We start from the raw sequence: 72089 nt of genomic DNA on the forward strand, positions 1-72089 counted from the left end.
ATCAAATTCTGCCATCTCAACTGCCTACCTCCAATAACAACACACGATGCACACAACAAGATGGCAATGAGGTAGTGCAGCTTTAGTGAACATATTTAATTTGGAAGAGCACTGTGGAGTGATATGACTGTGGGCATTTTGTGGGCCCAAGATGCATGGGAAGGAAAGCTTTGGAGTAATTTGCCAAATTTGTTACAGTTCTACTTCCTCCACTGTTTTACTTCCTTCAGTATTTCACACATTGAATAATACAAACACCAAAAGACATATGTGTAATTTCAGAGTTTGTCTGTTAAGTCAGCAATAAAAAAGAGCTTATTGGGAAAAAAATACAGAATTTTGGAAGTACTGTAAATCTAGTGAAGTACTGTCACCTCATTTGTGAGACAAATGAAACCCATCAATTTTTGAGAGTGGCTCTTGGTCTATTTTTATTGAATGGTGTTCTGTAAAATGTAACACTGAGTCCTGTATTATAGAATGCAGAAGACGAGCAATCTTATATATATATATATATATAATATATAAGTACAATGTAGGTTGTTTCGGTTGAGACGACAGGTCTTGAGAGTTTATATACTGAAGCTGGGAATGATCCAGGTTCCTCCTTTGGTTGGTGCCATTAAGTTCTGGTGAACAATCTGACAGATAAATTAGTCATTTACTTAATGGTGGTTTGTGATAAATAGCTATGTGCAATTTGGCTCTCACATTTACCTATAGTCATACTTGACAGTAATTACCTGTGAAGCTCTTAGAGACCTTTCAACATTATGGGCGCTACATCAAATGCAAGGATTATTATTTTAATATATACTATAATTATATCATATAATTAGTATAATTATAAGCCAGTCTCAAACCACAATGGAGCCTCACTCAATTTATTCACTGAGAAAACAATTCAATGTGGGAATGTCTATCATGATAAAGAATAATGATAATACTTACGTTTGATATAGCACCTTTTATGTCTAGCAGACGTCTCAAAATGCTTCACAAGATTTACTGCAAAACTTAGTGGCTGTGTATTTTGTAAGTCAATACGCCAGTCAGTTTGCACACAGCAAGAAGTGAAATGACCAATTTTGCCCAGGGCGATTGTTGGCCAGGGCATCGGGAGAAACTCTCCCCCCCCACCCTTTTCAGGCAGTTCCAACAGATCTTTAACATCCACCTGAACAGGCAGTCAGGACCTTGGCCCAACATCTCATCTGAAGGCCAGCACCTCCAACAATGCAGCGTATACCCCAGCACTGTATCAAAGTGGCACCTTAGACTAAGGTGATGACTCACCTTAGTTTAAAGTCCCGATCAATGTAATCTTAAGTGAAAATAATTCAATGAAGAACAGCAAAAAAGGGTTTCTGTTCTTGTCAGCTGTTCTTCATGGAGTTTACAAAATTCTGTCCTTACTTCAGCAAGAACTATTGGATTCAGATACCCCTGAACCTAGACAAGGTTTCCATTGTCCCGCTCGCCAAGCCTCGAACCACAGTGGAATCTTTATCTCAGTATACGCACTGAGAACTGTTGGTCACCTAGGCATCTCAAAGTTGATGTTGGCAACTCTACCCAAACCTACTGGTCAGCAGTCTGCCAAGTTTTGTATTGACCCAGTTTCGCCCACACTCATCCATCAACATCAAGGCATTACAGTAAGAAATGCAGTGGCAGTTACTGAAATTTATTTGAGGTGAAATGAGAAAAACACGGGAATCTAACCTGACCTTGCTTCCTGTTCCTACATGCAGAAGTGAGAAGAAGCTGCATTTCAAAACCCTGTATAATTTTGGAATGGTTTATGAAAATAGCATCTTGCCATGCGAACATGAACAAGAGACTTGAGAGAACGCAGCTTCCACAAAAAAGCATAAGCTGCCAGTGCTTTTCATAAAAAAAGCGCAAATCTGCCATAAATAATATTTTACCCTTAATGGTACTTCCAACCACTTAACATTTAGCTTCAAACACTTCACCTCCAAATTAATTACAGTTTATGATTTTTTTTGCATTTCCATTGAAACTTAAATACCAAATAGCTTGTGATTCAGGGTTTCCATGGAAATCACAATATCCTCCAGTTGAGAGGGAACATACCATAATAATCTAATAATCCTTGCATTTGATGCCTTATCACATCGTTGAGATGTCTGAAAGTGCTTCACAGAAATATATTGTAAAGTGGATTGACTGTGTATATTGTTGGCAGAACGCGACTGTTTGTGGGACATTGCTGTGCACAATTGGCTGCCGCGTTTCACCCACACGTACCAGATGTATCTCTGCTCATTGAGAGCAATTCATGAGATTGGGCTTCACTCTCTGAATGTTACGACAATTCATGATGCAAGACATATACACCAAAACCTGGAAAGCTCCAATAAATAGAAACAAATTGGGGGGAGAAAACAAAGTGTTGCCTTCGTGTATTTTCTTGTAGATGCAGGTTTCATGCAGATAGGAGCCAAAGTGGTGCCCCAAAAGGTCTTCTGTATCTAACTATGAATCCCTAGGATGCTGTTCAACCACGATGCTTGGTTCACCTTGTCCTTTTAGTCATCAGAAATGTTAACCCTGCCAACAGGTCAGGTTGGATTCAGAACAATTGAAATGTGTCGACGGTGGTATTGTATAAGAGGAATAAAAAGAGAATAAATCAGACCATTTTCATGTTGGCCAGCACATGTCTTAGGAACATGTGCTGGCCAACATTTCCCCTTCCCCAGTAAAATTGATCATTCACTTCATTGTTGTTTGTCAGACATTGCTTTGTGCAAATTGGGTGCCGCGATGTCCCACAAAACACAGCCGTTACACAGTACCTTTGTCTTGCTCCCTCCCTTGCCTCCTTCAAAGCATGTTTCAAGACCCTCCTCTTCGACCGTACATTCGGCCACCCTCGTACACCTAGCCATCCGGCTCTCCACCACCCCTGATCCCCCGCTCAGGTCTAAATCCCTGACTGTCCAGCGCCTTGGGACATCCTCCTGACGAGAAAAACGCTTTACAAATGTAATTTATTGTTGAAGGGCACTAAATCAAAAGTAAGGATTATTTCTTACTATAATATAGGAAAACAGGAACATAATTGTCAAAAATCATTGTTGACTCTGCACAGAACATAAGTTATGCGGTTCGGTTCAGATTATAGTTTGCCTTTTTTTTATTTTCACATAATCTTTGGATTTTTTTTAAAATTCACGGCTTGTTCTTTCTCCTCTCATCTCGATTTTGGTTTGAAATGTTGCTGCGCCTTCATACCAAACACACTGATTTACTTTGTTCCCGTTTGAGTTTTTCTTGGTTTTCCCAGAGTACCATCTGCACAACATCCATGTACTTGGGGGAATGAAGAAACTGGCAACATTGTATTTGCCTCCAACACGCGTCAACTCGTAGCTAGAATTTGGTCTAGAAATTACTATGCCAGATTTGTACACCCTATTAAACGATGGCTGAGGGGATGGTGGTTAAGAAATGCAATGCATGTGATGACTATCACCAGTCATAATTCTGGAATTATTGCCAGTCTCATGATTCAGAGTAAGGGGATACTTGGGCAGTTCATAAAGGAAATGAGGAGAGATGAAGTTTAGAAAAATGTAAAACTCTACTCCTGCAATGGACATCCCTGTTCATCCCAGTCCTTTCATGACAAATTTAACTGCCAGATAAAATTGGTGATTTGCTTCACAGTTGTTTTTTTCACTCCATTTTACAGTAAAATCCTGCGAAGCGCTTTAAGACATTTCGACGAAACGATAATGCAATATATCTAATTCAAAACATACTATTATTGTAATAAATTGGCATGAACATGTATTGCCAGGACCCCAGTGCGAAATTCCTTATCACATAGTGGCCACTAGATGGGAGCCTGGGGTGCTTATTTTAAAATTAAAACAAAACCAAAGTGTGCAAGAAACCCAGGGTGTTTAATAACCAGATGTGAAAGGGGAAGTCTATAACTCATGTGGCTACACACCTTGAGACGTTGGGCTTGAAATTGCTCTGCAATTTGTTTCCATAAACAGTAGATCCTCATCCGGTTCCACTGGATCCCCATCTAGAGGATCGAGAGCAAGGTTCTCATGCACGCTTTTAAAGCTCTCCACAGTCTTGCCCCACCTTACTTCAGCGGACCTGCTAAAATCTTACCTGCCCGCTCCCTCCACTCGGCAGACATTGGCCTGCTTCACATACCCCTCCCTGCCTACCCCACCATCTTCGGTTGGGTTTTCAACCTTTCTGCTCCCAATCTCTGGAACTAACAACTTCCACCTTTCAGTAATTTAGAAGATTGCTTTCCTCTATTTACTTTTGTTTCCAAAAGGAAAACTGCAAAGAATATTTGTCAAGAACGCTGAGTTTTTCTGAGATGACCAGAAGTTACCATCATATTTGAAGTTGTGATTGAAATGGATGAAGTGTGATTGTGGTTATTTTGTTACATGTATCCCTATTCTTTTATCATTGAATGAAAATAAAATAACACTTAATTACCAAACCACCAGTGTGGGAGAGATCCAAACGTCTGCCTCTCCCTTTTTTTGTGGGTGTTTTAGTGACGTCGGGAGGACGTCCCAAAGCGCTTCACAGAGCACACTGTAAAGTGAATTGACTGTATATTTGTGGGCGAACGCGGCAGCCAATTGCGCACAGCAATGTCCCACAAACAGTCGCGGATTGAAAATGACCAATTTATTATTGTTTGGTTTTTTCGGGGGGGGATTAGACAGGGAGCTGGCGAAACAAGTCCAGAGCTCAACAAGTAGCAGGTAAGAGGGTGGACTGTTTGCTCATTATTATCTGACTGTTTGATTAATTTGCTTATTTGTTTTGTTCATTTGTGCTTCATCTTTTTTGTTAGTTGCTCCCCTTCTCCCATTGCTACTTGTTGGATGACCTTTTGGGACACGTCAGCCAAAGGTTGTTGCAGTAAATCGCCTACCCTTTGTGGTTAGGTTTTGGAAGCTGGGATTTCTGTGCAAACACAAGAGAGCCTCTGACACCAACCAGCCTGAGCCTTTCAATCGCCTGCAAAATCTTTCCCCATTCTCTCATCTCTCTCTCTCTCTCTCCCTCTCTCTCACATAAATCACATACAAACAAAACATCTGTTTTCCTCTGTCCCCAACAAAAACACAATATCATACCCACCTGTCCTTCAGCTGCTGATTCTCTCTGCACGTCCCACACAACGCCTTTTGGGTTAATTCATTAAAAAAAAATGCTAAAAGTTTGAAATAGTGACACATATTCACATGCAAGATGGAAATTGCTTTTTTTCCAAAAAAAAATCTGAATAAGGAAAATCAGGTTTATTGTTCCACCTGTTTGAAATGCCTGGGTTGATATTTGGAAGGTTATTTGACTTTCTAATTCTCAACTGCTCTTTTGCTAAAACTGCTCCCACACACACACACACTTTTTTTAAAGAAAAAAGCAGTCCTTTTGGTTGGAGACTGACAGCCCCATCTGCCTGTGTAAGGATTGGATTGAGAGTCCCGCCTGCCTGCTTTTTTTTTAACTGTATTGGAGTAAGTGACAGTTCTGCTCTGGCTGTGCCTGGAGATTGCTGTGATTCTGGACTGTGGAGAGTGTGAACCTGTAGAGGGAGTAACACAAGACCTTCCTCACAAACCCACTGCAGCTCACACTCTGAAACACAGCTCTCCCAGCCAGTGATAAGGAACAGCCAACAACAGTCGATCAGGAGAATTCCCAAACATCTTTGAAGCTTGGGTTGCACTTTAAGGTAATGCTAATGTCTTCATGTTCCTTTTGTGCCTCTGTTAAGAGATCATTTAGAATTTGGATTCTCTCAGTGTCAACTCTGGACCTCACAGTGTGCACAAGAGACCTGGTGACTTCCAAGCATTTGTCATTTCAGATTATCTGGCAAATTTTTCATGTGATGTTCTTTGATATGTAGTGCTTTTTTTAAAAAAAAACTATGTGCACAGGCAAATATTATGTGTGCACAAGATTTTTTTTTAAAAAAACAAACTGCAGAAAATTAAATGCCAAAAGAGAGATGGGGGGGATTGTTCACATGTTTCAAAACTAGATTCAGGTCATTAAATTCATAACATTAATTCCTGAAAATCAGTCAATTGATATAATTTAATAGATGCATTTCTGTGTACAGGTAAAGAATACTCTGAACACGGGGTGGTGGTGGGGGGGGTGATATCTCCTCACAAGAGTTTCTTACATGTTAAGACAAGTAAAGGTATTGTTAGGTTAAATTTGAACTCATTCCAATAGATCTGTGTAAAAGAGCTCTTTATTCTCTCTTTACGCATTTGTCAAACGATAAGAGTAAACTATCTAAACGGTGCTGTTGAGTGGGTTTTCGTTAAAGGGTTACGTGTTCTTACTGTCATTCAGGTACAAGATGCTGCAATGGTTTCTGCTGGTCGCATTTATTTTGCGTAGAGCAGCCGCACAGGAAACTGAAGAAACCATCACATACACGGTAAGGTAGCTCCAGAAATCGGACACCCTTATAGCTCAGAACCATGCAAGATCATATTAAAATGCAGTCTGGAGCAATCCTACAGCAATAAGTCTCAAACTGTAGAGTCCAGCTGTGCTGTGATCAACTCTGAATTACTTTTTTTCTTCCGGTTGGTTTGCAACAGTAGAGAGATATTGGTTTTAGAATGTACATCATTGCATAATGGAAGAAATTCCCCCCCCCACCCACCGCCTTATCATGCCTGATGAGTTCTTTAAAACATTATTGCAGTAGCTATTGCATGTTGTAAGTTTAAACGCTCCAGGACGTTAACCTGTGTGAAGGGTGCTATGTAAATGCAAGTTGTTATGTTGTTGTTTCTCTCATCCACCTGAATTGTTTAACAGTGAAATGTACTGATTAATGGGCACAGTGCTGTTCTTTGAGAGTTTTTTTTAATTTCTATTACAGCAGTGTACTGATGGTTATGAATGGAGTCCCGAAAGGCAACAGTGCAGAGGTGAGGCAGTAAAGGACATAGAAACTGGGTTACGACTTAATCAATTCTGCATTTCTATCCCCCATATCGCCTTTCTTCTCTGTCTTTCATACTTATTTCCTCATTACCTTTCTCCTCTTGCTTCTCCTTCGGCCTTCTGTTTTTTCATGCTTTACATTTTATAGACACAACTGGAAAATAAATCGGTTTGACTTTACCTTTGGCCATATTGAACTTCAGTTATTTGTGAGAGTGCGTCTTATTCTTCAGAATGGATTTGATGAATTGGCGAATTCAGCAATATTCAGTGTCAATGAATTGGCGCTTTCCTATGATGCAACCTGAAATGCCTTTTAAGAATCATTGCATTGTACAAATGTGGAACCTGTGGCCTGTACAAAAGAGGTTAAATAAATCTTTTGCTGGTTTTTCAGATATTGATGAATGTGTGACTATCCCAGATGCTTGCAAAGGAGAAATGAAATGCATAAACCATTATGGGGGATACTTATGCTTGCCCAAAACAGCTTACATTATCTTGAATAACAACGTTGCAAGAGATGGTGTGCTCCCTTCTCCTTCTTCTGCTCCAACTGTTCCTGTTCCCGTTCCTGTACCCACTCAACCTCCCCCTGCACCAGCTCGTCAAGTCTTACGAATACAATGCCCACCTGGATTTGCACAGAGTGATGAATTCCAATGTAGAGGTAAGTCTTTACCTTCTCCAGACATAGAGATTCACACATTTAACAAGTTGAAGGCAATTGTGGGAATTGAGAACTCTTCTCGGTATTAGCTCTGTGTTTTTCGCCACATAACTTTCAATAAAAGCTAGTGTATGCAGTCAAAGTATTTCTACTCTGCACTTTACTATATTTTTTACCACTGGTGTTACTTTTGCGAACCACTGATGTTACTTCTACTCTTTTGAGTCTTTTATAGCATAATCCTGACTGAAATCCAAGCTACATTGATTTTATATTTATGCTACGACTCAGAACAAAGTTCATATAGCCCTTTGCTCAGCAAACACTGGCTTATTTCATGTCCTCCTCTCTATCCATCCCACTCTCTGGAATTCCAACCCCCTTTAATTAGTTCCCTCCCTCCCCATGTTCAAAGCTGCACCTCTTTTACCTGCTGTCAATCATCTTTCCCCTACTTACCCTCAGCTCCCGTCCTCTAGCTCAGGTGTCCAACCAGCAATTTAAAACACCTTGAGACATCCTCCCAACGTGAAAGGCACTATATGAATGTAACTTGTGTTGTATCAAGCCAGGTGTTCGGTAATCCCAAAAAATGTTTCAGTAGCTACATTTTGTAAAGAGGTGGGAGAAGAAAATAAAACAGTGAACGTTATAAATACTGTATATTCTTGAATTTTGTTTCAGTTCATTCAATACCGCAAATGTGACATTTCATTGCAAATTCGGTGTGATCATATTGGATCTGTTAAGAAACATTGTATTTTTTGGTATAGTTGCTTATGAATCTGAAAATCATAATCGTCTTTGTTATTTGTTGGTTTGCAACTAAGTGAAATTGTTTTAAATACAGGGGCACAAAATCTCTTGTTCATTTCTACATTAACCTTTTCATTCAATGAATGGTTCCCAATAGATGGATAATAAGAAAAAAAAGCAATAAGAAAATTGGTCACTTCAATCCTACGACTGTTTGTGGACAATGCTGTGTGCAATTGGTTGCCGTGTTTTGCCCAAGTATACAGTCAATTCACTTTGCAGTATATTCTGTGAAGCGCTTTGAGATGTCTAGAAGACGTGCAAAACGCTATATCAAATGCAAGGAGTATTCCTCTGTTTCAAAGAGTACGATTGTTGCCAGGGCAAGAGTTTATACAAAGCTAGAATTTTAAAAAATGGTGATTTGGAGCTTTGTAACATAAGCCCAATGTGGAGATCACAAAGGAATTGAACAAACTAAACTGAAAACTACCACTGTATGCGAAATATGAGATGAAAATTGTATCGTTTCATAAGGGGTTTTGAAACATTAAATTTCGCCTCCAAATGTCTTTATTTTATATTCTATGTACTTTAAAGCCACTTCATTCTATCTTGTGACCTTTAGCCCCTTTTCTTACTGCCAAGTTCCTTTTTGACAACCCCTTTGAGAATGTCCCCAATCGGGAATCTAGGCCAAACCATTTAACTTTATTAGGATGTAATAAATTATAGGAATATTGGCAGATCAGGGGTTATATTGTGGTTTTTTTCTTTGCACCTCTTCCCCTGCTAAAGGAGGTGAATTTAGGCTGGCATAGAGTTCCACAGTCACTGGTAGATTTCTAGCATCACATCTAGATTATGTGCAAAACTAAACAGAGAGGACTGGACTCTTCATCCCTTTCTATATTAATGGGATAAGCTAACTAATGGTGTCTTTTGGATATTGATAATGGAGAACGTCACAGATGAGCTTGATTCTGTCCTCACCATCCATCTGCCACATATATGAACTCTCGGCAGCAGGAGTGATCTGAGAGTCATCAGGGATGGGAACTGTGACTGATTAATTCCCATCCCTCAGCTCTAGGGCAGTAATTGCAGTATCTCCACTATCATCCCAGCTAGCATCATTTAGCTCAATACAGGGATTGAAACTAGGATCCTCTTTGTCACAAAACATAAAATACTGCAGTTGCTGGAAATCTGAAAATAAAAACAGAAGTCGCTGGGAACACTCAGCAGGTCAGGCAGCATCTATGGAGAAAGGAAAGTGAGCCAACATTTCGGGTTGGGAGGGAGAGGCTTTTAAGCTGCTCCCTCCCCCTCTTCTGTGACCTCCCCCCTCTTTCTCTTCGGTGACCATTACACATCATCTTGGTCCCAGACACACCTTTTCTCTCCCTAATCTGCCTGTTTTGTTGCAAGTTCTTCCCCCCCACCCTTTTTGTTCTGCAATATTAACACCTCTCTATTCACCTGCTTTGTTGCAATCCCCCACTTTGTTCTGCGTCATTAACACCTCTTTAACCCATCATCCCATGTCCTCTACTCCATTTTCTCCATTGTCTTCCTTGCTCTGCCTCCCTCCGCACTGTTAGCCTTTAAAAAGTCTCTCCCCCCCCCACATGCCCCTGTTCTGACGAAGGGTCATGGACCCGAAACGTTGACTTACTTTCCTTTCTCCATAGATGCTGCCTGATCTGCTGAGTGTTCCCAGCGACTTCAGTTTTTGTTTCCTTTTTTGTTACTACTGATCATTAACACAGCACAATTTTCTCACCTTGCTCTTCTTCTGAATGGTATGACACATGCTGTTATAGTTTTACAGGTGTCATAAAATAGTAATGGCAGCCACAGCACAGTTCTTATCTATCTAGGATCATCCTATCCATTTGGGCTTTAGTTGCGAGGTTGAGGGCACGCCTACTCATAAGTCTTGGTGATGAACCAGGCAGGATGCTAAACTACCTTTGGATAACTGTGGACATGCCTGGATTCACTCGGCAAGTCTGCTTGGAGTCACTTGAGTCTCTGCTTTCTTTCCCCCTGCCCTCAGAGGACATCCACGGAGTATCTTTTCAGCCCCAAACTTGTTCTCAATACACTAACCTGCAAACACTGGAAATGAGAGACTTGAATAAAACGCATTCATTACATTGTCTGGTTCCCAACTGGAGGGTATTAGTAGAGGACACTGTGCAGATAATTGCAGAATACATTCCATGCCCGAGTCAGGAGTGTACTGAGTGTACAATTTCCTTCATGATTGGCTCACTGCAGTCAAATGTGTGCCCTGAGCAGTATTTTTTAGGACAGAGTAAACCCTCCAGTTTTGTAGAATTTTGTTAATAACTTCAAATTAATTTAGACTTTGAGATGTGGAGTTTGACCTGGTCAGTCGGGTGTCTGTCACACGCGAAAACCAATCACCGCGCCTAAGAGTTTCCAAATCAAAGTGAGAATTCCACGCGTCCCACCAACATATGGAAATTCCCGTGTATTGGAATGGAATGCTCACTCCCTCCCTGGAGGGACACATACTTCTTACCTAATTCCAGAAGGCATTAGGTGCAGGCTTGGCATTGCTGTAGTGTTGCTGTAGTAACTGACACTCACTTGCTGCAGAGCCATTTGTGTTTTTGCTCTTTGCTGCATTGGAATCAATTCTATATTCCACGTATGGGAAAGCAAGACGCCTCATATATGGTGTTATTGGCCACATAGGTTGCATGAGTTAAGGACACTCTGCAGAACGCTGTCCAGAGCAATCAATCATTTTGATGAATGAGATAACTACATATCTCACAAGTCACGAACGACTTGAATCTTGATCAGTCTTGGGTACGATTACGGTTCACGTGATCCAAATGTATATGATGTGTTCAGACTGCTTTATGCATTCTTAAAAAAAAACATGTTCCTGATCTGTTAGCTGCTGCAGACAGCTTCCCAACATAGAGTGAGTACCGCCAGTGCTTGGAAGAACATCTATTGTACATTGAGTGAGAAACAACCATGGTTCTAGCAACAATTTCCATTCCCCCTCCCTTCCTCCCTGCCCACCAGACCCATCATGGTAACTTGCAGCCCTAACTTTATGTTAACCCTTCATATGTCACAAAACTGAGGCCAGCAGGATGAGAGTGTTGAATTATCATCAATAGAAAATATACTGTTCTAATTTGCGGTATTTCTTAACAGGATTGCTTGATAAGGAACTTGAGTCATGCAAATGGGGACTCCTTCTATTAACCAGAATTAATTAATTCCATTAATTAGTCAGCCATGCCAATTCACGGGAACTCCATTCCGATGGTGATCTGCTTTCAGTTTCAAGTTCCCCTGCGCTGTTCAGAATTCTAATGGGATTCCTTACTAAAGAAATGCCACAATTGACTCAGTGGTTTCTAGAGTACTGAAGTATTAACTGTGTAGGTCAATTTAGCTCCTTCACAGCTCCCGATTCAATAGCATTCCCACCGTGATATTAGCAGCACACAACAGAACTAGGGATGCAAGACTTCAGTTTTATTGTCTGCATTTTCTTGACTTTTAGAAGTATTTTTTTAAAAATGAACATTATGATAAAAAGATTATTGTAGATTGACTATCCGGTGATGAGCATAATACTACAACAACAACAAATTGGATTTATATAGCGCCCTCCACGCCGGACGGCGTCTCAGAGTGCTTCACAATAACGGATCCCGGGGCCAAGCCAGGGAGAGGAGGGAAGAAAGTGACCAAAGGCGTGGTCAAAAAGAAGGGTCTTTAGCCAAGACCTGAAAGTAGGAAGAAAGGGGGTGAGGCGAAGGGAGTGAAGAAGGGAGTTCCAGAGCCTCGGGGAGTAGTGGCTGAAGGCACGGCCGCCGATGGTGCTGCAGAGGATTCGGGGGACAAGCAGGAGACCAGACCTGGTGGAGCGAAGGCAAAGGGAACTGTTTTGAGGAGAGAGGAGGTCAGAGAGGTAGGGGAATGCAGAGGAGTGGAGGGATTTGAAGACAATTGAGGATATTGAAATTGATCGTCTCTGGGCCAGGCAGCCAGTGCAGTCTGGCAAGGATTGGGGTAATCGGGGAGCGGAGTTTGGTGCGGGTAAGAAAGCAGGCGGCAGAATTCTGGATGACCTGGATTTTATGAATGGTAGTGGAGGAAAGACCGATGAGGAGGGCATTTGAATAGTCCAACCGAGAGGTGACAAAGGCATGGACCAGAGCTTCGGCGGCTTTCGGAGAGAGGTATTGTCGGAGACGGACAATGCGTCGGAGGTGGAAGAAAGCGGTGCTGGTGAGGGACCGAATGTGGGGGAGGAAGGATAATTGGGGGTCGAACCTGACGGATGTCATCCGCAGACTGAGGTGGATGACGGAGTCAATCGTGATTAATAATAGTCGATCGTGATCTAATACAGTGATCGCAAGTCACATGCAGGACTTTTATATCGGTGCAACAATGGTTAAAAGCAACTATTCTATCATGATGGTGTTTCAGTCAGGTTGATCAAGCAGTTCATAGGCTTGATTTTGTATTATAATTTGGTTTCAAATGGCACATCCATGTGGATGATAATTCATTTGATGCAGATGCATATTTTCCCTTTGTTTGCAATCCAGCAAGCTTTGAGTTCCTTAGAGCATTGCTGAGTGTTTTTGACATTGTATTTTATGCAAGAACTGTGGTTTGATACCCTCTACATGTCTAAAATTGGACTCTAAGGACCCTTTAATACTGACATCATTGAGAAGTCTGGAGATCTTTTTATGATGAGATTAATGGAACATCCCGTGAGTATTACACAGTTGTAATTTATTTGTGCAACCACGTATATCAGAGCCAAATTAGCCAGATAAACAAGGTCACTGGTGTATGAGTCACACATCTACAGCAATTATTACATTGTTTAATGTGACATGTGCTGAAAAGGATCCTTACTGTGTTGGACTATTGCAACAATTCCCGATCACTGACCAATTTCAATTTGTAAGCTTGACTTCCATTACTGGTGGAATGATTTTCATGTTCATCCAGCCCCTGCATTCACCATCTTAATAATAATAATAATAATCCTGGCATTTGATATAGCTCCTTATCATGCCTTCAAGACATCTCAAAGAGTTTCACGGAATATACTATAAAGTGAATTGACGGTATATTTTGTGGGTAAAACACGGCAGCCAATTGTACACAGCAATGTGCCACAAACAGTCATGGATTGCGTCACCATATTTTTTCATTTTTCATTTTATTTTTTTTTGAAAGGATTATTACTCCTGGAAAAGCGATCCGACAATCTACCAACAACCAGGTTCCTACTTACTGTTAGGTAAACAGAGGCGTGTGGAGGAAGCAAACTTGCCTAAGGTTCCTCCCTGCCCGGGAATCGCACCTAGGCGAGTTTGTGAGGCGAGTGCTGTAACCACTAAGCTACAGGATTCAGTTTTAATGTATGCTTACTCCATTTGTGAGGCATAACAACACCCAGGCTGCCTATGTAAACTGATTATCCTGCGGCTATTTCATTCCATTGCTCCCTCCCTCCGGTAGGTATAGTGCATGTTTCAGAAATCACAGTTACTACATTGAAACAGGCTGTAAAATCAGCTCTGTAATAAAATAGTTCAAAAGAGCATATACAGCGATTGAGGTCAAATTCCCTCGACAGTTCATATGCTATCGACTCACTTGCGAGGCATTGGCTTCAAACAAAGTTATCTTCTCAAAATATATGATTGCGCAGAAATAAAATTGGGTGGATCGTTCCAACAAGCCAGAGTAGCCATCACGCCAAATCTGCAGAATTGGCGAGGAAATGAAGAGCAGCTGATGTTGCAGCCAGATGTTTAGTGGGAATGCAAGGTCCCGTCACACCGACAGAAAATAATGCTGATTACAGGCTTGGATTGAATGCTGCAATCACACTTACTCCCTTAATTCACCACCCCGCCCCCCCCTCCCCCGCCCCTCTTTCGCTGCTGAAATCCTTATTCATGCCCTCATCAACATTTTTCAATGTTCTCCTCACCAGTCTCGTGAGCTCCACCCTCCGTAAACTCCAATTCATCCAAAACTTTGCAGCTCATATTCTCTCCAGTACCAATCTCAGCACACATATTACTCCCATCTCGTCAAACTCCACTGGCTCTCTGCACCCCAGTGGCTTCACTTTTGACGATTCTTGTTTTGACCTCCAGATGTCTTCACAATCTCACCAGTCTCATCATCCATGCAATCTTCTCAAACTCTATTGTCCCACCATTATGCCCCTGCTTTCTACAACTTTCTTCCCAAATAACTTTGCCTCACATCCTCTTTGCCTTCACAATTCCTAAAACCATACTTTTTCAATGATGCATTTGATCAACTTCCTAAAATTCTCCAGTCTGTCTCGCTGCTCGATGCTCCTTGTTATACTTAAGTGTTTTGAGGCATTACAATATAAGTAGAGGGTACAATATAAGTGCAAGATATTTTTGTTGTGTTGTTCATTGCTACCCTGAATTTCAATGCTTAGTTAACACCCATCAGAGGTAAACAAAGGTGGGTGGAGTAAGGAAACTTGCCTAAGGTTTTGCCCTTCCTGGGAGTCGAACCTGGGTCCTCTCATTTGTGAGGTGAGGCTTTAACCACTACCCTACAGGACTCCATTATGGATCTTAGAGAACTGGACCCATTGACGTGCCATAGAATTATGCAATGTTGGTCAGATTAGCACTCTGTAAATTCACGAGCATTACAGTGAAAAGTATTGCTTGATTCAACAAATCTCTGAGAGCCAAGCCATTTTTAAACATAAGCTACACAGATCAGTCATGTTCAGAAATAAAATGGGAGAAGAAATAACTGAGGGTATTCTGGCCCATAGCAACATCAAATGAGGAACAACACAGATATGAATGAGAGAATTTTAGACAGTTAAGATCAAAGTCTTTTCTTTGTGTAGGTAAACATCAGTCTAGCATTTCCACACTGATATCTACATGTCTATCAGCTTGTCTGTGTGAACTAGAATTTAATCCAGTTGGAATTGTAATAGCTAGGTAAAGACTTGTAAAATGCACAGTTAACTAAGAACTATTATGTGATTTTATTAAGATCTTGTGATTGACTATATTTGGTTTGGAGAAGGGAGGGAGAGAAATCTGATTTAATATTTATCATCCTGCTTGCTGGAGATGATATCTACATATCTTGTTTATCTTGTCAAGGTTATTCCTTTCATTGAAACCTTACAACTCCTCAGTGCCAATGATCTCTGATTTACTGGAAGCCAGCAGGCAACCCACAGTGATTCAGCTTTTCATTCATGTTCTTACCAGCTCATCAAAGTAACCTCAAATGGCTCACAAGTTCACACAGGATGTTTGTTAGTCAGTGGGACAGATGATTGAATTGGAATCATTTGCAAGATTTTACATGTCAGAGCAGTTTATAATGAAACCAATAGTAGAGTTCACTTATATTATAACCTTTGCATTTGATATAGTGCCTTATATTGTCAAAATGTCTTAAAGTGCATTGCAATATTTTACTATGAAGTGTAGTGACTGAGTATCTTGTAGGTGAATATGGCAACCAATTGGAGCTTAGCAACATCCTACAAACATCCATGAAGTGAATGACCAATTTTATTTAGGGAATTGTTGACTAGGACTCCTGTTGGGAGAAACTCCTTTCTCTTTTCGAATAATGCCATGGGATGTTTAATGCTCAGACAGACGAGCCTTGGATTAACATCTCAATTGAAGGACAATAACTCCGACAATCCAGTGCTTCCTCAGCATTGCAGTTTCAACCCAGACTATACGAGTTCAAAGTCCCGACATGGGGCTTGACCCCACAACCCCTGTCTCAGAGACGAGAGGCCACCAACTGAGACAAGCTAACACCTAATATATTAATTAAAAATGCACAAATAGGTTCTTGTTTTTTGTCCTCCAAACTTTATTCCACAGTACAGCTACGCAATTTGCCTTACACTGTTTGCCTCTAACTGTGAATTGCAAATTACCATTGCATTACTGTGTCACCCTCCGTATCATAATTAGAACATCGGTGTTGTGAACTTCAGGCTATTGATACATAACCGACTTGAAAACAGACTTTTTTTACTGTCTCATTTCTTCTGTTTGTTATGAAATTAAGATGGTACTTAGTTGAATGTATATTTCGATGGTTGGGAATAATGGCAGCTCCCACTCTTCGTTAGCTAAGAAAAATACTGTTTATATTGAATCAGCAGCTCGGGATGAAACTGTTCTCTGTGAGTCGGGTTGTGATTCATAAACCTGTCGTTAAAGACAAGTGTTCAGGACAGGATTGAACCGTAGTTTTCGCCTGTGTGATAATTATCAAATTATCACTGGTAATTATTATCACATCACAAGCAAACGGGGAGGGAAAGTTGTGGGGGGGGGGGGAATTTTATCGAAAAGGGATCAGTATATTTGCATCCAACTGTTTATAGTTTTCCAAGTGATGTCTGACCAGAACACTGTACAGCTTAAGCACGATTTAGGGATATCTAAACTCAACTGCTTGATGGAAATGCAGCTCAGTTCTCGTCTGAGATACCAGGCTGAAGAGCCCTGGCTTTTGTAGCTGTTGCTCTAGAGAATGGATGCCATGGGGCACACTCTGGGGCCCTTGGGTGCAAGTTTGTACACCCAGAGTCTCCAGTGTATTACTGTTGAATACATGAGTGATGCCCAGTGTTCATTTCACAGAGAGAAGCCAAACCTCTTGGAGATGAGAAGAGATTATCAAACCCATTTACTCCCTCACCGAGGCAAGGAGATGGTGCTGGATGTTGCGTTGCAGTAAACAATGGCTTAGGACCAAATTAATTAGATTATTTCAAGAAGTAAAATAAATTTGGATTCGCAACATAGCTCATGTGTCTTACTCAAGCTGTTCACTGTACTAGAAATAGCACATTTCTCCGGGGTGCAGCAAGCTGTAAATAATTTATTGGGTGTTCATCTGGAGTTAAGTTTCAGCTGGGTTCCAGCTTGGCACTGATGCAGCATTGAAAAAGAGGGGGGGAAGGAAAATCTCTGGAGAGGAAATGTAAAGGAAGGAAAACTTTAGCAAACCAACTTGGAGCTGCCAAGTTCCATTAACCGATGTGTACTTATTTATCAAAGTTTAGGAGTTTGAGTTTTCGCTTCCTTCCTGCATTAATTTGCCCGAGAGCGTCAGTATCAATGGAAAATAGACACTCGAGGCAATAAAGGAAGAAAGAGGAAAGCCAGACTATTATCAAATAAATTATAGTGGCACATTTATAATGCTGGGTTTCCAACGTAAAGCTCCTGCTGCACCGAAAAGCAGTGAGCGACAGAGGAACAATATCAGTCATTGAGCATGTTTTACATAGAATCTACAGCACTGTAGACATGAAATATGCAACTCACTGCCAGAAGTCCCAATCCTTACTCAGAACAGGTCATTCAGCCCAACTAGTCCACGCCTGTGTTTAAAATCCGTATCAGACTCCATCCATCTAAATCCCCCTTCCCTAGCTTCACCACCACCCTAATACAACAACAAGATTACATTTGTATAGCGCCTTTCACGTCGGGATATACTCCATAACCTTCTATTCCTCACATAGATATAGTGTTTCCTCTCAAGTGCATTGATGCTTTCTGCTTCAAGCATGGCTTTCAGAAGCAAGTTGCATATACTCACCGCTCTCTGTGGAAAGAAATTCCTTCTGAACTCTCTTGAGTCTGTTCTTATATTTTGCCCTTATTATGGATTAACAACCAATTTCTCATTGTATATTTTTGTTGAATACTATTCCAACAAGTGTGACCCTGAATTTTAGAGAATGCAACAATGGGACATTATAGAGAGGACAATTTTTAATCACAACTTTTCAATCAAAATGGTCAAGACAATCTGCAGCAATGATTGTCAATTCTGGCGAGTATTTTTTGTGATCAAATATGGTGATCAAATGGAGATGAAGATTATCCAAAAGTCTTACTTTAGATCCTAACAACTATCAAAGAGAGGAAAGTCTGGTCTGTATGCAAACTCCAATCCCCTAGATACGAGGGTGATTGCTAACTGAACCACCCAGACCTCTCTCATATATATGAGATAGAGCAAGAGAGATCTTGTGAAAATATTTGCAGTAGTGGATTCCATGTCCAGATTTGCTTCTCGCTAAAAGTGCTTTGAGTATACGAGCTATTATTGAATCTCAATAATCATTGAATCAGTTTTCACAGAGGTCAACTTTTTCACTAATGGCCATTTGTTACAGAAAGGTTTCTGTCAATCGTTGGGGGGTGGGGGTGGTTGTCCTGTTACTTGAGGTCCTGACTGCTTGTTCAGGTGAATATTAAAGGTCCCATGGCACTGTTCGAAATGAGAAGTGAGTTTATCCTGGTGTCCTGGCCAACAATCTTCCAAATAAAATTTGTCATTCAATTCACGGCTGTTTTTTTGAGCCGTGCAAATTAGTTATTGCATTCGTCCACAAAATACAGTCACGCCACTTCATAATAAATCCTGTGAAGCACTTTGAGATGACCTCCCAAAGTGAAAGGCTCTATATCAAATGTAAGTATTTATTATTTTATTAACCAAAGTGATGTTTTCCAACCTGGAGTCAAAGATCGTATCAAATGTTCCCAAGTGGTTCCATAATACATCACTATGTTTCTGCCTTTCTTTAAACCTTCTTTTAATCAGTACTGTATACAAAAATACTTAATCCTCTAAGCTACTGTGCAAGTTTTTAAAAGGTGGCTGATGTGTCTGCAGAAGAATTTAGGTCAGTGGTTATAAAACATTATACGCGCGTGACTGAACGACATACCAGGGTACTCGGAGATAATAGTCTATTGTAAACATAAAAGTTCTAAAGTACAGTCGAAATATTTCAGTAATCCAGATATGAATAAGTGTGGCTTTGATACCCAAGAATGTACTTAATGAACAGATCACCTCTCAGTTTCTTTATGCATTTCAGTTATTTGCACTTTATCACAGTTCCTGCCTTGATTCAATTAAGACAGAAAAAACAAGGCTGTGTTTTTTTTTGAGACTTAGAAGCTTTGAGCTTTTACTATTATTTCTGCTAGCGTTCAGGTGCAGCAAAGAAAGCATGTGGGTTGCAGGGCTCAGCTCTGTACATTTTGATGAATCATGCTTGGCTCGAAAATCGTTTTTTTTTTTAAATTTATTAAAATTGCTCTGCCAATGCCAAATGTGACCTTCAGTACAAAACCACATAGCACGAATCATGTCTTTTGTTTTGTTTCTTCTGTTTTGGAACATCATAAAATAACCGACCATCTTGAGGATCTGTTGGACGGGGAATGGAATGCAGTGTTGAACTGTGTGATTCCTTTACCAAGATCATATGTAAAAATATAGATTCCAAATCACCGGGGGCTATCACAAGCTGGTCTCTAACATGGAAAATCAATCAGTCTTGCTGCATTAGTGACTTAATGAGCTTAGCACAAATATACGAAAGAGCACAAAACGTGGATTGTCTTTTGTAAGAAGCATGGTTTTGTTCAACTTTCCATGTACACAGATTATTACAATGTATGAGAAAAAGCAATACAGCATGTTTCCGGTTTTGCTCGTCATTCACAAGTACTATAATCTTGGATTACGTTCTTTTATAAAAAAAACGTAGATCTGGAAGCATATAAAAACACAACGATTGCAAACAGATGTTTAAACCCATCTCATGCTAAGGTTATCTCTATATCTTCATTCTGTGACAGTTTCAATTCCACAGTTCATCACAGGCACTCTTGAGGGTAAGCCAACTTAATAATAATAATAATAATAATAATAATCCTTGCATTTGATATAGCGCTTTTCACGTCGGGAGGACGTCCCAAAGCGCTTCACAGAACACACTGTAAAGTGAATTGACTATATATTTGTGGGCGAACGCGGCAGCCAACTTTCACAATAGTACTTGCAATAGTACTTGCAGTTTACGCAAAAGCAACATGCCCTAGTACACAGCAGCCTTAGATATGCTAAGAGTTATTCACACATCTCCTATTTGCCCAAGAGATAGAGAATGCTTGTTTGAGAGTAGATAACTGTAAAGCTTATCCATGTTGTATCGCATTGGCTCAGTTGGTAGCATTCTTGTTTCTGGGCCAGACAATTATGGATTCAAGTCCCAAGTCAGGACTTGAGCACATACTCCAGACTGGTACTCAATGCAGGCATAGGAGAATGCTGCATTGTTGGAGAGGTCATCTTTCAGATAACACAGATTAAACAGAAATCCTGTCTATTCAGGTGAATGTTAAAGATACTTTGTGTGTCCGCTTGGCTCAGTTGGGAGCACTTTCACCTCTAAGTCACATGCTCGTGCGTTCAAGCTTCATGTTTAGACTTTGAACTGGTATAATCTTGGGTGGCAATCCAGTGCATTGCTGTTGGTGCACTGCATTGTCGAAGGTGCTGTCCTTCAGATGAAATGTTAAATCAGGTTCCCTCATCTTGTTCAGGTGGATTTTCAAGATCCCGTGGCACCACTTAAAAAGAGAACGGAGTTTCTCCTGGTTTATTGGCCAACAATCCCGAGATACAATTGGTCATTTATGGCTGTTTGAGACATTGCTGCGTACAAATTGGCTACCACGTTCACCTACAAATTACACTTTGCAGAAAATCCTGTGAAGTGCTTTGAGACTTCCTCCTTATGTGAAAGGCACTACATCAAATGCAAGGATTATTATTATTGGCATTATTTGAAAAGAGAAGAGTTTCTTTCCCCTGGTGTCCTTGCTAACAACCCTCCAGCTTCCTGGCGCAAAGGACTGCAATGTTTGCCCACAAAACCAGTCATTGCCCTTGACAGTAATTACTTGTGAAGCGCTCAGAGACCATTTGATGTGGTTAGGTGTTATAAAATGCTCTTTCTTCTGTATGCTTTCATCCCATGTTCCTATCATGTGGTTGACTAAACAAGAAATGATCTAACAGACTTAGTTTGTGAGTGGCATGCATGAATGCACACATCTCTTGGATTATCAGACAATGTCTAGCCTCCAAAATACCCTGAAACACATGTAGCAATCTCTTGCTACTAGCATAGCAATTTGTTGGTAATATTAGTGTGGTCATATTCCCAATCACAATCATTGCTACTGTAAAAAGAATTCCTACACTTTACAGTATATTCCTGTAAAGAGCTTTGGTGATTCATTTATCAAGATCATATAGATTCCAAAACACCAGGACCATCACAAGCTATAAAATATAATATCCTTGGATTTGATATAGCACATTTCATGTCTTCTAGACGTCTCAAAGCGCTTCACAGAAGTGTTCCACAAGCAGTCATGGATTGAGTGACCATATTATTGTTTATTTTGAGGGATTAAACTGGGCTCTAACTTGGAAAATGAATCAGTCATTAGTGACTGCATTAGTGAATGGGTTTAGCACAAATATACCTACTGTAAATACTATTATCATTAATTAATAATAAATTGGTCACTCAATCCACAATTGTTTGTGGGACACTGCTGTGCGCAGTTGGCTGCCACATTTCACCCATAAAATTTACAGTCAATCACTGTACAGTATATTCTATGAAGCGCTTTGAGACGTCTCGAAGACGTAATAAGGCGCTTTATTAAATGCAAGGATTATTATTTATTATCATTATAATGCAATTTTACAGCTCCCTTCAGAACTGTACTGTGCTTCTCCTAAATCTCAGGGGATAGTGTTGAGGGAGACTTTTATCTGTAACCTGTGGTATCCTTGATCTGGTGCTGGATGCATGCAAGAACCACCCCGCCCCCTGTAGGGACTGGTCCGCCCTTCCAAAGTCCTGCTAACAATCTAGGTTGACTGCCGAGTCATAAACGGTATCTTGGACTACAGTGGACCCTTCTAGCTCAGGTAACGGTCTAACAAGACCACCACAGAGGGTCAACTTGATTCCAATATTCCATTGTCGGTCACATCACCTTGGGGGCATGCTCAGCCTCAGGAGAAACCCCGCTTACCTCCCCCCGCCCACAATAAGAAATAGTCACTATTCGGGTCTATTGCATTATTGGCTGATAAGCATACAACAACAACAAGATGATTCCATTTATAGAGCGCCTTTCACGTCGGGAGGACGTCCCAAGGCGCTGTACAGTTGGGTCAGGACCCGAGCCAGGGGTAATGGTCAGGGTGAGGGGAGGGAAGGGAGGTTAGCAAGGAGGGGTAATCGAGAGGGGAGCTGAAAGCTGAAGGCACGGTCAAAGGGAAAGGTCTTGAGACCAGCCTTGAAGGAGGAAAGGGCGAAGACAAAGTGAAAGCACTGGAGGATAGAGTTCCAGAGCCTAGGGGCTGATGATAGGGTGGTTGGGGCGGGGATGTGGAGTAGACCGGAGCCAGAGGAACGGAGGGTACGGGTAGTAGATAGGGGGATAGTAGATCAGAGAGGTAGGAGGGTGCAAGGCCGTGAATGGCCTTGTAGGTGAGGATGAGGATCTTGAATTCGATCCTCTGGGGGATGGGGAGCCAGTGGAGGCGAGCGAGGGTGGGAGTGATGTGGTCCCGAAGCCTGGTGCGGGACAGAACACGAGCTGCAGAGTTCTGAATGACCTGCAGCTTGTGGAGGGAGGTGCCGGGAAGGCCGGCGAGGAGAGAGTTTCCATAGTCCAGCCTTGAGGTGATAAAGGCGTGGACCAGAGTTTCAGCAGCGTGAGGGGTGAGGTAGTGCCGTAGTCTGGCGATATTCCGGAGGTGATGGAAGGCGGTGCCAGTTGTGGCGCGGATATGAGGGAAAAAGGACAGCTCAGGGTCGAACAGAACCCCGAGGTTCCTGACCGGCTTTGAGAGGTGGAGAGTGCAGCCTTGGATGCTGATGCTGTCAGCGCCTGAGGTGCGGAGGCGCTGACGCGAGCCAATCAGGAGGGCCTCAGTTTTACGCACGTTGAGCTGAAGAAAGTTGTCTCCCGTCCAGGACTCGATGTCGGACAGGCAGGCTGTCAGGACATCGGTGGTCGTGGAGTTGAGGGTAGAGGAGGAAAGGTAGAGTTGGGTGTCATACATGTGGAAGTTAACCCCATGTCTGCGGATGATGTCACCAAGGGGGAGCATGTAGAGGGTGAAGAGGAGGGGACCGAGGACAGAGCCCTGAGGGACACCGCACGAGACAGTGCGGGGGCTGGAGGAAAAGCCGTTACAATTAACCCAGGGAAGAAATACAGATGAAACCTACGTTTTGTTTCTTGCTCTCGCTTTGCATTCTTTTTCGCTGTCTGGCTGAGAATCAATGAAACATTCGCAACCGAGACAAACAGATCCAGGTGACCAGCATCCCTGGGCACACAGCACTGTTCGCGGCAGCTGCGATAAGGGCACATTGTGGGAACGCGTGAATAACGGCTTAGGGAAACGTGCACTAATTTACAAAATTAAGCCGGTGCTATGTTTAGTTAATTGCACCTGAAGTTAGATACCTAGAGTGTCTAAGCAGGAACTGGTATAAATCTCAAGACGCAATGGTTAAAACTGGTTGCAAAGTAGAGGGGGTCTACTGTGCATGTGTGAGGAATCGGAGCAACAATTGAGTTAAGATGATGGTATGGAATAATTAGTTGTAAAAAGTTGTTTCTGCAGGTCAAGCCACAAGATTGGACACAAGGGCTTTGTAAATCTGTAAAGGAACGAAAGCCCAGCTGTGAGGAAAAAGCTGTATAATAGTATCAAGCAGGTGCAAGCAATCATTAGATAGACATGCCCGCTTTTATTCTCAACAACTGCATTTCTGGAAACCGATGAGATGAGTTTGTTTTTCACTTTCCTTTGGGGTGTTAGGTCCGTTCTTCGGATGAAGCATTCCAAACGGAGCCCGTAACTGCGCCTATTCAGGTGGACGTGAAGATCTCGCGACGCAGTTCGAAAAGACAAGCGCCTTTCTCTCCCGGCAACAGTCCCCAGATAAAAATCTGGTTATTTCACTTTATGGCTGTCTCCAGGGCATTACCACACACCATTTATCTGCCACATTCGCCTCCAAAAATGCACAGTCACTACACTTTACAGAAACTTGGTGAAGCATTTTGAGAATTTACATTATAGATGCTATATCTAATGCAAGAATCATTGTTGTTCTTATGCTTTGTGTTTATAAAGATAGGGGTGAGGGGGGAGGCAACTATTGTTTTGGGGGGGGTTTGGGGTGTTCTTGCTGGCATCAAGTACCAAATCAGAAATATCACATGTTACATAATAATAATAATTCTTGCATTTGTTATAGCACCTTATTACGTCTTCGAGACGTCTCGAAGCGCTTCACAGAATATACTGTAAAGTGACTGTGGATTTTGTGGGCAAAACAGAGCAGCCAATTGTGCACAACAGTATCCCACAAACACTCGTGGATTGAGCGACCAAGTTTTTTTTATTACATGTAAAAGTCCCCCACAACATTACCTCTCCATATACAAGGTTTAGAAAAGCAAAGCACAGTTAAGACTAAGCTATGCTCATACATTCTGAAGGAAGTTGTCAATTTAGTGCAATTAAACCCGAATTCTGAGCAGTTTTATTATAATAATCCATGCCCCCAAAGCTCTTCTTCTGTAAAGTACTTTGTGTTTTGTGGGTGAATGTGGCAGTCAGTTTGCACACAGCCATGTCCCACAAACAGCCATGAAGTGAATGACCAGGTGTTGTGCCGCAGACTCATAAACACTACTGCTTTATAGCAGGAAACAATGGGAGAAAGTTACAGATTACGTAAATACGCCACAAAGAGATGTTGAACTGGATACACAGGAACCCAATGATTAGCAGGTTAGTTAAACGATATAAATAATAATAATTCCTGCATTTGATATAGGGCCTTATCACGTCATTGAGACTTCTCAAATCGCTTCACAGAACATACTGTGAAGTGAATTGACTGTATATTTTGTGGGCAAAATAGTGCTCTATGACAAGATGGTTTACTTTTGTATAAACCTCTATTTCCAAATCATTTTGTTTTATAGAATTCTTACTCGAATTTTTCATCAGCTCAACTTTTATTGTCACTCGGTGATCGGTATTATTCTTTTAATGCATTGTGACGGTGATAGAATTTTCCTTTATTTGGTGTTTTAACACTGAATAAGTTGTAGAGGGCAGTACACCACTCCAACTGCCTTAGCTCCAGGTTTAAGATCATCACAAGCCTCGATTTTCAGATCCCTCTACCAGAGGAAAGAGACGTTCCCTATCTAGCTTGTCTCTTTTGGGCATTCATGCGTTCTGATAACATCAGAACTGTATTGAACTGCTGGGAAGGAAGTGATCAAAAACAAGTTTTTTGTTTTTTACTGGTTGTGGGTTTGTCTCACAAACAAAACAAGGCAGTGAGTTAAAGAATAAATTAGCTCAGGTTTACACATCACTCCAAATTGGACAGCTTTCCAGCCTTACTTCACAAACATTAACCAAAGCAAAACAGCCTTGGTGTGTTGGAACCAGTCCACTGGGTGCTGTTTTTTTTCATATATTGTTGGCGATATTTGATACGATTTTTCACAAATCCTACCACAAATTGTCACATGACACAGTTTACATAATCTTGTAGGAAATAATAAAATAAAATAAATATCTTTTTGTTACTGAAAGGAACTACGTCTTAAAACAAATGATGTTGAGTGTCAAACCAAACTGCAAACAAAAAGATTTTTGCAAAAGCATCTCAGATCTAAAACACATTTTCAGATCATTTAGCACCCCTCAGGTAGGGTAACGTCCCAGAGCACTTGGGCTACACCTCACTTTTTTGCCAATGTGCCAAAAAGGTAGAGAATGGTAAAAGATATAGGAATGTTCAAACAGGTGAGTAAATGTTCACACTTTAATGAAGAAAAATAGAAATATACACCAATTTTACACTGCAACGTTCGTACAACGCATAGGATATTCATAGAGTGGAGTCCTGTAGCTCAGTGATTAGAGAACTCGCCTTACAAGCAAGAGACCTGAGTTCAATTTCAGGCAGGGCGAAACCTTGGGCAAGTTTCCTTACTCCACACGCTTAATAATAATAATAATAATAATAATCTCTCCAAAACAAAAAACAATAATAAATTGGTCATCTTCAATCTACGACTGTTTGTGGGACATTGCTTTGCGCAATTGGCTGCCGCGTTCGCCCACAATTCACTTTACAGTATATTCTGTGAAGCGCTTTGACTCGTCTAGAAGATGTGAAAAGCGCAGTATCAGATGCAAGGATTATTATTATTATTAATGAACATTTTGATTGTATTTGTGTGAAATGGGAGATGAGTGAAGCTCATTATTGTATTCAATCCCACTGACTAAATGAATTCTTTGATTAATCACCATAATATATATATTTTTTAAATATATATATATATAGGGTGACCAAAAACTCATGATATTATTACATTATCTAATCAGTGTTAAAGAAATGATGATTTTTTTTAGAAAATAAGGTAGTTATCACAACCAAAATCCATAGCAAGATATATAATATATTTGCTTATTTGATTTCTTACACTACAAGAAGTATGTCTTAAGTTGGTCAGAAAGCTTAGAAATAGTTCTCTAGCAGACTTTAAAATCATTCGGAGCTGACAGTATTATTGGGGAGAAATTACACCAGGGTCCAGATTTATGCAGCATTCCTCTTGCATTTCACATCGTCCAGCATTTGACAAATTCTTAAAAACAGCCGTAACTTTGAAGCTAGGTTTCTATAAATGCTTTGAAGGATGACCAGCTTCAACATTCAGGCTGAATACAACAATTTGCCAATTTCCAGACACCTTAAAATGCTACGTCAACAGAGTAAATTTAGACTCAGGTAGACTTTCTCCCTATAAATCTTCTATCTTTTATTTAACCAACCTCAAAGCAGAATCACATAACAAATTAAATTTGGTTCATACCCAATGTTTTAATTTCTTATCAAAATACTTCCTTTCTGTCATCGTTCTCAGCTTAAAGGCAACTCCAAAAGTGAAAACAGGATGAAAAGTGGTGAAAGGAAACATGTGATACAGTGTTTAGTTTTCACAAAACTATTATAACTTTTACATGCAACATTTGGAGGGCTAGTTTTTTTTNCCATGATCTAGTTTGTTCCTATAAATAGATTGGAGAAGATGGCCATATTGGCTTATGTTCAGCATTACTTGTATTCAATCATGAAAAACGCAGCTGGAAGCACTCAGGCTCCAAAAATATTAAATAGCCAACAAAATTAGTGCAAAAGTTAACATTACATCAGTGAATTTTATCTTGTAAATAGAAACGATGGTTCCATTTCTGTTCTTAGATTGCAACCTTTGACCTTCTGATTTATTTCCCCAATATTGGTTAAATCAAACAGAACATTTCCTGCTTTCAACGATTTACCATATGGCAAAGTCAGCGATAGCTCGCAGTTCTCGGTAAGATAAATGGATTTTAGAAAGTGAATTACAGACCTAATACTTGCTGTTAATTTAAAGTTGGTGCTTAAATCCTTTTTTGAAAATGGGTAACTGGAGGAAGTCAAGGGTTTTGATGATCTTGTGGAACTTTCCCTATTGGTTTATGTGCAATATGACTACTACTTCTAATAACTCTCCATTCATCTGGTATAGTGTCTCATGGTGGGAGGAGATCCCAAAGTGCTTCACAGGATTTACTGTGAAATGGAGTGACTGTATTTGTTGGCAAACGTGGCAGCCCAAATGGGCAAAGGAATGTCTCACAAACAGTCTTGAAATGAGTGACCAATTTTATTTAGGGGATTGTTAGCCAGAACACCAATAATGCCATGGGATCTTTAACGTCCACCTGAACCGACAAACAGGACAGACTCGGTTTAATATCTCATCTGAAGGATGGCATCTCCAACAATGCAACACACACCGAGCACTGCATTGGAGTGTCAGCTCAGACTGTTTCAGTCCCGATGTAGGGCTTGAACCCAGAACCTTCTGCTCAGAGGTGATAGTGCTACCACTGAGCCAGGATCAATACTAGAGGCAATTGTTCCATAAAGTTCAAAATGTAATATTAATTTTAAGGCTTGTTGATGATAGATTGATTGAATTATTAGTAGTATTTAGGCTCAGTTGCCTCGAGTTAAAGGGTTGTGGGTTCAAGCCCACGTTGGGACTTTGGGCTCGCAGTCTAAGATGAACTCCAATGCAGTGCTGGGGAGTGTTACCTTGTCAGAGGTGCAGTTCTTTGAATGACACATTGAATTACAGCAGAGGACAAGTTACCCTGTGTCTGCAGTACTGTATACAAGTAGCAGTAAATTGATCAATCTTTACATTAATAATAGTACATTAGGCTGATGGAAGTTAACCACATATAACAAATGCCTTTGTATCGTTATCTGAGGTCTCCATTTTCCATCTATTATTTAATATGTCACATTTTACTGGAAATTGTTTCACGGGATTCAATTAAGTAAAAGTTCAAGGGGAAAAGACTATTACTCCTCCATAGAGTACATGCGTCTCCAGTTGGAATTGAGGTTTGATAGGTAAGTACAATGATCTTGGAGAGGAATGAAAATTGTCAAAAATATGGAAATAGCATACACTGTAGAGCAAATGCTGCAAAGTGATCCAGGGAAATATAAATAAAGTAGGTGTTATAGTTTTGAAAATAGGATTCAAACTGATATTCAAATGAACTTTTCATAGTAAATATAAAGGATTTTCAGCCACATCGATTTCTAGCTGCCAAATTTTCTTTGTTTTAGAAACAAGGATGAAACATTTCCAATATTCTTTTAGCTTGATAGGTACGTTTGCACAAGAAACACATGCAACTGAAGACAATTATTAAATGTAACCAGAAGTCTGAGCATAAATAATAGCCAAAAGCCAGCCTAATATTCAAGTTCTAGTCATTGTTGTGCAAATTTATCTACAAATTGTTAAAATGACAAAGTTTGGACTAGAAATCTGTTAGTAATGAAAGAATGTACACTCACAGGAATTTCAAAATGAATCCAATTAATATTATGAATAAATACTTTTTTGGATTGCCAAAGGTCTGTGAAAGAGACTAAAGTGAAAACTAACAACCAATTTTATTGCGCCTCGTCATGTCAAAACATCTCAAGGAGCTTCACATTACTCCGTCTGATACTTTTATAACTCTCGATTAATTTGAGATCTTTAAGCTTCAGATATTGAGGTAGGAAATACCATACTTCTCAAGTTTTAGATGTGAACAACAGGTGTTGTACAGTGTTATAATCCGACCTCAATGTAAGAAGATTTAACTTATTTAAATTTGACTCCAGTTGCAATACAATCCACCAACACCCTGTGGAACAAAACCTATATGTACTGCATGTAGTTTAGTAACTTGTGCAGTAACTAAAAGTTTATTTTTGTCTGAAGATGCCCAGATAAAAGTAGTTACACAACAAGCATTGAACAACAGGCTACATTTCACTGTGGTTATTATAAAGTAAGGGATAAACAATTCTCACTTACTAGGAGTGGGCAAATTCAATCTTGACCTGAGGGGAACTGGATTCAAAAAATAATAATCCTTGCATTTGATATCGCATCTTTTCATGTCATTAAATGTCTCAAAGTGCTTCACAAGATTTAATGTTGAATGTAGTGACTGAGTATTGTTGTAGGCGAACACGGCAGTCAACTTGCACAGAGAAATACTCCACAAACTAATTTTTATTTGCAGGAATGTTTGCCAGAAGTAATTCCGTTCTCTTTCTGAATAGTGTGTGGGATCATTAACGTCTATCTGGACAGGCAGGGAAGACCTTGGTTTAACTTGTCAACCTCTGACAATGTGGCCCACACCCTAGCACTGGATTAATTCAATATTCAGGATTCAGTCATAAAATAACATTTCAATCCTGAGCCTTTCTGCAATTTACCTTCAAAAGAACATGGAAACGTTGGAGATACAGGGGAACCCCATTATAACTCCCATCAATATAGCACTGCCTCACTTATAAGGCAGATCAGTAACAGACCAACATTTGGTGATGTCAAAGTGTGAAAATCCCATTATTGTGAGAATAACACAACCAGATTAAGTTGTGTATTGCAAGAATGGACAACCTAACCGACTAGTGTGAATAGGTTATGTATTGGAATGGACAACTAACTTCCTGTCTTGAGTAGGTTCGGTTGTGCATCACAAGAACATATTTAAGAGAAAACTCGGTGTATACGCAAGGGAGAAGGGAGTAGAAGGGTATAAGTAGAGGAAGGCTTATGTGGAGCATGGACTAATCGGGCTGAAGGACTCATTTCAGTGCTATGTCAATCTATGTAGCTCTGTATATTTCACTCGCACTTCCTTCTGTGCATATAAGAGAAATGTTCTGGATCCCACAATGCATTAATAACTGGGGATGGGTGGGGATATCTGTTGCTTAAGGAGTAATTGGATAAAGGGGAGGTCTTAAGTCTCCAACATATGTACCAATGTTCATAACACTTAAAGGTTTTTATTGGAAAAGAATGAAATGGAGAACAAAATTGATTCACATCGTTAAAGAGACAATCTAAGAGACATGGGAATGTTGATGTAAGCAGGTCATTAAACTTGGGAGTTCAGAACTAGAGAAAATGAGCACTAAATTAAAGCTTCAAGTAAGACTGGAGTAGAGTTATGAAGGTTTTTTTTCCAATCACAGAGCAGAGATTTATGGAATAGTCTTCTCTCTACAAAGGTAGGTGGAGTTATATTTATTAGCTCTCTTTAAAACAATCTGGACGAGTATCTAGTTTAAAAGGGCACTGAAAATTATAAGGATACGATAAGACACATGCTCCAAATACTGGAAGAAAATGGCTCATGCATTGCTGGGACCATGGATGAGTCATCTGTGAAATAGTCACTGTAAATATAAGTTTATAGGGGAGTCCTGCAGGGTAGTGGTTAACCCGCACGTCTCACAAGTGAGAGGATCCAGGTTTGATTCCTGGGCAGGGTGAAACCTTAGGTAAGTTTTGTTACTCCACATGCCTCTGTTTACCTAGTAGGAAGGAGGAACCCGGTTGTTAGTCAATTAGCGGATTGCTTTCTGAGTAACAATTCAATCCAGGATTGTTTGTTGTACACTGCCCTGTGCAATTGGCTGCCTTGTTATGCCCACAAACTATATAGTCAATTTACTCTACAATATATTCTGTGAAGCGCTTTGAGACGTCTCAACAATGTGATAAGGCACCATATCAAACTCAAGGATTATTATTATAAATTGAATGGTTCAAATAATAATCTGCCATTTTGCTTCATCATCTTTGGGATCAGGGCAAATTTCAGAGCTTTATGGCCTAGGATATTTACTATTGTAGTTGAGTCTCTCAGGAGGTTGAATTGGTTGTATAGATTTTACTGAAAGACAAAATGGTCTGTGCAGGGAATGGAGCCAAAATGGGCTTTTTCTTACTCCATGTTTTTTGATGCTTTTAAACGTGATGGCCTTTATAGCAGTACATCATATTTCCCATTGACCAGTTTTCTTACTTCAAGGGAAATTAAATAGTAGTTGTAGACTGACGTCAATTTGGAAAGGATTTACAAAGTTGGGCAAGGAATAGTTATACACAAAATTGCTCCTTTCAATAAATCTAAAGCAGGGTGACACAGGATAATTGAAAGGCAAGTATCCTCTTTCTATCATTTATATGCTAATTCATAATAACATCTTCCCCTCTAATAACGATCGGATAGATCTCAAAGTCTAAAAGAAGATCATACACCTTCGTCCAGTGGTGAAAGTAGATTAAAAAATAGAAGGTGAAGAGAGTTTTTTCTCCCAACAAGCCCTCAGATAAAATTGGATAAAAATCACTTCATGGCTGTTTTGGGGACATTGCCACATGCAAACTAGTTGCAACATTTGTTTACCAAGTTCACGATCACTACACATTACAGTAAAACCTGTGAAGCTGTTTAAGACTTACCCCTGACTTGAAAGGCCCTGTATTGAATGCAAGATTATCAATAGTCAGAACCTCTTTAAGGCTGCAAATGATTTTATGTAGACACCGGTCAGAGCAAGAAACCTACAGCTGTTCCATTGACCTTAACACCTCCTTGGGAGTATTGATGCTATGGAAAGCCAAGGGCTTTTAATTGACCCCAGTGTCATTCAAGATTCATTGGAGACTTTTCAATACACTCAGTGACCATTAAGTCTTTGGCCTCTTTTTCAACATTGGTCAGAAGCCCATTGTTGCAACTTTTGAGAGAACTAATCTGTCTGTCATTAGGCAAGTTAGAAACGTATTTCATTTATTGGAAAGCCTTGTGTGTAGGGGTTCAGGGGTTTGAAGGATTGTAGTTTGATTCTGGCAACAAGACTTAGGTCATGGTGATGAAATCTGCTGAGCAATTGTAGCAATGGATCCTTTCATTCCTCCTCCCCTTCCAACATAGGCAAAAGTCACATGAGGAACAGCTTACTTATATGACAATATATGTCATGTAGAATTGATATGCTTTTCAGGAGGAGGAATAAGCAATTGACATAATTTTAAAATGTCTTTTGTGAAACCTAATGGAAAGTTTAGTGGACGAGTAAACTGAACATATTGTCTGTGCATGAGGTACAGTATTGTGCATTACTGTATATGGAAAGAATGGGCTACCATAACTTTAATATGTTTGGGTTAAACATGGTATAGAAACCTGCCTTAATGTCATCAGCCAGTTCAGTGCTTGTGTATTTGTTATGTATTATTTATTTAAAATCCGACTTATACACAACTTTACATAAGTCATATATATGACTTCTGCAAGTTTCACATAACTCATACTTTGCATAAGTCATATTAAATGTGTGGTTCCAAATGATACAACTTATGTGAGGTTTACTGTATTAGAAAAATAATATTACCAATAAATTACATAGTGCCATGGATGTATGATTCAAAACCACCTTGTGGGTGTGTCTGTCTCTCTCATAGGAGGGAGGTAAAAATATGATTATAGAGCTTTATCCCATCGGTCCAGCTAACCCAGAGTTGTAGTGCATCGCCTGCACTTGTCCACGCCAGTATCAGTGGCCGAGCTGTCAGGTCTGAGCCCCTAACCTCTGGAACGCCTTCCTTCTACCATTCTATCTCGTCAAGTCCTACATCTACAACTGTGTTGTACAACACATTGACCTGCCCCCTTCCATCTCTCTCACTGTCTCCTCTACTCTGCATTTGACTCCAGCATGTCAAGCACTCTGAGACATTATCCTACATAATGCAATTTGTTGATGTTATAGTAGTTGTATTTAAGCACTTCCAACAATACGGGTTCCTCATTGTTGCTTCAGTTCCTCAAAGCACTCAGGACGCTTGAAGGGTGTTATATAAATGCAAGTTGTTGTTGTGGGAGTCTCAGCTTAGACTGTGCAAATTCAAAGTCCCGTTGTGTATTGGAGTGTCTGGTTAAATGCTTAAATTCTGAAATAGGGTTTGAACCCTCAACCTTTTGGCCAAAGGCCGGGAGTGCTATCAATCAAGCCAAACCCACTCCTAGCAACAAACAAGTAATCTTGCAAGATATTTGTGATGGAGAAAAACTAACAAAAAATATTATTTAAAATATGCTTCAAGATCCTCACACGCGTATTCAAATCCTTTCACTCTCTGGCACCTCCCTACCTCTCTGACCTCCTCACTCATTCTACCACCCAGCGCCTTCGCTCGACTGGCACCAGCCTCCTGTTCATCCCTCGCACCCTCCGCCCCACCATCAGAGGCCGCACTTCAGTTAATACGCCACAAAACTCTGCAACTCTCACCCTCAATCCCTCCGCCTTGGCCCCTCGCTCCCCTTTTTCAAGTCCCGCCTAAAAACCTTCCTCTTCAACTGTACTTACAGCCACTCTGAGTCAGGCTCCGTCACTGTTAAGCGCTCTGAGACGCTACCCTGTGTGGAGGGTGCCATATAAGTGCAAGTTGTTGTTTGCAATGTGCCAGAGGTCAGAAAGTCCACAGTAATTAAACTGCTAGTGTTTATCAACTATTTCAAAGATGTATGTAGCTCTTAGCAATTTAATAGTTTCAAAATGCCATGCAAGCTTAGAGTGCCTGTGCTGCTGGTTACATGTTGAAAGTAATGCCTTTCTAATCTCTGCTTGTGAAAATCAGGGCTTAGTACATAGTAGACAGAAATGTTTTCTGCAGTTGAACAAATAAATGTGTCTTGTTGAATGGAAAACATCTTTAATCATGGCATTAGAGAAACTCAACAACTGTTTTATGCAGCAAAGGAAATAGTTGTCTCTTCAAATAAAACAAAGAACTTTTTATTAAAAAGTGAACGAATAAAACAACTGAACCCAGTAGCAACTTGAAATAATGATGGCGGGGGGAGAGGGTGGCGGGGGAGAGAAACAATCTGCCTGGGTCGAGCTTTTGGCTTGAACATTTTTCTTAGCGTTTCAAAACGTGCAAATTTTGGGCAAATCTTAAACCTAGTCTTGATTTTGAATTCTTAAAAGAAGCTGCATAAAGCCACCTTCAAATTGAAGACTGAGTTTAAGAATTGTCCAGAGTTTGCACGCTCTGAAATACTAAGGAGAAAAAGACCAAATATAGACTCAGGTGCAAGAATCTGCGCAGCAGTGCCTCAGAGTTCCTGCTCGGGGAGCTTTCCTGACAGCATCACAAGCAAGAACGTAATGATACGTACAGCCTATTATTAAGAGCGCCAATGATTCAAAAGCACTTGAATTTAGCACTTGAATCTCATACATTTTACAGCTCCCAGAATTATTTTCGAAAGGTAACGGTGGATGGGCTAGAATGAATTATATGTTGTGCAGCAGTGTTGCAGGATAGTCTATTCTATACACAATGCTCAGATCCTTTCAACAATGGTTTGACAATCAATCGGTAGACATAATAATCTTTGTATTTTGATACAGCACCTTATCATGTTGTTGAGATGACTCAAAGTGCTTCACAACATTTAACAGTGAAGCGTACTGACTTCATATTTTAGGCAAATATGACTACAATTTGCAATTGCATCCAGCAATGTCCTGCAAACAGCCACCAAGTGAATGACCAATTTTATCTGGATTATTGTTGGCCAGGACACCGAGAGAATCTCCCATCTCTTTTTGAAGAGTACCATAGGATCTTTAATGTCAACTTGAGCAGGCAGATGGAATCTTAGTTTAGCTTCTCATCTGAAGGATGGAACCACTCCAGCACTGTGGAGTGTTGAATCTTTTGAGTAACCAGGAGTGCATAATAATAATCCTTGCATTTGATATAGCGCCTTATAACGTCTTCGAAATGTCTCAAAGTGTTTCACAGAATGCACAATAAAGTGAATGGACTGTATTTTTTGAGTGAAACGGGAGCAGCCAATTGCACACAGCAGTGTCCCATAAACAGTCGTGGATTGATTAACCAAATTATTATTAACCAATCCGCAAATTGACTAACAAACAGGTTCCTACTTACTGCTGGTAAACAGAGGCATGTGGAGGAAGGAAACTTGCCCAAGGTTCTGCCATGCCTGGGATTCAAAGCCGCTTGCAAGGCAAGTACTCTAACCACTAAGCTACAGGACTCCACGCCAATCTAGGAGGGGTAGGGATGGGGAGAGAAACTCTGCTCCAAGCAATTTCGTTCTAATCGGATTGGAGTTCCCACAGGTCAGGCTGATCCACATTTGGTTACCAGCAAGATTAAACGTTTACTAATTTTGTGTCAAATTCAGGTTTTTGCTTCACACAATGCAAGAAAAAGCTACAGCACTGGTTTGGTTTAGGGTTATAATAAATTTTCAGCACAGAGCATTTTGATACTTTGTAAGTGCGTCCTGCGAGGCTAAATCTAAGCCAGGCATTGTTCACTGGGAGATACAGTGTTCGGTTTTTGTACACTCTTGCCAAAGCCCTCCAAGAATCAACAGGATTCCTCTGCACAGAGCTACCTTTAGATTCGGCAAACTGAGCTTGGGGACCTGTGGATTAAAAAGTGTGGAGAATTGCATTGGAATTTAGCATTGAAACAAATGCTCTCTTTGACAGAAGCTGAGATCGCACTGTTCAGAGCCAAGATCCCCACCATCGCATTTGGCTCGCAATGTATCTGCCGTAATATTTTGTAATAGGAAATATTGGCCAGCATCACATTCAGTTGCTTCCCAACTTAAGCTGCCAGTGGAAGTATTCAGGTTGGCTGCTTCAAGTACTGAACAAAACAAATAGTGCATCACAACGTTGGGATCTGACTCATGATATTCAGCGAATGGAGCGGGGGGCAAGAGCCAGTTTGAGCCCTCGTAGTATGCCTGGTTGGTCAGATCAAGGTCAGCAATTTCCGGAGGCCAAGGACCGAGGCAGGGCCGTGGAGAGATGACATTTTGATCGCTGTCCTTTTTCACGCTCTAGTGATCTTCGAATTTCAGCATTGCCACTTACCGCCCCTTTTGCAAAGAGCAAGTTAGACCTTAATTAGCTTTGACTAGACTGTAGTTTATTATTAATAATTTGATAAAGCGTAATGGGATCTTTAATGTCCACCTGGACAGACACAATGGACCTCGGTTTAATAGCTCATCCAAAGGGCAGCATCTCCAACAACATAGTGCACCATCAGCACTGCATTGGAGTGTTAGCCCAGACTATACAAGTTCAAAGTCCCAATGTACGGTTTGAACTCGCAACTTCCTACTCAGTGACGAGAGCGCTACCAGACAGAACCAGTATGACACAAAGAAAAGAAAATACTGTATTGAGAAGCATTAGAATGCAACAATGTGAACACAGCAGTGAAAAAAAACCACTCTATGATAGATATCTAAGGACAATTGAGAAGCCAAATTAATCTTGTATCGCACAAGCACAGTTATTTGAGACAGCATGTATAACCATTAAGCAACAAGCCAGTTCATGTTGCCTGGTGTGTTTTTTTTTAAAAAAGCGCGTTGTAAATCGCAGTGATCTTTTTAATCCACTGAAGGGAGATGTGAGGATTCGGTTTAACATGTTCATATGCCTGGTATCTCATTCTTCAAGGCTTCATTTGGCTGCTTTTATAATGGTTTATGGTCAGGGGTAGGGTATTTGTGGTTACAGAGTGTGAACCTGGGGAAAGAGTAAAAGCAACCCAACATTGTGTTTGCGGAGGTGGCATGATTTTTTAAAAAATATACAATTCTGAGCTTTTTTAAAAAAAACACAGAGACTGCGATAGTGTGTCGAGGGTGATAATCCTAAACCCGATGAAACTGTGTGGACTTCCAGCTTATCCATTTTTGTTTGAAAAGAGCAACGTTGTGTCTGTCCTCTCCACTTCAGTAAGTATCAAACATCACATTAATTGGGCAAGAAAGTTTGGAATGCCACCAGTCGTCTCTTCCTGAATACAGTAGCTCACAGGCAGAATTGTACTTGGCAGAATCGAAACGCCCAGTGATTTGTTCTCTCTCATTCATTCCATTAATTCTATTCTTGTTTGTCTTTTGACAACCACCCCCCACCCACCCCTCACCATATCTCTTTCACTATATTTTGTCTTTTATGGCACAGGCTGACTTTCCACTACAGGCTCACATTGGGTGCATGTTCTTCTTCAAATTACATTATAATTACTGCATCTGACATAATGATAATCCTTGCATTTTATATAATAATCCTTGCTTTTGATATAACGCCTTATCATGCCTTCGAGACGCCTCAAAACGCTTCACAGGATATACTGTGAAGTGAATTCACTGTATATTTTGTGGGTGAAACACGGAAGCCAATTGCACACAGCGGTGTCCCACAAACCGTCATGGATTAAAGTGACAAATTTATTATTTTTTTGAAGGAATTATTACCCCTGGAAAAGTGATCTACCAACTGACTAACAGCCGGGTTCCTAGTCACTGCTAGGTACACAGAGGAGTGTGGAGTAAAGAAAGTTGCCCAACATTTCACCCTGCCCGGGTTAACCACTTAGCTGCAGGATTCCATGCGCTTCATCACATCGTTGAGAAGTCTCGAAGCACTTTGCAGAATATACTGTAAAGTGAATTGACTATATATTTTGTGAGCAAACGCCACAGCCAATTGCGCACAGCAGTGTCCCACAAACACTCGTGGATTGAATGCCCAATTATATATATATATATATATAGAAGGGATTATTATTACATAGTCACTATATAGTAAATCTGGAGAAGTGTTTTGAGACATCCTCATCATATGAAAGGCGCTATATCAAATGCAAGGATTATTATTCTGTCGGAAATAGCTTCAAACAGCTAACTGGGAGACCCAAAAAAATATTTGGTGGGAAGGAGGGCTGTGCTGAAACATGGGTCATTCTCATTGTTCAAGATTAAGCAAGATTAAGCACTTAATATTGATATCTCAGAAGCTTGCCATCTTTTTTCCCAGGTATGGGCTGGCACTGACAGCAGTAAGAATTTATATATTAAAAAATTGGTTGTTCGCTCACTGCCTGATTGTTTTGTGCAAATTGGCTGCCGACAAAATATACAGATGCTGCACTTTGCACTTAAACAATGTGAAATTCACTGTATCAAATATAAATTATTGTTTCAAAGTGATAAGGCTCTATATAAAATGCAAGGGTTATTATCATGGTTATAATAGTGTGAAATATCATTGGACTGAAGTTTCGAATGTGGTCAGTTAACTGGAAGTTATGCTTGCCCAGTATCTAGAGAATTTGTTTACCCAGACTGCAGGCTCCAGCTCTGGCACATTCCCAAAAATTGTATAATTCTTGCTTTGTGTGCGTTGGTTAAAAGAAACCAAAATTAATTCCTAATAAACCATCAGAAAAGCAACCGACATAACATTCCTCAGATCGCAATTTTGTTCACTCTGTCGTTCTATCTTTTCTTAGTACTCTGTGGATGGATGTCCATTTCTGAATATGTTAGAGCGACTTGTGAGAGGAAAGATAGAGTGGGTAAACTCTCTGCATCACTGGTTTGTGGGTTCAAGCCCCCAAGTCAGGTCTCTGAAGTCACAATCTCCACTGGCACTTCAGTGCACAACTGGAGGAGTCAGGCATGGTTGGAGGTGCTAACTTGTGGATATGATGTTAAACGTGCCCCTGAACAGGCAGGCAGGATGTTTAAGATGCCATGGCACGATCATTAAAGGAAGTTTCCCACATGCTGGCCAACAAATCTCTAGATTCGCTTTATGGCAGTTTATGGTCACTGTGCAAATTTGCTACTGAGTGCACAGTGACTACACTTGACAGCAATTACCTGCTCAGAGCTTTGAGGCATTTTTGATAGTATTAGGTGCTATATCAAATGCAAGACTTATCATTATCTATAATAACTCAGTAACAACAGGGTATAAAATGAGTGGGAAACATTGGAAGAGGAAAAATAAAGGGAAGATTGGAAGAAATGCTTTTAGTTTTGGAGGATTGTTAGAATACGGAATTCTGTTCCATGAGTGGCTGTCAAAGCCAAATGACAGCATTTGAAAGAGTAAGGGATAAGTATTTGGAAAGTAATATTGAAAGGCATGTGAGAAGATCAGAAGAATGGGATTAAAATGGATAGCTCCATTGGGAGAATGAGAACCAGTACAGTTGGACAAAATGCCCTACTGGGGTGAGAGTAATTCTGTTAGAGCTGCAGTGTTTATGATGGTGGACAAATCCCAGTCAGAAACAGTGCCATGGAGATTGTAGGTTAGCAGGTAGGAACTGTGAAGCTGAGTGGCAAATGTGCAGAAGGACACCGGAGGTGGGTCTGAGAGGAGGTAGAGCTGAGGCCCACAAGTACCTTTTTTTACATTTCTGAACAGAGATTGGTGAATGAACCTTGGACAACCACAACTTGTATAAACACCAGGTGTTCATTTAGCTGCCGCTGCAAGAAGTAATTGTGCAGAAGGGCATCTGAACAGAGACCATAAGAGGAGTAATAATAATCCTTGCATTTGATATAGTACCTTATCACATCGTCGAGATATCTCAAGGTGCTTCTCGGGATATAGTGTGAAGTGTATTGACTGTGTATTATGTGGCCAGAAAGTTTGCGTATAGCAATGTCCCACAAACGGCATTGGAATGAGTTATCAATTTTATACTGGAAAGTGAACAGGAAAACAAACTGTGCAAATACAAGTGATCAGAGCTTCAGCGTTCAAGAAGGCTTTCATTTTCTTTAAGTGTTTTGAAAGGTATGTTCAGTAATATAAAAAAATGATTGGCAGTGATAATAGAGTAAAGGTATATATTGGAAGCACAACAGTGCCAGTAGAAAAATCTGGCTTTTCAATAATTACAGCACCAAAGGCGGGTCTGAGAGGAGCTAAAGCTGAGGTTCACACCCATTTTTGTTTTGGTTCCTGTACAGATATTGACGAGTGCACCTTGGGTACCCACAACTGCGGCCCGGAGCACATTTGTGTAAACACCAGAGGCTCGTTCAGCTGCCGCTGCAAGAAGGGTTATCAGAAGAGTGGAAACTACTGTTTGGGTGAGTGCTTTGCAAAGAAAGTTTTTGTTTTCCCCAAAATGTGTTTGCAAGTTTTTTTTTACTTCCTTAGAAGTGTGAACATTAATAAGAAAATACTCTCTGAAATTTTTTTGATCTATTACCAAAAAAAAACACAAATTGAATCCAGAGGTTGACACACAGTTTGCCGAGAAATGTTATGCTTGGCTTGGCATTTCTGTAAACTCCAGAAATAAAATAGCTACTCTGTAAATGCAATAGTACCGCTGAGGTATGTAGCAAAATCAACATTCTGCTTTAGGGTGTCAACTGCAGTTATACAAAGCATCCGACTCGTTAATAAGTAACAGAAACCAGTAACTGGTCAATAGCCATTGTCAAGGTTGGTTGAATTTGAATTCAGATTTAGATCATTGAACTGACATTCTAGACTTCCAGATTAGGAGAGGGGTTGGGGGGAGTGTGGGAGAAAGGTGATGGGGTCTGAAAGCCTGAAGCTATTTGCACCTGAGCCTTCTGACGATTGTTGGCTAAAGTCAAAACTGATCTGAACTCATCAGATCCTGTCATGAGGCCCCAGTTTAGTGGTGCACTGTAGAGCCAACTTCCTGCACTAAACAATGACTCCATTTCAGGTTGTCAGGCACTACTTGCTGTACATTGCTTGCATGAGCTTTACAACATACTCAATATCAGTAATAGTGAATATGGGATTGGAGTCGACCTTGTCTACACCCTTTAGATTAAGGGAGACTACAATTAGAACACCCTTCAATTGTTTCTTCTTGTTAGGAAGGAATGCTGCTGCCAGCATTTTTTTTACATGCACCAAAACATTTGGGAAAAAGTTCCACCCAAGTCTAAGTTTACTGTTTATGTAGCTTCTCAGAGCATCTTGAATTTGGCAAGTTGTTGAATTTAATCTTAACTTGGGGAGTGGTTTTACCATTTCGGAGTTTCCCACAATTCAGCAAATTTTTAAATATTGGTTTAATTTTGAAGCCGTCTTTTCTGCAAATTCTGTCCAGATCTAGTCCTAAGCAGAGTTCCTCCCTGTGGTGAATCGTGCTGATCATTACCTCATCTGGTCGATCCACTTGACTGGAAATGGACCTCAGTTAACTAGCTGGCCTGGATCAAAAGAGTTACACTCTACACATTCCACATGTCAAATAACAAACAAATGTTGGTGAGATTTGATGATCAACAAAAGCAAAACAGATTTTTTCATCTGGGAGCACAGCTTTCCGTGCACTAAATCATCTGTCTCTTTGAACTCTTGTTGCAAATAGCCATTCCTTGACAGTGTAAATTGAGTTACATGGAATAAAAACAGGCAGAGAGCGTGCTGTAAGGCTATAATTCATCTTGTGTCATAAACTAGAATGGGAGCATTTATGAATGCCTGAACGCAGAGCAGTGATATAGGAGTCCAATAAAAATGGGAACATGCAGCGTGGACTTGTCCAGCTAGGAACATTGTACCCCTGAGAGCTTTGGCTTCCAGGCTGAGGACATGTCACCACCTCAGAGTCTCACTGATCAACTCAGCAGGCCGGCCACAAATCAATAGTATGTGGATTACTGCACATCTTGCTGACATTTATTGGGTACATCTCCTCAGAACTATCTCAGCCATGTGAGACCCTGGTTTACCTTCCCCTGGGAGGATGCATTTTATTCAAAAGTAACCCTCATTTTATCATCTTCAAAAGGGTGAATGTCTGAGTCTCATCAGGACTCAACTGATTTTGAACCTAGAATCTTTTCATCATAAAATGAGCAACCCAGGATTTTTAAAAAATATATTTTGTTGAAACATGTCCCTATTCTATCATAATAATAATCCTTACATTTCATACTGGGAGGATATACTTACTATAAAGTGTAATGACTGTATTTGTAGGCAAATGAGGCAGCCAATTTGCACACAATGTCCCCAAAACATCCATAAAGTGAATGATCAATTTTATTGGAGCGGGTGGGGGGTGAGATTGTTGGCCAGGACTATAAAATCAATCCATTCCCTCATGCAATACATGTGATAATAGATCTTACGTCAAGAGTTGCTGTAGTAATGGGGAGGCGTATAACAAGGCAGTTAGGGAGGTGAGCAGGGTAGGGGTTTTATAGCAAGGATGGAATTCCGATGTATCAATAGAACTTGGGACTCTGGATTTTATTAGTGAAACACAATGCAAGGTGTCCTGCAACTCTCACAAGACAGTTTTGAAAACAAAATCCCATCCAATCTCATCCTTCCAGATTACCCACCCAACCATCCCCACATCACAGCATTAAGCTGCTTCTTAAATGAGCCCAGTGTCCTTTCCGAGCAAATGCAAGGATAATATTATTTAACTTGTTCCAGGCGTTGATTACCCTCTAAGTAAAGAAAATCTTTGTGTTATCCATCCTGAAATTGCCCTTTACAACTTTAAACCCACGTCCGCTTTTCCTACTGTCTGTTGCTAAAGTATTGATCTGGGTTTACCTTCACTTCCTCAACACCAACACCCCCCACAGGCTGTGAACTTTAACAAAGGTAGGAGAGTTTGCTAACAATCTCTGCTCACCCAAAATAACTTTGCAGACAGTTAGAAAGGGGAAATTACAGGTTTTCTTACATAGTAATATACCATCATCAGAAAATGACAGGTAAACCATTGCACAAATGCTGACCACCTGGTCGTAAAGCCCATAACAGTTAATAATGCCAAGGAATGAAAGGTAATGCTATGTAATAATAATACCAGTAGTCCTTGGATTTGATATAGTGCTTTAATACGTCTTTGAGACGTCTCAAAGCTCTTCACAGGATACACTGTAAAGTGAATTGACTGTATTTTGTGGGTGAAACATGGCAGCCAATTGCGCACAGCAGTGTCCCACAAACACTCGTGGATTGAGTAACCAAATTATTATTAGTTTTTTTGAAGGAACTATTATCCACGGAATGTAGCTACACAGTAACAAAACACTCTCTGGTTCAGTGCAAAAAAGAAAGCTTTTTTTTTTAAAAACCACCAAATAAAAGAATCTGGAGTTCCTCATATTTTCAAAAAAAAAGCAACACACCTTTAACCAGATGTTTTCCCAACATAAGAGCCCTCTTGTGATGCTGTGGTCTGACCAAGAAATGCTCAGTGATGGGCTCAGAAATGGGGGAAAATCGATCGATACTCCCAGCTTCCCAACCAAGATGGTCATTTGGGAAAGAGCAAAGATTGAAGAAGGAAAAGAAAGTGCAACTAACAGTTGGGTTTAAATCTACGTCCCCATTTGGGAGTTGAAATACATGACATTTTCTTGCAGATTCAAAGTGCTAATTATCCTTGAATCATTAAGAAACAGAGCATCTCTCACCCTTTGGTATTAACAAAAGCCTCGATTAGCTTTGAAGATTATTTTACTTATTTTTATAATATGATCACTCAATCCACAACTGTTTGTGGGACAATTCTGTGTGCAATTAGCTGCTGTGTTTCGCCCACAAAATATACAGTCAATTCACTTTACAGTATATTCTGTGAAGCACTTTGAAATGTCTCAACAACGTGATAAGGCACTATAGCAAATGAAGGGGTTATGATTATTATTTAATATTCCATGAATTCCTCTGCCATCCTGAAGAATTATTAATCCAGTAACCCTACAGCAGGTAGCCTACAGCAGGTAGCCAGAGGCCCATGTTAGAATCAAAAGATATTTATATACAAGAGAAGAATTAATACAATGTGCCAACATAATGAGAAAAATGCCTGATTTCAGCGTTACAGAGAGGGGTGTGGAAGGCATTGTTGGGGAATCAAGTTCACACGAACACAAGATTGGTTTGGAATGAAGAAGGCCCTTCGGTCCATCTGATCTCATCTCTCAACAACACCCACCCGACACTCCTCCCATTACAGCATCAAGCTGTTTTTTTTTAAAAATGAGTCGAGCATCCCAGCCTCGACGACCCTTGTTAGCAACCTGTTCCAGTTATTAATTACCCTCCTCTTAAAGAAAATCTTCCCGGTATATGATAACCATAATCTCAGCGCTACTTACTGATTATCAAAGAATATCTGTACAGTACTCTGCATCTAAAATAGTTTCACACAGTGTGAAACTATCACAGTGTGAACTGGAGCAAAATGAAAAAGTAGCTAAACACAGACAGCTCCTAGAAAACATGGCTTTTTGACTGTTCAGGGCTTGTAGGTAACTTGGACTGAGATAAGTGGAACACATTTCTGTGCTAACAATAAAATTACTTTGAAACAGAAAAGGCAAGTTTACTGAGATACCGTTACATCATCGAGTTAGTACTCTTGGCACTAATATTTCTGGGTATCTGGCAATGGTTTTGTTAAGTGCGTGCAGCTGTGTAATGTGTTTTTCAATGATTATCCAGACATTAATGAATGCAACATACCCTCCTATTGCCATCATGGATGTGTCAACATACCTGGTTCCTATAACTGTCAGTGCAATGCAGGTTTTCAGCTGTCAAGCAACAATCGCACGTGCAGAGGTAAGCATCTGGCTACGTTCATAATCTCAGGATTATCTCACATTGCACTACAGGGCAACACTTGACAGCTATTTAACACAAGGAAACAATGATTCTTTGGTTAAAAAGAATACAGTACAGCTTTCTCTGGTATGCCGAGGCATAATTAAAGTCTCTGCAGAATACTGAACCACCAACACTCGTTGCACCCCTCTTTCCTCCTTCACCCCCCACCCCCTTTGTGATGCACTGATTCTTTGTTAGATCACTGCATATAATAACTTAGGGCAAGGTTTCATCTCTTTGAAGGTGATGAATAATAATAACAACCCTTGCATTTGATATAGCAACTGTCACATCAGAAGGATGTTTCAAAGCACTTTGCAAGTAATCACGGTAAAGTGTAGCGACTGTGCATCTCGTAGGCAAACAGGACAATGGGCACCAAGAGATCTTTCATGTCAGACAACTGGCTGTTCTGCCTTGGTAGCTTGCAAGGACCCAACCCAGCAGCAGAGGAGGTTCATGCCCAGAAGATAGTTGCTTTACAAGAAACCACTCAAGCCTGAATCTATTTGGACACAGTTGTTCTGATACAGTGAATCAGCCCGCAGGGTTACCTTGCAATAGTGTTGAGGTGCTTCATTTTCAGATCAGTTCAGTGATGTACTTCCAATACATTGCATTGGTTCTCATTGTCATAACGTTGGAAAAATTGGGAACTGTTTTCTTGTTCTATCTTTAGGGTCATGTATGTAAAGTTGAACCTGTGATCGGAAACTGCTATTTCACATTGTGCGAAATAAACCACTGAAGCACTGTCTTACTTGTATTTGCCAGATTGGCCTGGAGCCACATCATGTAGTAATTCCTCATGTTCAGTGAAACCACAAGAAAAAAAACACCCTCCTGTAGTCTTATAAGACAAAGTGCCTTTTATGTTCAAATAAACTTAATTTAATAAAGAACTTTATTTGGCTGCAGTCATGTCAACGGAATGTGTGTGCTCTTGTTGAGAGATTCACAGGTCAGTCCAACCTTATTCTTTATGACCAGAGCTAATGAAGATTTGACTTGCAAATTGTCCAATGTTACAAAGAATTGCTGAGTGTGCAGCACTGAAACACAATAAGTATAACTTGTCTGTGTTTATATTTCACATCAGTCTCCACCCATTGTAATCCATTCTCCTTCATGGATGTAGCGAGTTTGCAAACATCAAATTACATTTATAATAATCTTTCTATTTGATATAATGCCTTATTATAACATTGGGACAACTCAAAGTGCATCCAGGAATTATTTTAAAGTGTAGTGACTGTGGTTGTAGGTAAATGCAGCAGCCAGTTTGCACATAGCAATGTTCCATGAAGTGAATAACCAATTTTACCTGATGATTATTGGCCAAAACATTGGGAGAAACTCTCTTCTCTTTTTTGAATAATGCCATAGGATCTTTGACATCCACCTGAACAGGCACCGAACTAGGACCTCGGTTTAGTGCTGGAGGAGGACTGTATTATCAGAGGTGCCATCCTTTAAATGAGATGTTAAACATGTTCTGGCTGTCTGTTCAGGTGGACATTAAAGATCCTTTGGCACTATGGGATCTTTAATGTCCACCAGAAATTGGCTGCCATGTTCACCACCAAATACACAATCGCTATACTTTATAGTAAATACTGTGAAGCACTTTGACATGATTCAACAAAGTAATAAGGGGTTATATCAAATGGAAGAATTTTTTTTTTAAAACCTAAAACACCTTTTTGTCTGTCAGTATAACTATTTAAGCCCTTGGTTACAAACGGGGTGGGGAGGGAATAAATCAGCCAGGGTTACCAGTCCTGATCAATACTTAGTAATTTTAGTTGGACGGCTGATTCTGTTCTGGTTATGGATCCTAATTCTGTTCGCTCTCTCTCAAGATATTAATGAGTGCGAGACTGGCTCTCCATGTGATCATCAGTGCTTCAATATCATCGGCTCCTTCATCTGCCATTGTGACCAGGGATACGAGTTAAGTACAGACAAAGTGACGTGCAGAGGTAATCTATGAATGTTCTTTAAAACTCAGTCAAGTACAAAAAAAAACTATAAATTCCTTAAATAGACCAGAATATCTTCATTTTTACATGGTTCACATTTACAGATATGGCAAGTCTTTGATTTTGCATTCAACATGGAAAGAGATGGCCTTCGAAACTCCTCAAATCATTCTCTATAAGCCATCAGTCACTGATGTGTACTGACTTCATGTCCAAGTGATGTACAGTTTATTGAAAGATGAGAAGACACCGTCATGCCAACCCATTGTTTTAGATTTACTAAACTGCGCAATTGAAAATAGTTTTTGTGCAATTCAGTGCTGCAGAAACAGAACACATATTTTACCCCATACCAGCAATATTGGAGAATCAGGCAGAGTTCTTGCTGTTAGACTTAAGTCACAAACAATCCAGACTTCTCTTATACATTATTCTGCATAATTCAGCCTGCTCACTGCACTTCAATAAACTGTGCGGCACCTAGATATGACATCACTACATGTCAGTGACTGATGGTTTATAGAGAATGATTTAGTTCATTTCTTTCTACATTGAATGCAATGCCAAAGCTAGCTAGACTTTGATAAGCACTTGCCTTAGCAGGTTAAGGGCACGTCCCAATGCAACACTAACTCTACAGACCAGTAAGCTGATCTTGGTCAAAGCAGTAGATTGGGGCACGCCATTTGGACTCTGCTCGCTGGGCGATCGGAAACAAAATTAACCAATCTTGCTATTCAATAATCTCTGCTGAAAAGTGCTTGTGTTTTGACATGTCAAGACTTACCCACAGATTGCCCATTTGATTGGGGTGCTAGAGGGCGTCTGTGGAACTTTATCCCAGGTGGAGAAAGAGATGCGAAAAGTTGAGGAAATTGGCAAAAAACAATTGCCTCAGGTACCACAAGAATCTTTCTTAAGGACTGAAATATAAAGGATTACATTTCAGAGTAGTAACAACCAGAGAACTGAAATTGCAGCTGCACATTCTATAAGCAACAGTTGTTCTCGAGGGTCTGAAATTAAATTGATCATCTCTTGTAATGTAGATATTGATGAGTGTGCTTACTCAAGCTACATGTGTCAGTACCAGTGCGTAAATGAACCAGGGCGCTTCTCGTGCATCTGTCCTGAGGGATACCAGCTCGTGGGAAGCAGAATGTGCCAAGGTAAGGTACCATGAGTCAGACATACACATACATGTGTATGTTATTTGGGTCATGAGCATTAATTACTTAGTTATTTAATTTCTGCCTTTCCACAACCAATAAGAAACGCATCATTTTCCATTTTCATAATCATGAGCAAGCCCTCACCCCCAAAATAAAGTCTGCTTTTGCCGTTACAATGAGTGACAGACTAACCACTTTACTGCTGTACCCGAATATGCTTGAGATGTAACACCAGGAAGTCCATGTGTGCAAAAAGTAAACTGGGAGAGAAAATGGTGTAAACAGTCTTACGGACATAGGGTTAAATTGACTTGGGAATGTGCTGCTGCCAGTGATAATTATCAATGATAAATGTACTTGAGACACAACTTAAAGAAGGTTCCCACTCCAACAATTAGAACTCATAAGATGTCTCCTTAACTAGGACCTTTTTCTTTTGCTGATAAAAACAGCTTGCATTTATATAGCACCCTTCACACAGGATAGCATCAGAGCACCGCACAGTGGTAGGGTGGGACACGAGCGAGGGAGAAGGGAAAGATTACTTAAAGGCTCAATCCAAGAAGTAATAATAATATTCCTTGCATTTGATATAGTGCTTTTCACGTCTTCTAGACGTTTCAAAGCACTTCACAGAATAGACTGTAAAGTGAATTGACTGTATATTTTGTGGGCAAAATAAAAAAAGTAAAAAAAGTAAAAATAAGTAGGTCTTCAGGTGGAATTTAAAGATGGATGGATCAACTACATCTTCTAAAAACACTAGTTGAGGCAGCTTTTGATTCCATCAGTAATTACTTTCAAAAAATACTTCACACTACATACTTCCTTTCCCTTCACTTTCGAAATGTATACCTTTTACGGAGACTCCAGAGCATTCATAGCCCAGAGCTTGTTATCTGAGACATAGCCCACCTGAGGCAAACCTGCACTAACACTTCTCACATTGTTCAACCCCACACGTTTCCTTAAAAGAAGGAAGAAAATATATTCAGTCACGACATCAACATTCAGTCACTCCAAGAAAACAGTGCCACGTTCTGCCTGAAACAAGAATAAAAGCAAAATAAAATATATTTGGGAAACTTGGCAAATTACAAGGAAACCTTTCAAGACAAGTATATCAACAACAACTTGCATTTATATAGTGCCCCTCACACAGGATAGGGTCCCAAAGTATATCTCACTCTCAAGTGTCATGGAACACCCCTAAAAAACACTGAAGCATTTTTTATAAGTTTAGATTTCACCGTGTTAAGGAAGTGGTGATGTGTCAGAAATTCCAAACCATCCAGAAGATTCGGGGCTGTTCCCTAATCTAGATGCTAAACTTCATGTCCTGGGCTGTATTTATTCTGCTTAGCATCATTCACATACGATTATCAAGGCCTCGATAACATTATACACGTAAATCTGTACTCACAACCACTATAAGGCCAACTGTGTGGCTTAGTCTCTACAACTGTGTGGCTCCCTCCACTCATCTTAAGATTCCCAATGCATTCTACTCCTCTTAATGTAAGAATAGCCCTTAGCCCCAGGTACCCCGCTGTCTCGGCTGCAGCCTTTATATACCGGAGTTGGTATCTGAGCCACACCTAACCCAAGGTGAACCTTGCGTTAACAGTTTGCTCATTATCCAGGAGCATGCGTTTCCACTTAAATGGAGAGGAAGTTATTGAAGGGAATCCCACACAACACTAAACATCCTCAACCACCAATTTCCCCCAAAAAACACACACATTTACAACAAAGGTGATAAGCAGAGTGATGACTGGAGAAGCAAGCACCAGCACACAGTAGCCTCCTTCACTGCTGCAAACATAATAATAAATAATAAACTGCCACTTAGATTACACAGGAGCCATAGGTATCATCTGCTTACATTTCTTGCTGGTCTGCAGACACTGTACTAAGGTAATGACTGCTTTCACCATTGCTGTCTACGCAACATGAACCACCTTGCCAGACAGCTCCCAGCAACTACAGCTTACCTTGCAATTCTTTAATTCAGCTTTCTGTAATTCAGGGTCAATCATTCTTGAGCTTCAGAGGTGGGGGAAAAAATCATTTTTTTTATTTCCCTGTAACAGATATAAACGAATGTGAAACTGGAAGTGTATGCGAGGAACAGGAGAGGTGTTGGAACTATTTTGGTGGATTCAGGTGTTATCCTAAAATCCCATGCCAGGAGCCTTATGTTCAGACGTCTGCCAAGTAAGTAAAGCTGTAATAAAAGCTTTCAGCGTGAATGAAGCAGCCATAAGTCTATTACATAGGAGGAGAGAACTTATTCACCTTGGAGCTGTCAGCCTTCAGGCATCAACTGAGTTATAAATCATTATACAAGTGATGAAGACATCACATGCACATGGTTTGTCACTTCTTCATTCTGAAACACAACCTCATAGTCACAATTAACCCCTGGAGCACCACAGTGGTGGTTAGACACTAAAATGAAGAGCAGTCAGCTATTTGCCCACAGATCTCATACTGCAAGTAACATCAAGGATTTGCTTCAAGAATATAAAGCACAGAACAAAGAAAGCTTGTTCAGCCCTTGACCACTCATTCCACAGAACACACAAACACACACAAAATCTCCTCTTATCATGAACCACACATACTCTATCTCTTGTGGGAAAGTGCCTTACAGACATTCCCCAATTACCCCCCAATAATCACACTGAGTGTAGAACTTTTATCCATCAACAATTCACATTTATTTACCTTTCACAACAGTGCCTGAAAGCACTTCTCATACGTTCACATTTAAAATTTTTCCTTCCCTCTACATGTTTCATTCAACTTCCAATATATACTCACTCAGTTGTTGTTGAATTTATTCAAATCTTGATAATAATCCTTGCATTTGATATAGCACTTTTCCCGTCTTCTAGACGTCTCAAAGCACTTCACAGAATATGCTGTAAAGTGAATTGACTGTATATTTGCAGGCAAAACACAGCAGCCAATTGCACACAGCAGTGTTCCACAAACAGTCATGGATTGAAAATGACCAATTTATTATTGTCTTGTTTTGGAGGGATTATTATTAGGCGTGTGGAGTAAGGAAACTTACCCAAGGTTCTGTCCTGCCTGGAATTGAACCCAGGTGTCTCACTTGCAAGGCGAGTGCTCTAACCTGAGCTACAGGACTCCTTAACTAAATCAATACCACTCCATTAACAATTCCACCCCCTATAACCAGTTCCCAGTGTTCTTTTATAGTGCTAAACAGTACCAATTGATTCTTCTATTTATTCAATTAAGTGTTGGTCATTTATTACAGCATTCTCTCCACATTATCCTCTTCTTCCTTATTTCAGGGTCCTGCAACTCAGCAACATACATGTGTCTTGTAGTACATGTTCATCTCAGTCTGTGGTTGCCTCCAAGCAGACACTTATCATTTTCTTTTTTGAAGGAGCATCAGATGCTTTTGTTGGGAGTCTTTCAGGAGGAAGTAAATCCTTTTATTGATGCATATATTCTTTTGCATATCTGACCTTTGGAGATAGAGATTTAATTTTTCTGAATATACAAATTTTAGAACATCATAAGATGAAACCAAACACAAATAATAAGGAAACTCAAATGAGGATCTCTGTTCATGAATCCTTCAGTGGCACAATCCCTCCAGACTATTCTGAGAAGTTTAAAATGATGGCTTTAATGACAGATTTCACTGCTATTTGTTCTCTCTTATACAGCCGCTGCATCTGTTCATCGGGAAACCCAGCTTGCCGCGATCAGCCATATTCCTATGTATACAAGAACATGAATGTTCGGTCAGATAGCTCAGTGCCTTCTGACATCTTTCAAATCCAAGCAACAAGTATTTACCCCAACACCTTCAACACCTTTCAGATCACCTCTGGGAACGAAGGAGGGGAATTCTATCTGAGGGTGAGCCTGCGTTTCTTTGTTCCAAGCATCGTTTTTGTTTTGGAGACGCAGTTAAAAAAAAATCGTATCATTCACTCATTTTATCACACTTTTCTATTCCCTCAGCAAACAAGTAATGTGAGTGCATTGCTCGCCTTAGTCAAGCCGTTAACAGGACCACAGGAATACATTGTGGATATGGAGATGCTAACAGTCAATGCCCTAATGAACTACCGGACTGTTTCAGTGCTGCGATTGACAATAGTAGTGGGACCTTATCCGTTCTAGTCTAAGTTGCACCTATCAATCACATCAGCCGAAGTAAATCTTTTGTTTTAACCCCAGCATTTAAGATTTTGATGTGTTTATGTAAAATGCTTTCCGTTTTAACTTCTACTTTTTGTATTTGTGTGTCTTTTGTAAAAAGTGCCTTCAGTACTGTGTGTAGAGATGAAGACTTACTAAAGTAAATATGCATAACACATGAATATTTAAAGCCTTATGCTCCATAATGTTTGCTACCCAGCCAAAATTAAGTACTTTATATCTTGATGTACAAAGTTGTTTTTTTCTAATCAAATAAAATGTATTTCATATATTACATTGTTGCCTTTAAAAGGTTTGTTCCTGATGAAATTTTAATCACACCAAAGTGCTTGAAGAACTTAGTTTTCATTCAGGAATTCTTGTTGTGTAAAAATGTTCATTCACTTTCATCTCTGTTTGTGGGACATTGGTAAGTGCAAATTGGCTGCTGCATTGACCCACCAACACAGTCACCACACTTCACAGTAAATCTTGTGATGCACTTTGAGATGTCCTCCTGGTGTGAAAGGCGCTGTATCCGATGCAAGGATTATTGTTACCACTTTTTTTCATTGCAGCAGGAGTGGTTTGGATAAAAACTTTGATAAAACCATTTCCTGCACTGACACATTTAATTGCAAATTCATTCATAAACTGCCTTAGGCTGATTGCACATTGATGGGGTGAATATTTTGAGGTGTGATGTGACAGTTTTCACCCTGTCATTAAGTGTTTTTTTAATAACAATAATTTTATTTGGTGTGCATGCAGTTGTTTTAGAACCCCTGGCCTAGTAATTATGAGGACCAAAAGGCAGGTTATATGTTGCTTAACACTGAATTGAGAAATTCCACTGTACCTGTACACATGATCATTATTAAAGCTGTTTTAACAGTTACAACAGGGTTTCTCCTTTACTGGTACATCCTTTGGATGAAACGGTAAAACCAACATCCCATCTGCCTGTTCACGTGCACATTAAAGATCCCACATATCCCATTCCAAAAGAGTTTCTCCCGGTGTCCTGGCCAACAGATAAAATTGGTCAATCGCTTTATGGCTGTTTGTGGGACATTGGCAAGTTGCCTGCTGCGTTCACGCGCAAAACACACAGTCACTACACTTTACAGTATATCTGAAGGGTTTGGGAAGTCCTCCCGATGTGAAAGATACTTTAACAAATCTAAGGATTATTATTATTAACCATCTGAATAAACTGTACATATTTAGCATTTTGAGTAAAATACCGCTTTTCTGGAAGTTACATTTTCTTTTGATGTCTGTGCTGAATACAGAATGCTATACAATGAGACAGGTGAATGCTTTACTGCACTCAAATGATTCTTCAGATGCCCTCTCATTGATCAAGCAAAATAATGTCCCTCACTTATTGATTCGTGTTGGAGATTATATCTGTAAAAGAGATAATCTGAAGAGCTCTTTGTGAAGCGAAGCCTCATTTCTCTTGTGGAGTCCTATAGTTCAGTGGTTTACCCACATGCCTCACAAGCGAGAGGACCTGGGTTCGATTCCTGGACAGGGTGAAATGTTGGGCAAGTTTTCTTACTCCACACGCTTCTGTTTACCCAGTAATAAGCAGGAACCCGATTGTTAGTTGATTGGTGGATCGCTTTTTCGGTAGTAATAAACTCTTCAAAAAAAAAAAATAATAATTTGGTCACTGAATCCATGACTGTTTGTGGGACACTGCTGTGCCAATTGGCTGCCGCATTTCGCCCACAAAATACAGTCAATTCACTTTACAGTGTATTCTGTGAAGTGCTTTGAGACGTCTCGAAGAGGTGATAAGGCGCTATATTAACTGCAAGGATTATTTTTCTCTGAAGAAGAAAAACACAAATTGTTAGTCATAGAATGATACAGTACAGAAATATTCCATCCCGTTTATCCAGAACAGAGTCTTTTGGTACCACAATGCGTTTGGTTATTTTGTTTGTTCATGATGATTTACACCTCTGCAGTCTCCGGGTAAAATACCAGATGTATGGATCGCGGATTTGGCTTCCCCTACAGCAGTGGATGTGGCAAGGGGGATGCTATGGACGGTATATCCTAAGTTCATTCTGAATTATCGTTTAGGTATTTTAACTTTGGTACGATATGTATACGTTCCCTTCTTTTCCTCCTTTCTTGGGTTGAACTGTGCAATACCCACCCTCTGGTCGTGAAATCGGGCAGGTGATCCTGCTTCAAGTCACATATGGCTACCGCTGTGGAAAGGCTGGCTGGGCACAAACAGGTCATGTGTCCCTTTGAACTTTCCCTTCCTCTGCACACTAGGGCTCAGCCTCTGCTCAAGACCAGTATGATGTATCAGCCTGGCTCAGTTGGTAGCACCTCGCCTCTTGAGTTAGAAGGTTGTGGGTTCAAGATTTTGAACTTGCATAGTCCTATGCGGTGCTGGGGAAGAGTTGCGTTGTCAGAGGTAGCGTCCTTTGGATGAAACATTCAGCCGAGATCCCTTCTGCCTATTCAGGTAGATATTAAAAATTCAAAAAGAGGAGTCCCTCATGGGGTCCTGGCCAACATTTCCCCAGTTAACATTGATCACTCATTGCACGGCTATTCGTGGAATTGGCTGCTGCACTGGTCCACTATACTTCACAGTAAATCCTATTAAGCGCTTTGAGAAGTTCTCCTGACATAGAAGATGCTATATCAAACACAACGATTATTATTATTAGAAATAAGAAGGGCATTATCATGGGAAATGAGAAAAAACACTGGCACAGAATAGTTGGGCCGAATGGTCTGTTTCCGTGCCATATCATTCTCTATATAAAACTAACCGATGGTGCAGCTGAGATTTGAAACTCACCAGTGTAGGGAACTGCAAGCAGGAAACTCACACCCAGGCACACTGGAATTTTAACCCATTGCTTTGTGCCACTGTGCTGCCCATTATTTAGAGTTTTGAATAGGTCACTGAAAAGCAAATATTTGATGCCCAATTCAGTGCTTTTAGTTTCTCTGGCATCAGATAAGGTAAGTAAAGTCTAGTCATTATCTTTGCATTTTTATGGGGATCTGTGGGTACAGTGACAAGTTTTTAGTTGTTGTTCAGGACTTGCTTGATATCTCGTTTTGGTCACGGATAATTTTAAGCATTTGGTGCCAAACACATTTTGGAAGAATTCAAAACAAAACATTCAGCAAAGCTGGATTCGGGACCACCTTCAAGTTCAACTGTTGAGATTATTTAAGGGTCAAGAGGAGAGAAAAAAAGTTCACTGTTTCTTCTCGTTTCCATGACGGCAGGTACTGTTTATCTGTTTTCACGTTCTGCATGTTTCTGACTTTATGGTCATCTCATTTCACTGGAGAGCAGCTGCTGTTGGGCATGTGGAGCCACTGGGGACAAAGATCACTGTTGTCGTGGGGGAATTGAAGCAACCACCTCGCATTTCTGACCCACGGGATAATCTGGTTTTGATGGCGACGTTCCAACAAGCTGCGGGTGGGGGAACACCTGCGTTTCAAAAAGCAGAACGCTGTTACATCTGGAACAGATGCTGCTCTTCGTCCATCTGGTCTGAAGATTTAACCAAATAAGTTTTCTGCAGTCACTCTTTTTTCCGACTGTTTGTGGGACATTGCTGTGCACTACTGGCTGCCCGTTTTACCTACAAAATATACAGTCAAAGTCACAGTATATCCTGCGAAGCGCTTTGAGAAGTCTCAAAGACGTGATAAGGCGTCAAAATACAAGGATTATTATGAAGGATTAACTTTTGCGATACAGGACTGAGTGCACGGAGGACACGAAAGACACTGACTGACTGGTTTAGAGGCATATCAGTGTTTATTCATTCATATCGCTCCCGCTTCCCATGTACAAGTTGTTATAACTTCACCCTGAGCTATTTGAACAACTTTTGCTGAAGTCCTTACTGCCGAAAATGTTAGCGTTCACCAATGAGGGTTAGGGTTAATCCTAACCTTAATTCCTTGGCAATTGACATCTGCAGACACAAGAACGAGGCACAGGTTAAAAAGCCTGCGCAAAACCTTTGTATCGTTTTCCTCTTATTAACCCTTCGAGCACCCAATAATTACCATAATAATAGTACAGAAGATTGCAACTCCAGGGGTTGAAAGGTACATAGCTTGATTTTCACTTTCACTGAGCAGAAGAGCTATTATGTTGTTTAATGTAGAGAAGTCTTGCCCCTCCTTGGATGTTTGAAACTGGTAGGGAATGAAGAGTCACCAAAACAACCAATACAATGCGAGCAGGGATTCTTCTCACTTAGTTATCGTTAACCGTAATAAAGCTAAAGCCCTGATGTGTTGGCTGGTCCTAGCGGGATAAGCAGTGGGAAGCTTGCCAGACAATGCTCTCAATGGCAAGCTACACAGTTTTAGCTGGCTGAATGCCAACAGTACCCTAAACAAATACACTGTGATTACCCCGAGCCTTGTTTCTTGCCAACGCATGCCAAATATTCTCTGAAATTAGGTAAGCAGGGCATGTCTCTCCAGGGAGAGAGAGAGCGCATTCCATTCCAGTTGCAGGGAAATTTCAATTTGTAAATGGCGTAATTATGTGGGGTAAACTCTTAGTTGGATACTCTTAAACATGGTGATGTTCCCACTTGTCCAACAACCAACTGTCCAAAAGAAACTTGATACCAACTTCAAACTAATTTTTGGTTCTGAGCTCTGCATATTAAGGCAGCAACTTCCTGGTTTGGTTTGTGTGCGGTTTGTGCCCCAGAGGTTGTGGATTAATCAATATCACATCCTGCTTCTGTGGTACCAGGATGCTTTATTACAGTATCTGTTTAATATTCCAATTAAATAGTTACTTGTGTGTTTCCCTTGGTACTCGGTCAGTTTATCCAGTAAGTAGCACACAAAGCCAAACTACACTTTGCAGGAAAATCCGATGATGAACTTGGTATTATTATAATTGGAGCACAGTTTTAGGTTTTGGTTGGTTTGTATGGACTGCAGATTTAACAGAAACGCTCCTGACCAAATTATGTGCTCTATAGGTCTTGCCTTGAAATGTTAAGCTACGTACAGGCTTCTTTTCCTCATCTGTTTGCATTTATTTCTGCAGCATTTGAGTAAAACGTGTTGAGTTGTCATTTCGAGGAACTGCTATTTGCTCTGCAACATCATATTTGCAAGTATTTGCCATTGTAGTGTCAGGGGAAATCTCTAAATTAGGTGGAGTATTTGGCCAATATAATTAAATTTTCAACCCTTTCCGAAGGTATTTTTCATCACTAAGCAAAGCGAATAGCTAAGGAAGCGGATTTTCATTACTTTCATCATTGAATACCATTGAGAGGTCCTCACCCACAACAATAAATCCCTTCAAACCCTAGCACCTCCCTATCTCCCAGATCTCTGTCTAGTCCACCCCTCAGCTTACCACTATACCCCAAATCTTCAAATCTCTGGAACCTCTGGAGCCTCAATCCCTCCATCTTGCCCGTGCTTTGCCCATCTTCAAATCATACCTGAAAACTTTCCTCTTCAACTCTGCCTTCAGTCATATACCATCCTTTTCCAGTTCGGCATCAAGCCACACCACTGTGAAGCACTCAACGACACCACCCAAGTGAAGAGTGCTATATAAATGTCCCAACGCCCTATCCAACAACAATAACAACAACAAGATTACATTTGTATAGCACCTTTCACTATCGGTGGCTGAGATTTCTAATTCTATGTCTCTAACCTTTGGAACTGTCTCCCTCAATCCCCACCACCTCCATCTCACTCCCTCACTATTTGTCTTCTAGTCCTGCCTCAAACCTTAATCCATCAACTATGCCTACAGTCACCTCTCTCCCCTATCCCTGGCTCGGCATCCTTCCTACCATTGTAAAACGCTCCAAGATGTTATTGTATGCAAAGGGCACTATATAAATGCAAGTTGTTTTTAAAGTACGCTTTGTTTTATTAATGCGCAACACCTGATTGAAGACACTTTCATCTGAACTGCTCGCAATTTCAGGAGATCACTGTAGCGTGAAACAGAATATGTTTTGCCGTCAGTGGTACAATTGAGGCCTGTTACTGGAATAAACCTGATATACAAGAGATTCCACTCATTAAATGCGTCAAGTTACATTGTACTCATGGTAATCTGAAGGGCAAACAGATTCACCAGCTTGTAAGTAAAATGATTATCTGATCCATTGCACCCCATAATCCTCTGTTGTTTACTTCTCTGTTTTTTTGCTGCCTCTGTTGCGGCTTTTGAAAATCCCACCACCTCCTTGTCAACGTCAAGAGCGTATTTTGTTCCCATTCAGGATTAATTTCCTCAGTTACAAACTTATGTAAGAGCTTTTGCCTGAGAGAAAAATTAATCGGGTAAATTACTTGCCAAAAAGGGATTAACTTTTAAAACCACTTTCCAGCACTTCCAATAAACACACACATATATATATATATATACACATACAAGTATGTATATATACTAGCTGTACCCATTGCAGCTATGTTTGTAACCAAAGGATCCAATATGGAATGTAGATTGACACATAGACAGACCCACAGACAGACATTTCATCTTTACCTACACTAACCCGGGAGAACTCCTGTGGGGGGACTCAGTGGGAGGACTCAGCGCTTTAAAAATGTAATTGTGTTGTTGGTGCCGAGGCTTATTTTTGTCTGTGTTCTTTACTTTGTTCCAGCCACTTGGCTCCATGCCTGTTCTGTCAAGTAGGATGCCACAGCACCATGTTCAACTGGCACGGCCACCAGGTGTAACTGCAGTGCGTGTGTACATACATAGGTGCTCTGTGATGCATGATGCCACAGCACCACTTTGACTCAGCGGCCACCAGGTGTAAGTGCAATGAAAAACACAAAACTGAAAATAACTCATGAACAATAGGAAATACCTGAAAACAAATATGCCCAAGTCACTCCCAGTTGGAATAGCTTTCCGATGGGGTATAAATCATGTCTCTATGTCAATTGGTTATTGAGATCCTTCTTGAAGCACAGCAGACATTGTTGTTTTATATAGATATATGTATACATGGGGTCCTGATGGGCAATAAATTGAAGCTATCGCAACAGTGCTCAGCAGGAATAGGTAAGGCAATCCACATCCTGGGTTGTATTAAAAGGGGAATATTGAGCCAAAATACTGGGGTATCCTGCCACCTTATAAATCGCTGGTGCAACCTGCACTTGGAATACTGTGTGCAGTTCTGGTTATCACAATACAAAAAAGATATTGCAGCAATTGAGAGGATACAGAGAAGGGCAACCAAAATGATTGAGGGGATAGAAAGGCCGGACTATGAGGATCAATAAGGTAAACTGGGCATGTTCACACTGGAGAAGAAATGCTTGAGGTGCGATATGATTACAGTGTTTAAGATTCTAAAGAAACGAGATAATGCATACCATGATAATCTGTTTTATCTTGTACTGAATAGAAGAACCAGAGGATATGGCCTGCAATTGAAATAGGGTAACAAATCTGCGGAGACACCAACAACAACAAAATTACATTTATAGAGCGCCTTTCACGTCGGGAGGACATCCCAAAATGCTGAACAGTCAGGTGTCGGGGCCCGAACATGGGGGAGGGGTGGTTTAGGGGTGAGGGAAGGCAGAGAGGTGGGAGGGAGACCAACGGCACGGTCGAAGAGAAGGGACTTGAGACTGGCCTTGAAGGAGGCAAGAGAGGAACCGAGACGAAGGGACCGTGGGATGGAGTTCCAGAGTGTGGGGGCAGAGAGGCTGAAAGCCCGGCCACCGATGGTAGATCGGGTCGGGCAGGAGACATGGAGCAGGCTGGAGCCTGATGAACAGAGGGAGCCGGCAGGTTGGTAGGGAGTCAGCAGATCAGAGAGGTAGGAGGGGGCAAGGCCATGGATGGCCTTAAAGGTGAGGACGAGGATCTTGAACCCGATGCTCTGAGGGATGGGGAGCCAGTGGAGATGGGCGAGGGTGGGAGTGATGGAGTCACGGAGCCTGTACGTGAGAGTACATACATGAGCTGCAGAGTTTTGGATGATCTACAGCTTGTGAAGGGAAAAGTTGGGAATGCCGATGAGGAGGTAGTTCCCGTAATCAAACCTTGATGTGACAAATGTGTGGGTGAGGGTTTCGGCAGCCTGAGAGGTGAGGCAGTGGAGGAGTCTGGCAATGTTGCAGAGGTGGTGGTAGGCAGTGCCAGTCATGGCGCGGATGTGGGGGAGAAAGGACAGTTCAGGGTCAAACACGACACCCAGGTTCCTGACTGGCTTAGTAAGGTTGAGTGTGCAGCCGTGGATGTTGATGCTGCCAGCGCCTGAGGTGCGGAGGCACTGGTGCGAGCCAATCAGGAGGGCCTCAGTCTTGCTGACCTTGAGTTGGAGAAAGTTGGCCCTCATCCGGGACTTGATGTTGGACAGGCATTCGGTCAGGATGCCAGTAGTCCTGGAGTTGAGGGTGGAGGCAGAGTTGGGTGTCATCCGCATACATGTGGAAATTTACCCCATGTCTGCGGATGACGTCACCAAGGCGGAGCATCTAGAGGGTGATGAGGAGGGAACTGAGGACAGAGACCTGAGGAAAGCCGCACAAGACAGTGCGGGGGCTGGAGGAGAAGTTGTTTGCCACGACGAAGAGGAGGTGGTGTGAAAGTTAGGACCTGAACCAGTCAAAGACAGAACTTTGAAGGTTAAGATGGGAGGAGAGGCAGTGGAGGAGGATTGATTGGTCCATAGTGTCAAAGGCGTGGACCTCTTCAGTGAGCGAGTAATAAATGTATGGAACAGGCTTCCTAGAGAGACAATGGAAGCAGAAAGTATTGTTTCTTTCAAGAACAAATTAGATCGATTTCTGCTCGAAAATAATATATAAGTTTGGGACATGACATGTCTATATTCTACCAGGATGGTGGAAGGCAAACTGGATGGACCTTGGTCTTCTTTCGCCGAGCAAATTCTTATATTCTTACATGTGTGTGTACTTAAACAAAATACCTCTGTTCAGCATTAGCTATATTTAGATCTGCGCTGCAACCAATGACATTTTACAAATGTTGTCTGTCTCGTAGTAGAAATACTGTACATACAAAACAGATGCTGTCCAGTAAAGGTTTATAACTAGGAGAATAACTGAGCTTTTCGATACTGGAAACAATGAAGGAGTTAAAGGAATTTTTTTTGTGCATAGGGAGAAAAAGTTAAGCCTTTTGCTACAGCAGAGTTGAAACTTTTATAGTGTTTACAATTCATAAGAGCGTCAACACCCTGACACTGGTCAGAAATAACAGCAATGGTACTCATTTCCTCTGAAATTAGGATGGCTCTCTTCCAACTTCATTTCCCACTAAGAATCATAGTCCACTTCTCAACAGCAGTGAGCAGCCGAACAACAATTACAGTTATAGCCTCAGATTGTCTTGGACCCTATTCCACATCAATCACGCAGTCTGCAACAAAACAACAAGGACGTTGTGAGAGGAATGGAAAGTGAGGGAGTGTCAGAGATTTTCAATATTTACTTATGAAATTAGAACAGTGAACAGCTTTGTTTAACACCACTAAAAAAAATTACATGAAAATTTCATTGGGATGTTTTGATGTGAATCATAGGGCCATTAGAGACCTTGAGTTACATTTTCCACATTGCGCAAATCTGCTCAATATGGGGACTAGCGAGGCAAGAGATCTAAATCAAAAAAATGCATCACCTCTGGAGACTGAAGTTCAAATTGAGCGCAGGGACAGCTAATGAAGATTAGCTCCCAGATGGCTGTTAAGGGTCAAGAGGAAAAGTTGCTAGTAATTATAATCTAGGCCCAGTGGACATGACTCCACAGCACAAAAATGCCCATTGTTTGGCAATCTTAGCCTCTAGAGCATTAGATGGAGCAACTTGTAAAAAAAATTAATGTTATCATCTGGTCATCTTTTGGGGAAACACGGTCAATCTAATAGCACAAGCACTGGACCCTACCTGTGGTTGTGATTAAGTTGTTTAGAATTAAGTGTCAGCAAGGCTCAGTTTCTCAGAGCACTCCCATCTCTGGGTCAGAAAGTTGAATCATGGGTTCAGGACTTGAGCTCATAGTCTAGGGTGACATATCAGTGCAATGCTATATCGCTGGAGGTGGCATCGGATGAGATGTTAAACCAAGATGCTGTTTTCTGGGGACATTAAAGATCTCACAAATCTGTTCCAAAAGAGAAGGGAGTTTTTCCCAGTGTCCTCATCAACAATCCTCCACATGAATTGATCATTCACCTCATGGCGCTTTTTGGTCACTACGTTTGACAGTGATTGCTTATGAAGTGTTTGGAGCTGTTTAACGCAATGAGGTGTTATTGAAGGCAATTTCTTTCTCTGATAAGATTAAGAACCACCTGCAAACCAATTGTTATCTTTAACATTATTGAGTTTGTGTTATTAAGGTTCAGACATTCACTGTTTGTAATTAGTTGTTTTGCTGTCATTGCCCTAGTTTGTGCGGTGTGGGTGTTGTCCAAATGTATCACCAGGACATCCTTTCGACGTGAAAGGCGCTATACAAATGTAATTTTGTATTGTATCATGAGTGGTGCCATCCTTTGCAGATCAGTGCTATTAGGAGCTCAACCTGGGGATACAGCATATGCCCCCAATTAGTGATTTGTCTGTTAACATGAAATTTTATACATCTGCAAAAGAAAAGCAGAATGTTTCTAGATGACTTATAATAATAATATTTGCTTGTGGTATAGTGTCTTTCATGACAGAAGGACATGGAAAGCACTTCACAGGATATACTGTAAAGTGTGTTGACTATGTATTTGTGGGCGAATATGGCAACCCATTTGGAGTGATCCACAAACAGATATGAAACGAGTGACCAATTTTATTTGGGATGATTGTTGGCTGAGACACTGGGAGAAACTTCCTTCTCTTATCAAATAGTGCCTTGAGTTCTTTAACGTCCACCTGAACAGGCTGACAGGACTTCAACCTAAGATCTCATGTGAAGGACGGCACCTCCAACAATGCAACAAGTCCCCAGCACTGCATTGAAGTGTCAACCTAGACTATGTGAGTTTCAAAGTCCTGACGTGGGACTCAAACCCACAACTCTCTGACTCAAAGGTGGCTACCACCTAAACCAGATTTGCCAAAGAGAGGTTGTTTTTCTGTCAGTGTTGCCCAGTGGTTTGAGATGTCTCAACAATGTAATAAGATGCTATACCTAGTGCAATGATTATTATATTATTAAGAGATTACGTTTTACTGCAGAAAACTACATGATTGAAATTCCATGACACAAATGTTGAAAGACTTAATGTCAGTTTTGGAGAGCGGAGGTGTTGCACTAGTTCAGTCAAGCCCTGATATTACTGGAGATAGGGGTGTAAGTATTCCCCCAGAAACTTCCAGCAAGTGAAAACTGGAATTTTGCTGGGAATTTACTCTCCGAGTTCTGATATTAACTTAACAAATGTAAAGATGGAAATCACCCTGTTTAGGTGAAATAAAACAAATAGAAAAATGTTTTAATGAAGACTGCCTTTAAGAAGTTGCCAAATCATGGACACCCTGAAATGCTACATGAATGGAGTAAATATAGTCTCAGGTGGAATTTTCTCCCCATTATATGTCTTGACTTTTCAAATTACTTCATTGGGTGAAAATGAGTCTTTAAAGCAAAAGCTTTTAAATCGGGATAATCTTTGAAAAATACCAGGGGTGATATTTTAATAAGCAACAAGAAAAGGACAGGGAATCTATCCTATTAGGAAATGTGTTATTGAAGGGTACATAGGTGGAATATTAGTTTATTCTCCCGTTTATAAATACCCTATTAACACATTCTGAGTCTTTCAATGTGCAGCTGATGAGTGATTAGTGGGACACACAATATAACAAGAATGGAAGGTCACTGCAGCTCACTAAGGATAAACTGCAGCTGGAAAACACAATGAGCACATAAACCAAACAGCTTGTACGGATCAAGAACTAAGTACTGCCCCAATGGTGACAAATCTGCACAATGTGCTCATAACCTGAAAACACAGGAAAAAGGGAAAGCCTTTGTCTGATTTACTAATGAAGGTAAATGAGCAGCATTCGACAGTGATAGAAGTTGACCCGTAAGTGAATGTTGTTGTGTATTTCAACCAAAATATTCGCAAATGTTATTGTTATCCTGAGTCAATATTCTTCCCTACTTGTAAAATGGTAATTCATCCAAGTGTTATTTTCAAGATCATCTTTACCCTCTACACCCCCAGCTTGGGTACCCAGTCAGTAGTGTCAAATGCTCAGAACCGTCCTTCCAACCTGAAAGGTGCTGTAAACTGTACCATATTGTAAGTCCAAGTATTGGATGCCCACTCCACCTCTCCAGTCAGGAACGTAGGCGTCTTGTTCGACCCTCAACTGTCCTTTCTCCCCAATATCCATGCCATGATCTGCTATACCTTCCCCCACCCCCACTACATTGCCTGACTCCGCCACGGCCTCACTCCACAGGCCGCCAAAACCCTCATACGCGCATTCGTCATCTCAAGGCTCGACTATGGAAACTCCCTCCTTGTTGGCCTCCCCAAATCTTCCCTCCACAAGCTGCAGATCATCCAGAACTTTGCAGCTCATGACGTCTCCCGCACCAGGCTCCGTGACTTCATCATCCCCACTCTCGCCCGGCTCCACTGGCTCCCATCACTCAGAGGATAGAATTGAAAATCCTCGTCCTCACTTTCAAGGCCCTCGATGGCCTTTCCCCCGCCTACCTCTCTGATCTGCTAAACCCCTATCAACCTGTCCGCTCCCTCCATTCAGCTGGCTCCAGCCTGCTCCATGTCTCCTGCCCGACCCGCCCTACCATCGGCAGCAGGGCTTTCAGCCTCTCTGCCCCCACACTTTGGAACTATATCCCACAATCCCTTCGCCTTGCTCCCTCCCTTGCCTCCTTCAAAGCAAGACTCAAGACCTTCCTTTTCGACCGTGCCTTCAGCCGCTCTCCTACCTCTCTGCTCGCCCTCATCCCAACCCTGCCCCCACCCAGGCTCAGGTCCTGATTCCTGACTGTTCAGCACCTTGGGACATCTTCCCAACGTGGAAGGCGCTTGACAAATGTAATTTTGTTGATTTGTTGCAAAAGTAATCCACAAAGCAAGCACTCTGTAGTTTTAGGTTCCCAAATTGTGCATTCTTGTTCTTTGGGTTACAGCCTTATGTTATAGCTATACGTTTTCTAAACAGCAGTCTTTTTTTGAGGGAGAGGAAATCATTTTTTTTCACTGCTTATTTCTATAAACTCTACTTTGTAGACTTACAATATGGTACAGTTTCCAGCACCTTTCAAGTCGGAAGGACCATTTGCTGGATGCTGATGCTGCCAGTGCCTGAGTTGTGGAGGTGCTGGCCCGAGCCAATCTGGAGGGCCTCGGTCTTGCTGACATTCAGCTGTAGAAAGTTGGTTCTCATCCAGGACTTGATGTCTGAGTGACTGAGTCACAGACCGACCGACATTTAGTGAGGTATGCTAATAACAAGCAAATAAGTTTATTTCAATGAGACATGGTGTAGTTTGCAGTTTGCTCCCCATTCGGGTAAAAGTTTTATTTTGTGTGTTCCAATTCCAAGAGCATTACAGAACATAATCATTGTTGTAAATACAATCTGAAACTGTTACTGAGTGGAAATGTGGCCTCTCTTTCTTTTGAAACTTGTCGGGTTACAAAGAGAATGAAACAGAGCATTGGAAAGAATTGTAGAAACAACAACTTTCCAATTGTGGTGCTCACAGATAAAAATAAATGTCCCAAAGCTCTTTATAAAATATAATACAATAACAATACCTGGATTTGGTATAGTGTCTTTGACCTCAGAGGGAAGTTCTAAGTAATTTACTGTGAAGTGGAGTGACTGTATATTTGTAGGCGAACATGGCAACCCAATTGAACACAGCCACGTCCTACAAACAACCATGAAATAAATGGCCAGTTTTATTTGGGGGATTTTTGGCCAGGACATCAGGATAAACTCTCTTATCTAAAATACAAGTGATAAGAAATCAAGTGAATGTTATTGTGTAGGTAGATGCGGCAGCTAATCTGCATCAGCAATGTCCCCATAAACAACTGAGATGAGAGGCCAAGTCATATGAATTTGGGGATCAATTTGGATTAGGAGAAGAATATAAACCAGGATAACAGGAGAAAAGAGTCCATGTTTCTTTGCAATCGCAACAGCAGGGAAGTAACTTGAATTCAAAGGCAGAAGGAACTTAAAATTAATAACACAAAAGACTGGGACGATCAACTGGGAACAGATAACAAAGCATTATTATTATTTCATTATTATTAATGCTGCTGTTATCTCAAATAGCCCAATGTTGTGCTCTAAGTCCCATCTCCTGGGTGTGTGGAACAATATCCACCCATACAGCAGCCGATGGAATGTCATATTGAGTTAAGCATATCTCTTACCTCTTAACAAGTTTAACAAGACTTTAGTTTGTTTAAAATGTACACAAGAGAAAGTACAAATGTGGCATGTAGATTTTTCAAGCTCAGACCTGTGCAGTGTAACCTTTACTCCCACAACTTGATAGCTCCTGGGTGGGTCTGATGTTTCCCTTGATGCCATGCATAGGAGGATGCTTTATACACATGCTATTTACCATTCAGTGTAGTGGAGCAGATTATTTCTATTTACCTCATTCTACTCCTTAATAAAAGATCACAAGGCCAGTTTGATGAGAACAATACATCTGATTTCAAGTTTTCACATTATCCCCATCCTACCGGCTTCCCATCATTGTCAACCATCCTTAAGTCAAGTTCTATTCAATGTGACAGAAAACTCTGCATTATTAGCTGACCTGTCCAAAATTTTCTGAAGGCTTTCCTGAATGCCAAGTGTGTAGGGTGAGAATCTATCATGAGAAACTATTCACAATAATAAGCCTTATATTTGATATAGCACCTTATCACATTGCTGAGATATCTCAGAATGTGTCTCAAAATATATGGTGAAGTGAATTGTATTTTGTGGGAGAAACGCGGCAGCCAAATTACGCACAGTAATCTCATTAGAATGTAAAGGAGAAGAAATGATGCTTCAACTGTATAGAGCATTGGTCAGACCCTATCTGGAGTACTGCTTTCAGTTTTAGGCACCCTACCTCAAGAAAGATATATTGGCCCTGCAGCACAGATTCACCAGAATGATACCAGATAGTATTGATATGTTAAGAGGCCTGCTTGTTATATGGTACCTTGGGCGTGTCTTGCTTTCCTTGATATGAAATAATCTTCCAGATTCCCATTTCCCTCTACAAGTGATTACAATGTTGGATCTTTGCCTGCTCAATGACAAAACTGATTCAACAAAATAGATCATCAACATTGCCATTTACGTAGGATTACAGGATTAGCTTCTATCTTAAATGTCTTAGGAACAGCAGTAAAGTGCCAAAATAAACACTATCAGCTCGGTTTGCATTGCGTCCATCCACTGAGGGATGGTTTGAAGGAAATTTGTTAACACGCAACATGTTCCAGTTACAGGCACATTTAGTCCACAGGCAGATGAAGGGTAGATTAGTGTTGAGTCCTTAGTGGCTTGACTAAAACAAAGAGATGGCTCAAGAACAAAAGCCAACCCCCGAAAGTTCCAAAGTTAATAAGCCAACTTGACTAGAAGCCTGTGATCTGACTCCAGTTTAATATGTCAGCCAAAACAGAATTACTTAGAACACAGGAGGCTTGACAGGATCTTGGAAACTTGGCTTCCACTTTGGTAAACTCATATTCAACATCACATACCACCTATAAATTCATCAATTTTAAAAAAAGTTTTCCTATCAGATTAATCGTCTTTGCTCCCTGGAAGTGTCTGTGATTAATCTGCAGGTAATAATAATGATAATAATAATCCTTTCATTTGATATAGCGCCTTATCACATCGTCAAAACGTCTCTTCATAGAATATATTGTAGAGTGCATTGACTGTATATTTGTGGGCAAAACTCGGCAGTCAATTGCGATCCGCCAATCAACTAACAACAGGGTCACTACTTACTGTTAGGTAAACAGAGGCATATGGACTAAGGAAACTTGCCTAAGGTTTCGCTCTGCCCGGGAATCAAATCCAGATCCTCTCGATTCCAAGGCGAGTGCTCTAATCAATGCGCTACAGGACTCCAAATAAGTCCAATTGATGGCAAGGCATTGTGGATCCCAATTAAATTGTGAACCCTGCTTGCTTTACTGCTGCAAGAGAGTCAGTAAAATGCTGAAGCAAGCTGCTCTCCTCAGCAGTGTTTAGTCAGGAGAAATTCTGTGATGCTGGGAATCTGGGGCAGATAGACAGGGAGGAATTCTGTCTGTGGAAGGAAAGAAGCTTGGTTTAAATAGTGGAGGATGAATAGGTTGGGTGGTGGAGAAGGAAGGAGGCAGGGAGTGGTGGGAGGTGTGAAGAAGGGAAGGATGGAGGGATGGATGGGGCGGTGGGTATGTGGCCCTTTTGTTAATTGCCTTTGGGGTTCTTGAAGCACCTATTCCAATACATCCCTGCAAGTCATAGAGAAGATGGGATAAAGTGTACGGAAAAGATAGGTTGTGCATTAACCGTGGAAGAAGATGATGGATAGTTTGCCCTTTTTTGCATCACATGCTTTCTCTTTAAAAAGAAGGGAAAAACATACACATTCTGGAAACTCCATTCATGTTTCTAAATCAGTGGCATGGAAGTCAGAGGTGAGCTACTAAGTTAACCAGTGCAAGGTAGCACATGGCTTCTTGTTGTGAGGCTCTCTACATGCACCTGTAGCTCCTGACGCAAGTCTTTGATTATTCCTATTTTGTTTTGTTAAAAAAAAAGGAAACGTTTTGCTTAGCCTTTCCAAAAGCATTGCTATTTTTAGCAGCCTGTGAGATATAGACCCAATGTCTGTGAAAGCCTAACTTTGACGGTCAGGCAGGAGTGAAACCTGATGCGCAATATTATCTTGCACTGGAGTAAGAGCTCTTCCTTGTTACGTGAAAACATCCACAGAAGCAGCAGCATTATTATTAATAATAATAACCCTTGCACTTGTTATAGCACCGTATCAATTCATTGAGACGTCTCAAAGCACTTCACAGGATATACTGTAAAGTGTAGTGATTGTGTATTTTGTGGGCAAAATGCGGCAGCCAATTGGGCACAGCAATGTCCCACAAACAATCGTGGATTGAATGAACACATTTTTTTGAGAGATTATCACCCCAGAAAGCGATATATCAATCGACTAACAACAGGATTCTTACTTACTGCTAGATAAACAGAGGCTTGTGGAGTAAGGAAACTTTCACCCCAATATAAGGTATAGTGTTCCAACTATACTGCTGGAAAATTCAGAGTACCCGGTGACTTTCTGTGTAACTTCGAAAGACAACTTGCCTTTATACAGCAGGCTTAGAGATGGTGCCAGATACCGAGGTGATTAAAAACCAAAGCAGTTTTCCTGTAAAGGACTCAACTTAGATCAATTGCATTTTGAAAATGAGTGCATGGCGGTTGGTACAAAACTCCAGTCACAATGTAACAAAGATGAAGAAAGAAATAAACTTTAACCTGTTTCGATTGCTCTTCCTGTCTAAGCATAATAAAATTGCACTGAGACGATCTTAATCTCAGACCTTGCCTCCTTTAATAAATCAAACCGTTACAAAGAATTAAAGAAATAATAATCCTTCAATTTTACATCAGAAAGACATCTCAAAGGACTTTACTGTAAAGTGTAATGACTGTGTGTTTTGTGGGTGAATGCAGCAGCCAACTTGTGAAATCAAGGTCCCACAAATAGCCATGAAGGGGATTGTTGGCCAGGAGACCAGGAGAAATTCCCTTCTCAGATCTTTTGGATTAATAGGAATGTAACTTTGTTCTGTCCTATCAATTTCAGTCAATTTACTTTAACATTTTGTTTAAATGGTGAGTGAAGTTACTGTGCTGGAAGAGTCAATGAATCTGGTTAAGTATGAGGGAGGTGAATTGCCATATACATTCATTGCTAATCATCCCGGACTTTGTGGCTGTATCTGCATTAATACTATTTGCACTCACACTCAACCTTGGTAAGTCCTTAAAGCCAGTGGCCCTCACAATGTCATCAGTATTCTCTGTTTGTGGAAAAGTTATCTAAAAAATAAGCAGACAAAGGACCAAGTGTAAAATCCAATCCAAAAACATTTCCATGCAATAATCCATCCTTTGGATGATATGTTAAACCGAGGCACTGTCTGCTTGTTTTGGTGCATGTTGACAATCCCATAGCGCTATTTTCAAAAGGGAAGAGAGTTTCTCCTGTTGTCCTGGTGAACAATCTCCCAAATTAAACTTGGTCATTTGTTTCAAGGCTGCTTGTGGGACATTGCTTTGCGCAAAATGGCTGCTCTCTTCACCCAAAAATACACAGTTGCTGCATTTTACAGTTTTTTTAATAATATCCTGTGAAACGCTTTGAGACAACATCCAACATGGAATGTAACTATGCCAAATGTAAGGATTATTATTATTATTTGGAGTTTTACAAATGGTGTTTTATCAGATGGTAAGACTCCCCTTTGGCATAAAAATCATCATTTAATGAGTAAGGTGCTGGTAAATCCTGGAGATTTGGACAATGTATGGACATACAATATATCTGTTAATTTAGCCTACTGCTGCCATCTAAAGGTAACACTCATGAGTGAGCTGAAAAAGACTGCGTCACCAACTTCTTTTATTGAAGAAGAATAATGATGTACTTATAAACCATAGCACTATAGAAACTTACAGCACAGGCAAAGACCATTAGGCACGTGCTGTGCTGGCTCCTTTAAGAGCAATCCTTTCAGGCCCATTTACCTGGCTTTTCCCCATACCCCATAGGCCTTTACCCCTTCCCTTCCATATCAATGTAACAGTCTAATGTTATGAGCTAAATTTATGTTTCTACACTAGAGAAATAAAAAAAAGTTAACACAGCACATATGGCCGCTGTAAGCATGTGGAATAAATTTGTGTTGTTTTATGTACATGGAGAACACAATTAGTTCCAGGTAACGTGTCGAGCTGGGTTATTTCAACTCCAGATAAAAAAAGATTCAGGAGATCTCCCAGCCCTTTACACAATGAATTGTACAACTGAGTCATGGAGCTAGATATGCTTTTGGCTCCATGACTCCAGAGCAAACACATTCCAATAAAAGAGCAAAAGACTGATCCCAAGTGACCTTTAGACTCAAGCCATGAGGAAAGACTAGAGAAATGTAAACTTTCCAGTTGGGGAAGGGGGGATGAGGGAGGAGGGTGGGGATGGGAGGACAGAATTCATCAGA

At 40.7% G+C, this 72089-nt stretch overlaps 1 protein-coding gene across 1 annotated transcript; it reads left to right on the forward strand.

Moving 5' to 3' along the window:
• The first annotated feature begins 5597 nt into the window (after positions 1–5597).
• LOC103177963 (EGF containing fibulin extracellular matrix protein 1) lies at positions 5598–53186 on the forward strand. The gene is made up of 11 exons (XM_007892387.2): positions 5598–5761; positions 6397–6484; positions 6938–6986; positions 7400–7672; positions 40760–40882; positions 45261–45380; positions 47288–47407; positions 48457–48576; positions 50673–50796; positions 52293–52488; positions 52594–53186. The coding sequence occupies exons 2-11, from the start codon at positions 6404–6406 to the stop codon at positions 52753–52755; spliced, it is 1368 nt and encodes a 455-aa protein (XP_007890578.2). The 5' UTR covers positions 5598–5761; positions 6397–6403; the 3' UTR covers positions 52756–53186.
• The last annotated feature ends 18903 nt before the right edge of the window (positions 53187–72089 follow it).

Source organism: Callorhinchus milii, unplaced genomic scaffold (genome assembly GCF_018977255.1).
Source record: "Callorhinchus milii isolate IMCB2004 unplaced genomic scaffold, IMCB_Cmil_1.0 Scaffold3, whole genome shotgun sequence".
Lineage (NCBI taxonomy): Eukaryota > Metazoa > Chordata > Chondrichthyes > Chimaeriformes > Callorhinchidae > Callorhinchus > Callorhinchus milii.

What these genes read in the sequence shown, in the direction of transcription:
- LOC103177963 (XM_007892387.2), top strand. Translation starts at nt 6,404, where the DNA reads ATGCTGCAATGGTTTCTGCTGGTCGCATTTATTTTGCGTAGAGCAGCC. An exon ending in GAGTGGAAACTACTGTTTGG is followed by an intron (nt 40,883 to 45,260) that starts GTGAGTGCTTTG and finishes ATGATTATCCAG; the next exon opens with ACATTAATGAATGCAACATA. An exon ending in GAGGGGAATTCTATCTGAGG is followed by an intron (nt 52,489 to 52,593) that starts GTGAGCCTGCGT and finishes CTATTCCCTCAG; the next exon opens with CAAACAAGTAATGTGAGTGC.